General features: G+C 43.8%; 3 protein-coding genes and 1 long non-coding RNA gene across 4 annotated transcripts; 3 read left to right on the plus strand and 1 right to left on the minus strand.

Moving 5' to 3' along the window:
- The first annotated feature begins 3,381 nt into the window (after positions 1-3,381).
- On the plus strand, positions 3,382-5,490 carry LOC120966675 (uncharacterized). The gene is made up of 4 exons (XR_012186906.1): positions 3,382-3,812; positions 4,233-4,397; positions 4,688-4,810; positions 4,890-5,490. It is a non-coding gene; the product is annotated as an uncharacterized lncRNA (long non-coding RNA).
- A 24,224-nt stretch (positions 5,491-29,714) lies between these two features.
- LOC109784882 (F-box protein PP2-B3) lies at positions 29,715-31,282 on the minus strand. The gene is made up of 2 exons (XM_020343498.3): positions 30,530-31,282; positions 29,715-30,371 (listed from the first exon to the last, which is right to left on the minus strand). The coding sequence occupies exons 1-2, from the start codon at positions 30,797-30,799 to the stop codon at positions 30,240-30,242; spliced, it is 402 nt and encodes a 133-aa protein (XP_020199087.1). The 5' UTR covers positions 30,800-31,282; the 3' UTR covers positions 29,715-30,239.
- Positions 31,283-31,648: 366 nt separating this feature from the next.
- LOC109784895 (F-box protein PP2-B13-like) lies at positions 31,649-32,185 on the plus strand. Its single transcript, XM_020343510.1, has one exon. The coding sequence runs from the start codon at positions 31,649-31,651 to the stop codon at positions 32,183-32,185; it is 537 nt and encodes a 178-aa protein (XP_020199099.1).
- Positions 32,186-35,222: 3,037 nt separating this feature from the next.
- LOC109784881 (E3 ubiquitin-protein ligase PUB23-like) lies at positions 35,223-36,826 on the plus strand. Its single transcript, XM_073500724.1, has one exon. It carries the CDS (start codon positions 35,347-35,349, stop codon positions 36,616-36,618), a length of 1,272 nt encoding a protein of 423 aa, XP_073356825.1. The 5' UTR covers positions 35,223-35,346; the 3' UTR covers positions 36,619-36,826.
- The last annotated feature ends 35,263 nt before the right edge of the window (positions 36,827-72,089 follow it).

Raw genomic sequence — 72,089 nt, forward strand, 5'->3', positions numbered from 1 at the left:
AGCTACCAATGTAAATGATCCTCTTTGAAAAGTGAAAAGCGCTCTTTGTAAGACGACATGAAAACTCAAGAATCCAATTGAAACCAATGTGCTACCTGTGTAGCTATATGAGCAAATGGTATTTCGCTGCAGCAGCATTGTTCAGCCAATGGTCAGCACCTTGTTATATGAACTAAAATAATACGTTGAGTTGCGAATGTATGAAATCAAGGCTTGAGAGTTCCAAGGAGAAGAACATTTGTAAAATCTTATCGTCCTAAATGCAGGCAATTCTTGGATGTATTTTCCTTTTCTTAAATGGCTTACTAAACAGAGATACCAATCATCTTAAATGTGACAAATCTTAGTATGAAGCTTGACACTATTAATGCAGATAGGATTTGTATGTTTACCCTGGTGCAGAACTCACAAGGATTGGAATAGAGCAGCGGCGCGCTCATGTCGTTGGATAGGTCGTGGACGGCCTGCGACTCCTGCGCATTGGGTCCGCCTAGTCCGACCGCCACCGCCTCGTCGTGCGGATCCATCGGCCGCTGCATTGCACTACTGAAACCCCGTACGTGAACAAGGGAGTGTGGGGTGGGAGCACAACCTACTGGGAGAAGATGGGTGAAGCGATGGTAGGGAGATAAGGTTACCTAGGTTGTCGACCGTTGCCGCTGCCGCCGCGCCGTCCTGCTCGTTGCCCTCCCCGCGTCGAGCACCTCCTGGACTGGGTGAAGAATAAATGAGATGGCAAGCGGCTCCAAGCTAGATCGAGGTCGTCATATGCGGAGAAGGTCGCTTGAGGTCGCGGTAGACGGGGAAGGTCGATTGGAAGATGATGGCGGCGGCGGAATGACATGTTCGACGAGGAGCTGCCGCTTATGGTGGCTCTGATGAGAGGGCAATTGGATTCGGGCCATGCATGGGCCTCTAGATCTTTGATGAAGGATGGAGGCGGAACAGGGGTTGACTGTCAGAAAGCTACAGCCATGGGTGCGAGGAGAGAAGGAGAGGCCAGTCTCTCGCGAGTCCAACGGGGACGGAAGAGGTCGGCGGTGGCGATTACTCTATGGGAGGAAGGGGATCGGGAGCGAGGGATTCGGGGAGTGGGGGTGGAACGTGCGTCGTGGGTTTTCCTTTCGTTTTCTTTATTGTCGTGCGGGGAGGGGTAGGTATCAGTTCTGATTTTTTTTCTGTCGTGCGGGGATGCTGCGAACGTGGACCATCGCCATCGCCAGGGAGGTGGAGGTAGTGAAGGCGAGGTCGAACCATCGATCCAGGTTGAACCATCACGACGTTCGATCCTCCTTTAATACTAGAGATTAGTGTTTCTGAACTAGCAGGCACAAAGGATTCCTAACCTTGTTCATCTGGTGACCACTGGCCGCTGTCTTTCTTTTTTCTGAAATTTGTGACCAAGTGATTAAAGCCTGAGAATGAAGATTGATCTTTCTCAAAATTTACCATGGTGTAATATTATGCTACAATCAAGCCTTAGAACTAAATTATCTTCACAGTATCCGCTGTTCTGTAAAACATACCTTTTGGACAAGGATATATAGTCAAACTATTGAAATTTTGTTTGATAATATCTTTGCAAAATGTTTAGGTTAGATACTTGAAAATCCTATGTGTGAATCTGTTTCGGAAAGTACTTTCGCAATATACATTTTTGTATTTTGAAGATCGCTAAGATGTCTGAAATGGCCACTTTTATAGGACTGAAGGGAGTAAATGGTGATTATATCACATTTTAGAGTAATCCTTTTGGGGATCGAATAATTTGTGGATGCTTTTAAGCATAAAATAGACTTCTGCTGTAATAATTATTTTCATCTGGTTCTTACTTCTTAGTCCCTTTTCCGGATTATAAGCCTTTTGGTCTAGAATCTAAACTGAGATCCTTCCCTCTTATTGTTGGTAGGCTGTACCATTCTCCACAACACAAAGTCAAAGCGGGCATGTTTCTTCTGTCTTTAAACTTGTGCACTATGAGCTGGTGTTGCAATGCTTGAAGAAGTTGACTGGTGTTGTTGTGCAAGATATACCTTATAGAACAAGCCGTGCTGTTCAAAATGCTGGTACAAATTGTTCTTCTGATAAAGAAGTTGACGAGCTTCTCATGAAGCTGCCACGTCGGTTATGAGATGCACTTCTACCCTTCCAACTTGAAGGTCTGAAATTTGGGCTTCGAAGGGAAGGGCGCTGCCTTATTACAGCTGAGATGGACTTGGCAAGACTAACCAGGTGAGCATATTGTATTTTGTGTATAACTATCGTGCGGATAGTTCATATGCAGAAAATTGTTTGTTCCATGGTGTTACAACTGCAAAATACAGTAAATTAGCCTATCGATATTGAGCACACAGATATTGAGCTTGCTTCAATACATTTTGGGCAGTAACAGATAGGAATTTTATGTCTATTTTACTGAATAGTTAATTATATAGCACTTGCTTTTTAGACCTTATTAAGAAATCATCATATCTGCTTTTGAGCGTAATATTTTTCCCATGTTGAAGCAGTATTATTTTCTTGAACAGAATGGGGAAGCAGTATGTTCTCATTTATTTAAATGCTGGCAATTGCAATAGCTTGTTGCTTAAAGGACGAGGGCCCTCTATTAATAGTGTGTCCAGCTCTTCTGCGTTATACTTGGGCGGAGGAATTGGAACGCTGGGATCCTTCATTTCTTCCAAAAGATATTCATCTTGGTGCTGATTCAGAGTTTCATTATTCAAGAGTTAATTTTACTGATGTCAAACCTGGTATTATAATTATTTCATATCTTTAGTGTATCAAATTTGATCCTGAATGCTTGTGAAGTTACAACGATCTCAATATTTATTTTCATCAAGTTTTAATTGCCTACCACATGTGCCATGTGGTAATGATCTCCATATATGGATTGCATATTTTGTATTTTATCCATAGAAATTATAAGTATTGAATTCTTTTGTCCCAGATAGCATTCATTTGTTGCATCAGCGTCAGTTTTGAAATATTGCAGTAAAAACAGTTGCAGGACAAAATTGCATTCCATATGAACAATCATATAGATGGACCAGATCACTCAAACAAAAAAAGATAGACTTGACGCCGCTGCCGTGGTCGTCTTCGATGCCGCCGCCGTCCTCCTCTTCGTCGTCCATGGTGATGTCGATGTACGGTGGTGGCTTTCATAGGTGGGCAGGCGGCCCCTGCAGCGGCTGCAAGGCCGGAGGCGCCTGCAACACCTCTTCCAGTGGCGGGAACAGCGCCCACCCACACGGGCGGCGCGGACACGTGTTCCGGCGATCATGGCACCATGTCCGTCCACGTCCAGGATTGGCCCACCAATGCCAGGCCTCCTCCTTGACCTACAACTCCGGGGGGATGGCGACGTCGCATGCGGCGGAGAGGACCAGCATCTCGTCAAGGCCCTCCCATTGGGCGCGGTTATATTTCAGTTTTAGAACTACGTATTGATGGACTGTAGCAGCGTTTCTTTTTACTTAATTTCGTTTTGCTGTTTTTCCATATATATCACTCATTTATTGACATGTACATATCAAATCCAGTCCATGTCTTGGCCTCTTTTTGATGTCTGCGTTATCTTCCCGCAGGTGTTGTAATTTTATCAACACGCAGGAAGGATTTATGGTACAGGTAGACATGCTAATTAAATTCAGAAATGTATTGTATGTCTTTAATCTTTGCAGCTTCATGGTGTAGGATAAAAGAATGGCATTAGCCCAACAAAAACTGTGATCTGCCTCACAATTTCTTCTAATTCTAAAGTAGCACTGAATCGAATGGGAAATTCCGGCAACTTTGCCGGTGTCTGGGTATGTATTTGTATAAACTGTCAACTGAAAACGGCTTGGTTCCTTTTAAAAAGACTGAAAATATCTTACTAGATAGTAATGTTTATACTTGTGGCGGACTATCAATCCTTACAGTTAAATGAACGGATTTATCTGTTGAAGAAAAAGTCATATTGGTAACTATGTGACATATGCAAATCCAAGTTGGCATAATGAAATATAGATGGACACAATATTATCCATCTCTATTTAGCTTGTCATTAAAATGAAATTATTTGCTAACTAGCTATTTCTTTTACTGCCAATTTCTTTTATGTTATCCTTTTTGGAATATTACTTCTACATGCCAAGAGAATATGCAGTATATAAGTTTTACATGAGATCTTCCTGATGTTAATATCATGCATTTATGTGCTTTAGTTTTTTTTTCTATGTGAATAGTAAGCACCGGAGGGATGGTCTGCATGGCACACAAAACACAGTGCAACGAGGGGCTCCATATCATCAGGTCGAGGGCTAAAGTCAGCATGGATAGGGCTCGTCATGCGGCGCCGTTCTCCCGACCTCCTTCCTATCACAGCGTGATGGGAATCACTGGCTTACAAGGTGATTCTATACTCTAATCTATATCCTTTCCAACAGATGTGTTTGTCCATTCATGTTTTATCTCCCTTGGAATTGGTGGGTGTGATTTTATCCCCCATTTTCTTTCTCTTTGTTCTGATTTCTAAGCAACAAAACTGGTGTTAATAATATATGATACTCGTATATTTGTAGCCTTATAATTTGTGTATGTATTAGTGGAAAATGTATTGTACCTATTTGCTTATAACTGCCTGTAAATGATCCTTAGGCCTATCTTCTCACAGAACATGTGTGTACGAATCCTGTTTTAGGCTGTAACTCTGCTCAAACATTTTGCCAAGGAGGAGTAGCAGCCACGCCTGGAAGGCGTGGAGCAGGGGGCGGTGTAAGGGGTGTGGAGCATGGCAACTCCAAGTTGCTAGCATCCACTAGCTGTAAGACATCATTCCCCGGCTAATTAGTTTCTTTCTTCTTCCAGAGTTCTTACTTAGTAGATGTTCCTTGCTATTGTAGCATATTGGATTGTTGGGAGATATTTGGTTCTATGATCGCCGGGTTGATGAAAATCACATGTAAAACGATCAGGAAGGTCCTGATCAGGTGCTCTGGTCGCGCAAGGGGAGCGCGGCGCACAACCTCCGCCTGCTGAAGACGATGTGGCAGTGCTGCATGGGCCTTGACGGCAGGCGCAACGACCAGCTGGACTACGGCAACAGGGAATTCTCCATCGACGAGACGCCAGCGTTCCCGGTTCTGCATTGCGCCCTCCGTCCCGGACACCCCCGGTGTCTACAACGACGACCACTACTTCTTCTGCGATGCCCGTCAAAGGGATGTGGACTGTGTGGACTGCTATGATGGCGAGCAGAGTTAGTATGGCCTGGAGAGCCTTAACGATGGTGCAGATGAGCAGCTGCTCTTCACTGGCAAGTCTCTTGGCTGCAATACATTGCTGTGCATTGCCTGTGATGGCATCTCAAATTGTTTCTGAAAGTATAATATAATACATTTATAAGGCCCTCATCACTTGCATGTACATTTGCTACTAACAACACAAAAAGGAAAATGAAAGGGTGGGCTGCCTACACTACACACAGCGTGCTCTGCATTGCAATTATGATTTTACTATAATAAGTTTGATAGGCTATCAGCCCTTCCAAATATATGACAGGAAAGTGAAAGGGGCGCTGGCACCGCCCGAGCTACCTCTCAAGCGGCGCGCCATGGCGCGCCCCAACAGCTAGTGTATTGGTGAGGGGAGAGAGATTTTTTGAGTGTGTGTGAGAGAGAAAAAAGACTAAAGAAAGAGATAAAGTGGTCTTGGATGGGCTGCTTCCAACATGGCGAACCGCCTTGGCACACCACATACCCTCATTTGTTCCCCACATATGAACTGAGTTTGAGGGTTCGAGGACAACCTGGAGATATGCAGATAATTTGGTTTGGTTGGATAGATTTTTTCCTTTTGTCCTGTTCGGGCACTGTCTAGGTTGTCCACTCGGACAAATAAGAAGGTAGTGGGGTTCGATTGGAGATGCTTTTATGAACATATCAAGGCTTCTTAAACAGCAGTGTAAGAGCATCTACCTAGTCCAAGAGTCTCATTTATATGAGTGCTCAAAATTTTTAGTAGCATTTTTGTGCATGTGCTGTAACAGATTACCTAAAATTGGATTCAGCGAGTTAAGTACCTGGTACTACACGTATGTACCACCCTCCTTCTACCAGTATTTACTATTTTTCCTGAACATCTTTGGTTCCCTTGCTGCAACCCCAATGCCCTGCTCCTGGGCACTACTCACGTATGTACCACCCTCCTTCTACCAGTACTTACTCTTTTACCTCAATATATCTTGTGCAGAATGTCTTTAAATATAGGGCACTGCTACGCGCTGGCGCGCCGGCCAAAAATTTCGGCCGGTCGCACCGCGCACGTACGATTCGTGCAATTACAACCGCACCATGGCTTTCTCTTTCCCCAACTGCTTTGTTAAAAAAGAAAAAAAAACTTGCCATGGCGCCTGTGATACAGGCAGTCCGTGATCTCCCCAGAACCCAGCTAGCTCGCCGGCCACCCTGGCCCGCTTGCCTCGCCTGCCGATTGACGCCATCGTCACCGGTGGTCGGCTGGTCGCCCTCCTCTAGCCAAAAAATACATGGTTCCAACAAACAAGAAGCATGTTTCCAGCAAAAACAATGTAAGGTTCCAGCAAAAACAAATGGATCCCGTCGCCGGTGATCGCTCTCCTTGGCGCTTGCAGCATCCGTCCTCTAGCATGGTGTCGCCATCATAGCACCTGCAGCTCGAACACATCCCGCTTCCAGCACACAGCCACCATGGTTGTAGCATCCCGACCTCCTCGTCTCCGGCTCGCCGGCGTCGTCTTGCACCGCCATGTCCAGCAACAAAAAACTTCAATACTTGGTTGAAGCAAAAAGGTTTGCTGGTTCCAGCAAAACTTACCGATGGTTCCAGCAAAAATCTCAGCGGCCAAAAACTCGGATAATCAATTGTAGCAAACAAATTTGCCAGTTCCAGCAAAAGAAAAGGCTGGTTCCAGCAAAAATCTCAGTGGCAAAAAACTCGGATAATCGATTGTAGCAAACAAATTAGCCAGTTCCTGCAAAAGAAAAGGCTGGTTCCAGCAAAATAAAATCAACACCGAAAAACACCAGTGCCAATTGCATGAATAATAAGAGCAAATTCCAGCAAAAACAAACGCTGGTTCCAGAAAAAAAAAGCTTTGTGTGGCGACGCGCGTCCGGTTCCAGCATAATCACCTGCTTGTTGCAGCTTCCCAGCCGGTCGGTTCCAGCATCTCCGACCGAGGTCTCCATGCGCAGTATCACCTCCAGCTCGCCATGTCGTGCGTCTCCATGCGTAGCCGGCCGCCCCACATCGAAGCACATCACCTATGTCGCCGCCGCCTCACAGCCCGACGACGTGGGTAGATGTGCACTAGTAGAAAAGAGGGTTGGTTCAGGCCGGGTCAGCCCATTAGTCCCGGTTCAGTCCAGAACCGGGACCAATGGGGGCACTGGTCCCGGTTCGTGAGGCCAGGGGCCTGCCGGGCCTCGTGGGGGCATTGGTCCCGGTTCGTCTGGCCCCTTTGGTCCCGGTTGGTGGGACGAACCGGGACCAATGGGCCTCGCTCCTGGCCCACCATCATTGGTCCCGGTTGGTGGCTTGAACCGGGACCACAGGCTGCCCTTTAGTCCCGGTTCATGCCACGAACCAGGACCAATGAGGTGCCTATATATACCCCTCGCCCGCGAGCAGAGCACTCCAGTGCTCTGTTTTTCTCTGGCCGGCGAGGGGAGGGCTTTGTGGTGCTCTAGCTCACCTCCTATGCACATGAGGTGTTCGATGAAATGCCCGAGCCACACTAGTTAAGCTTTCTCCTCTCGAAGCTCGACCTCAAAGCTCCATTTTCCTTGAGATTTGTCTAGGTTTAGCGGCCCGTCACGTCCCATTCCCGTCTTCATCGCCGTCAATCGCCCGCGCCGATCTCGTCGCCGGCACCACCGTGGTGAGCCTCTTGTTCTTATCTTCTTTCTGAAAGAAAAAATTCTTACTTTAGATAGATACTTGTCTAATTTTCTTACTATTTTATTGCTTGTTATTATATAGTGCGATGGTTTTGGTATCCGCCCCCGTCGACCCTCGTCCTGTCTATGATTCGGATGTGATATATATTATCTTTATAACTATTGGTTCATTTATTGTTTATGAAAATTATGCCGACCAACGTGACATAGATTTTATTTATCTAGGAGGTATGTGAACCGGAAATTCCAACCGACCCTATTGTCGAGAGGTTAAATTTAGTTGAAAAAGAAAACAATTTCTTGAAGGAAAAAATAAAAAAATTGAGGAGGAGAAGATGATATTGGAGTTGCATGTTGCGGATGTCGTCGATGATCACAAGATCAAGATGGATGCAATGCGCTTGAAGATTAGAAAGATTAGAAAATATGCCATTCATACCGAGGCTTGGTATCATTATGCCGTTGGATCAATTGTTACCTTGGTTGCGATTATGATCGCATTTGTTTTCGCATTGAAATGTTTTACATAGTTTCAATGTATGGTTTAATTAATTAGATGCTCTGGAGAGCTATATGTTGTTAGATGAGTACTATGTATGTACTTTGGTTTTAATGTGATGATGAACTTCTATTAATTTGGTCACTTAATTATCTATTCATGATGTTCTGTAATGGTTTTTGACACACTTAATTATATATAATGCACGCAGATGAACCGGCAATGGATGTACGGTGACAGACACACCTCCGAGTACATTAAGGGCGTGCATGATTTTCTCGAAGTGGTTGAGGCAAACAAGCAGAATGGTTTTATGTGTTGTCCATGCCCTAAATGTGGGAATACGAAGTCTTACTCTGACCGGAAAATCCTTCACACCCACCTGCTTTACAAGGGTTTCATGCCACACTATAATGTTTGGACGAGGCACGAAGAAATAGGGGTTATGATGGAAGACGGCGAAGAAGAAGAGGACGATGACAACGATGTGCCCCCTGAATACGGTGATGCTGCAACGGGGGAAGCTGCTGAAGATCAAGAGGAACCAGACGATGTGCCCAATGATGCTGCAACGGGGGAAGTTGCTGAAGATCAAGAGGAACCAGTGTCCGATGATGATGATCTCCGCCGGGTCATTGTCGATGCAAGGACGCAATGCGAAAGTCAAAAGGAGAAGCTGAAGTTCGATCGCATGTTAGAGGATCACAAAAAAGGGTTGTACCCCAATTGCGAAGATGGCAACACAAAGCTCGGTACCGTACTGGAATTGCTGCAGTGAAAGGCAGAGAATGCTGTGCCTGACAAAGGATTTGAGAAGCAATTGAAAATATTGAAGAAGAAGCTTCCAAAGGATAACGAATTGTCCGACAGTACATACGCAGCAAAGAAGGTCGTATGCCCTCTAGGATTGGAGGTGCAGAAGATACATGCATGCCCTAATGACTGCATCCTCTACTGCGGTGCGTACAAGGATCTGAACGCATGACCGGTATGCGGTGCATTGCGGTATAAGATCAGACGAGATGAACCTGGTGATGTTGACGGCGAGCCCCCCAGGAAGAAGGTTCCTGCGAAGGTGATGTGGTATGCTCCTATAATACCACGGTTGAAACGTCTGTTCAGAAATGAAGAGCATGCCAAGTTGATGCGATGGCACAGTGAAGACCGTAAGAAAGACGGGAAGTTGAGAGCACCCGCTGACGGGTCGCAGTGGAGAAAAATCGAGAGAAAGTACTGGGCTAAGTTTGCAGCTGACCCAAGGAACGTATGGTTTGGTTTAAGCGTGGATGGTATTAATCCTTTCGGGGAGCAGAGCAGCAATCACAACACCTGGCCCGTGACTCTATGTATGTATAACCTTCCTCCTTGGATGTGCATGAAGCGGAAGTTCATTATGATGCCAGTTCTCATCCAAGGCCCTAAGCAACCCGGCAACGACATTGATGTGTACCTAAGGCCATTAGTTGAAGAACTTTTACAGCTGTGGAATGGAAACGGTGTACGTACGTGGGATGAGCACAAACAGGAGGAATTTAACCTGCACGCGTTGCTATTTGTAACCATCAACGATTGGCCCGCTCTCAGTAACCTTTCAGGACAGACAAACAAGGGATACCACGCATGCACGCACTGTTTAGATGACACTGAAAGTATACCTGGACAAATGCAGGAAGAATGTGTACCTGGGCCATCGTCGATTTCTTCCGACCAACCATCAATGTCGAAAGAAAGGCAAGCATTTCAAAGGCGAGGCAGATCACCGGAAGAAGCCCGCCATGCGTACCGGTGATCACGTACTTGCTATGGTCAATGATTTACACGTAATCTTTGGAAAGGGTCCCGGCGGACTAGCTGTTCCGAATGACGCTGAGGGACACGCAGCCATGTGGAAGAAAAAATCTATATTTTCGGACCTACCCTACTGGAAAGACCTAGAGGTCCGCTCTTCAATCGACGTGATGCACGTGACGAAGAACCTTTGCGTGAACCTACTAGGCTTCTTGGGCGTGTATGGGAAGACAAAAGATAAACCTGAGGCACGGGAGGACCTGCAACGTTTGCACGAAAAAGACGGCATGCCTCCGAAGCAGTATGAAGGTCCTGCCAGCTACGCTCTTACAAAAGAAGAGAAAGAAATCTTCTTTGAATGCCTACTCAGTATGAAGGTCCCGACTGGCTTCTCGTCGAATATAAAGGGAATAATAAATATGCCAGAGAAAAAGTTCCAGAACCTAAAGTCTCATGACTGCCACGTGATTATGACGCAACTGCTTTCGGTTGCATTGAGGGGGCTTCTACCGAAAAACGTCCGATTAGCCAATGTGAAGCTATGTGCATTCCTCAATGCAATCTCTCAGAAGGTGATCGATCTAGAAATCATACCAAGGCTAAGGAGTGAAGTGGCGCAATGTCTTGTCGGTTTCGAGCTGGTGTTCCCACCATCCTTCTTCAATATCATGACGCACGTCCTAGTTCATCTAGTCGACGAGATTGTCATTCTGGGGCCCGTATTTCTACACAATATGTTCCCCTTTGAGACGTTCATGGGTGCCCTAAAGAAATATGTCCGTAACCGCGCAAGGCCAGAAGGAAGCATCTCCATGGGCCATCAAACAGAGGATGTCATTGGGTTTTGTGTTGACTTCATTCCTGGCCTTAAGAAGATAGGTCTCCCTAAATCGCGGTATGAGGAGAGACTGACTGGAAAAGGCACGCTAGGAGCGGACTCAATAATATGTAGGGACGGGCATTCTTGGTCTCAAGCACACTACACAGTTCTACAGAACTCTACCTTGGTGACCCCGTATGTCGATGAACACAAGAACAGTCTGCGCTCCAAACACCCGGAGTAGTGCGACGACTGGATTACATATGAACACATCAGGACTTTCAGCAGTTGGTTGGAAACATGTCTCAGAGGTGACAACACTGTTTGTGATGAGCTGTACTCGTTGTCCAGGGGACCATCTTTGACTGTATTGACTTACAAAGGATACGAGATAAATAGGAATACATTTTACACGATCGCCCAAGATCAAAAGAGCACCAACCAAAACAGCGGTGTCCGCTTTGATGCAGCAACCGAGAGGGGAAAGGACACATATTATGGTTACATAATGGACATATGGGAACTTGACAACGGACATGATTTTAAGGTCCCTTTGTTTAAGTGCAAATGGGTCAATCTGTCAGGAGGCGGGGTACAGGTAGACCCACAGTACGGAATGACAACAGTGGATCTGAAAAATCTTGGTACACTGACGAACCGTTTGTCCTAGCCAATGATGTGGCACAGGTTATCTATGTGAAGGACATGTCTACCAAACCGAGAAAAAGAAAAAATAAAGAAGCGAATACATCATACGATGAGCCAAAGCGCCACATAGTTCTTTCTGGAAAAAGGGACATCGTGGGAGTGGAGGGCAAGACAGACATGTCTGAAGATTATGAAAAGTTTCATGAAATTCCTCCCTTCAATGTCAAGGCTGACCCAAGCATCCTGATAAACGATGAAGATTATCCATGGTTACGGCGCAATAAGCAAATGACACAAGCGAAGAAAAAGTGAAGACTTTCTCCCGCAACTATTATGATGATACCATGCCAACTTTGTAGCAGACGAGTATGATACCATTGTCCGTTTTGTACACGAACTGCATCCAGTTTTTGCCGTAACCCTCTCAACTTTCTTGCACATGCTATGTGGATGAAATGATGATACCATGCCAACTTTCAACCTTTTCAGAGTTCATTTGAAATGCTTTTCAATTTCAGGGTCTTATAGCTCAAAATAATTAATAAATGCATGAAAAATAAGAAATGAAGTCAAAAAGGGTTGAAAATTGATGATGAGGCTTTGAATGGTGCATTTTGAACACATAAAAAGTGAGGAGTTCAAATAAGTTTTAAAAAATAAAATCCCTTTGTAACAGACGAGTTTCCGTATGAAATCCTGATACTTCGAAAAAGATTGTCCGTTTTGTACACGAAGTGCATCCAGTTTTTGCCGTAACCCTCTCAACTTTCTTACACATGCTATGTGAATGAAATGATGATACCATGCCAACTTTCAACCTTTTCGGAGTTCATTTGAAATGTTTTTCAATTTTAGGGTCTTATAGCTCAAAATAATCAGTAAATGCATGAAAAATGGTGCATGAAAAATAACAAATAAAATAAATAAGTAATTAGAAAAAAAAAATATAAACTTTAATAAAATATATAAGTAGAAAAAAATAAAATAAACTTTAATAACATAAATAAAATTTATGAAACTAAAATTATCAAAGTATTTTCTGTTCAAAACATTATAAGCAACCTCTAGTATTATTGAAACTAAAATTATATAAAATTGATGCAACTAAAATTATCGAAGTATTTTCTGTTCAAAATCATTGAAAGCAAAAAGAATTTTCATAAAGAACTTTTTTTGTTAGAAACTTTAATAGCAAAAAGAATTATCATAAAGTAAAATAGATAAGTAATTAGAAACAAAATAAAATAAAATAAATAAGTTTTTTGCTGTAAGTAGAAACAAAACAAAATAAATAAAGCAAAAAAGAAAACAAAGAAACAGGCAAAAAATAAAAAATATGCCACCTACTGGGCCACCACGGCCTGAATACGACTAGAAACCCATCGATGGGCCAGGATTCAGGCCCGCAGATGGCCCAGTAGGCCCATCAGGCATAGCAGTGACAATTAGGCCCGTAAGCCTGCAATGGAGAGGAGCTCGAGAGGGGAGCGGCAGTGGGGCTTATAAACCACTGCGCGCCCCTCTCAAGTAGCGAGGTGGGACTAAACTTTCGACGCGGGCGCAGCAGCACAAGGCCTTTGGTCCCGGTTGGTGGCACCAACCGGGACTAAAGGGGTGCATTGGTACCGGCTGGTGGCACCAGCCGGTACCAATGCACCCCTTTAGTCCCGGTTGGTGCCACCAACCAGGACCAAAGGCCGCCGCTTGCCGCCCTTTGGGCTGCTGAAAAGAGACCTTTGGTCCTGGTTGGTGGCACCAACCGGGACTAAAAGGGGCATTGGTCTCGGTTGCTGCCATGAACCGGTACCAATGCTCTCCGTATATAAGCAGGACTTGTAAATTTTTCAGTTTCATCGAACATTTGCCCCCCGACGACGCTGAACTCATCGACGCCGCCAGGCTGCCCGTGCTCGCCGTCGCCGCCCCGCGCCCTTGCTGCCCGTGCTCGCCGTCGCCGTCCCGCCGCCCGCTCCTCGTCACCGCCCACTCCTCGTCGCCGTCGCCCCGCGTCGTTGCCCTGCCCCGACGCGCCGCCCCGGCCCGTGTCCCTGCCCCGACGCGCCGCCCCGGCCCGAGCCCCTGCCCCGACGCCGCCCCACGCCCCCGGCCTGCCCCGACCACACGCCGCCGCCACGTTCGGTCCGGCCGCCGGCCTTCCTCTCTGTTTTTTTCATATATATGATATTTTTTCAGATTTTTTGTTCATATATATGATGATTTGTTTTCTGCATTTTTATAAAAATGTATATATGTATGTATGTTCTCTGTGCATATAAAAGTTAGATTTTTAGTACATTTGGGTACATTTTAGGTTAGTTTCATTTTTAGAAAAGTTTTATATATTTAGGAAAAGAAGGAAGAGAAGGAAGAAGGAAGAAGAAGAAAAAGTTTTATATATGCAAAATTTACATTTTTAGAAAAGTATTATATATCTAGCTAGGAAGATAATGAAGAAGAAGAAACAGAAGGAGAGGAAAAAGGAAAATAAGAAGAAGAAAAAAGAAGAAAAAGAAGAGGAGAAGAAGAAAGGAATAGAGGAGAAGAAGAGAAAATAGAACTCTCTATTTTCTCTTCTTCTCCTCTATTTTCTCTTCTTCTCCTCTATTCCTTTCTTCTTCTCCTCTTTTTTTTCTTCTTTTTTTTCTTCAATCTTCTCATCTATTAATATCTTCTTCTCCTCTTTTTATTTCTTCTTCGTCTTCTTATTTTTTATCGGATATGTCGTTGTCGATATACCCCGTGTCCCGATAACTTCAACACGAGGGGGGGTTCGACCTACCCCCTCCCCGATAACATTATTTTCCCATGTATGTATGTCGTCGTTGTCGATATAACCCCCTCCCGGATAACTTCGACCGTGATAACTTATACCACGGAAGCACCCCCGGGCCCTCTCGCTCGACCAAAACTCTTGAGGACACCCAAACCCTAGAAAAAAATGATGTCGGTCTCCTACCCCCTCCCGCCGCGCCCCTACCCTTGAAGCGTTGCCGAGGCCACCCCAAACCCGGAATAAGCTAGGTCTACGTTTGCACTAATATATCCACCTGCTGTCATGTTTGTGTAATAATTGCCATGTTGTAATATTTGTAGAAACAATGGAGCACGGACGAGACGAGGAAGCAGAAGAGGTGTTGGGGCACATAATCTTAGCCGGAGGTGATGTCTTGTCGTATCTTAACGACAATGATGGTCTGGAAGAACAGGGTGAAGAAGCAGGCTACGGCGATCGAAGAGTGGAGGAGGAAAGACATGATTATGATGGCTCCGGTGACCCAATGCTGGTGCGAGAAGGAGCCCGTGGTGACGGCTCCGGTGACCGAACAGAGTCCGGCCAGGTAAATATATTAGTTAAGCATGTGCTGACTAGCTAATTGATGCATTCTTTGTTTTGGTATGTACACATATTAATTAACTCTCGTCTTTCTTCTTTTTTCTAGCCCTCCGGATCGAGCACAATTTCGGTAAAGAGACGAGGCCCTAAGAGAAAGTTGCGCTCGGATGAAAGGTTTGAGATCACAGCAATCGCGCGCGACGGCCAACCGATTGAACCCATCCGGACAAAGGAAGCATTTGCTGCTCAGTGCGGGGTTCTTGTTAGGGACAAGATCCCGATCAGCATCCACCAATGGTATAAGCCTAAGAAGGAAGACCCTGAGGTGTCTTATGTCAATGATATGCACAAAGATGATCTTTGGACTGAGCTGAAGGCAAATTTCACCCTACCGCCAGAGGAGGATCCGGAGAAGCCAGTTAAAGAGCAATTAATCAAGTCTCATGCTCTTAAGAAGATGGCAGACCTATTCAGGAGGTGGAAGAATGAGCTGAAAACGTTTGTCGACAAAGAAGAGACACCAGAATTCATCGGCAAATATGAGAAGATCATAGATCACTGGCCCGCATTTGTGGCCCACAAGACATCAGAAAAGAGTAAGAAGTTGTCAGCGACAAACAAGAAAAATGCTGTGAAGAAGAAGCTTCACCATCGCACGGGGTCAGGTGGCTACCTCAAAGCCCGGCCTAAGTGGGCCAAGGATGAGAATGATCTGCTTGATAAAGGGATCGAACCAGAGACACTAAACTGGCCAGACCGTTGCCGGACTTGGTTCTTCGAGGCTGGCGGAACCTTGGACCCTGTATCAGGGAAGTGCGTTTGGACGGACGAGCAAATGAGAATACCAGTCAAGAGGCTTCAGCACTATATCGATGCAGCGCACCAAGGGACGTTCGTTCCAGACAGAGAGAACGACGAGCTCACAATGAACCTCGGGAATCCTGAGCACCCTGGACGGACACGAGGCACGCCAGGCTCCGTTCCATGGAAGGCTGGTTTTCCGGACGCAGGCGGTTACAAATGCCAGGAGAGGAGGAAAAAAATGGAGCAGACCCAAATTCAGAAGCTGCACGAAAGGGTTCAAGCACTAGAGGAACGAGATGTAGCTCGCAGCAATCGACCTGCCGAAACTACCCCCGAAGCTACCCCGCCATCTCAGCGGAGAAGCAGCGCGGCTTCCACCGAGCTGCTTCAGCCGGAGCATGTCTTGACGGCTCCTGCTAGCTACCCCGTGGATGCTATCACGGAGTCTCAACATTGCCACCTTATGACGCGATGGGAGAACTTCAAAGTCAAGGCAGCTGTCGGCTCTGTTCGACCTCCTGAACCCGGCGCAACTTTTCACTGTCGTCCGATTCCAGAAGGTTATGCTAGGGTGACGGTGGACGAAATAACAGAGGGATTTGAGGACCTCCAGCTTGACCACCCTACCGGTGAAGGGGAGACTCGGCTGGGTTCTGCTCTGAAGACTCCATGCCTATGGCGGAAGGAGCTCATCAACCTTCCAAACTGGACACCTCCGGCGAGTAAGGGCACTCCGCCTCCTCCTCCGGCGAGTGATCAGGGCACTCAGCCTCCTTCTCCGGCGCGTGGCGGCACTCCGCCTCCTCCTCCGGCGAGTGATCAGGGCACTCAGCCTCCTTCTCCGGCGCGTGGCGGCACTCCGCCTCCTTCTCCGCCTGCGCCGGCGTGCCCGAGCAGCCAGCCTCCTCCTTCTCCGCCTCGTCAGCAAGGGCGGAAGAGACCCGCCGCCTCTCCGGCTGCTCCGGCGCGTCGTAGTCCTTCTCCTCCGCCTCATAAGCAAGGAAAGAAGACAGCCGCAGCCGCTCCGTCTGCTCTGCCGGCGTCTAGCAGTACAGCCAGAGGCGGGAGGCAATCCAGATTCGGTCCTTCTCTGAAGACTCCAAAGAAGTTACCATACGAGAGGACCGAGGAGGAAACCACGAAGATCGTGCGAGCCGAAGTGACGAACTTCTTTGAAGGGGTGAAAGCAAAGAAACATCCACCTCCGGAGGAGAAGGTAGATCCGGTGAAAGCGAAGCGCACTCTGGCTGCCCTGACAAAACCACCAAAGTCTCCGCCGAAAGGCAACTATGAGCGCATTATTGCAAAGACAGTTGTCGAAGCGGAGCGGTCGGGAAGTACTGTCAGTGATCAAAGGTTAAAAGAACGACGAGCTGGGAAAAAAATTGCCCAGCTCGGCGAACAAGCAAACCAATTGTGGCCCCCGCTCAAGGTGTCTAGCGACATCGTCTCTAATGATCCGAGGATGGTGGCCGGTTATAGCAATCTTGGAGATTACCTGCCCGACGATGTACATTATGATTTCTTGGAGGTGGACGAACACAAATACCATTACGGGAAGCCTCTCGTCAAAGATGAAAGATCTCTAACAACGATGATGCGAAGATTACATGATTGGTACATGAAAACCTGCAGAGAGTCTGGGGGGAGGGATACTTTGACGCTGAGAGTTAAAGAGGAGCATGACCTCGTTGGAATTGAACTGTTGAATGTTCCATTTGAGGAGTTCTTCCAGTTTTTCAATCAAAAGGCCCTCGATAAATCAACGGTCACTTGCTACTGTCTGTAAGTAGTACTACTTCTGTCATTAAGTCTCTCTATATAGGTCAGCTCTTTCATTGCATGTATTTATAATTATCCTCACTATATTATGCAGATTGAAGATCGCCGAATTGAAGAAAAGACAAATCGGTGGTATTGGATTCATTAACACAAATCTCATAGATGCAACTGAGGTTAAATATCATGCCGAAAATACCGAGGCCAACTTGCTACGATCGTTGGTAATAAATGAAAACAAAGATATAATACTCTTTCCTTACAACTTCAAGTGAGTGTTACTGTCTTGTGCATATTCGGTTTCCCTTATTAGTCCAGGTTATAGTAATGTAATTGATGACTTATGCATGCGTAAGCAGCTTCCACTATATTCTCTTAGAGATTAAGCTTGAGCAGGGAGTAGTAACCGTCTTAGACTCGAAACGAAAAGATCCCTAGGACTATGCGGACATGACTCAAATGCTCGAGAAGTAAGTTAAATCGATCATTATCCACCATATCAGCAACTTTGTTCATTTCCTGATATCAAGTAATTGTTTTCTTTGTCTGGCGGGGTTTGGAGAAAATTCACCAAAAAAGCTCCGGGACTGCCGAAGAAGCTGCAATTTAGACACCCGAAAGTAAGTACTATAGTAGCATGTTCCGCGCATCTCCTAGTGATTCAAGCGCTAGTTTTATCAATACCATTTAGCATGCTTGCTTATCAGTTTGATTGACCTCTATTTCTTGTAAAGTGGTTGTGGCAGGAACAAGGAAATGATTTCTGTGGATACTACGTTTGTGAGTCCATCCGCCACACAACCTGTGAGCGGGGCTACTCTGACGAACAATATGAAGTGCGTAAGCAATAATATTCACAATTTTATTTTATTACCATCATTTGTGTTGAGTTTCATTTATTCATATATATATATATATATATATATATATATATATATATATATATATATATATATATATATATATATATATATATATTGACCCCCTTCTTCAAATTAGATCTTTCGGATGCGGGATGAACTCCTAGCACCAGATCGTATGCGAGAAATTCAAGAGGAATTGGTGGCATTCTTCCTTGACCACGTGATCGCTGAAAACGGAGAATACTATGTGGACCCTGTGTTCATATATAATTAGGAGATTATACTGTAAGAGATAATTATTGTATATATGTAGCCGGTAGTGTCGGATAGATATACGAGAACTTGTTGTTCGACCAATATCTCGTAGAAGGAGAGGTGGTCGATATCACTTCTCTCTGTATGCACATGTTCATGACGATCTTCTGTTTCCTTCATTTTCTTACTAGCTAGCGTGTCTAGTCCTCTCTATACGTATATAGTACGTAGCGTCGACCAAGCACGGAGATAAGAGATGACACTTCTCTCTATTAATTAGCTAGCTAACACAATATATGAAACACCTAAATTAACCCCCCAAAACCCCCAACCCCCCCCCCCCCCCCCTAAAAAACAAAAACTCCAGCCCCTGAAATGCTGATGCGTGGATGCCTATTGGTCCCGGTTCGTGCCACCAACCGGGACCAAAGGCCCTCCTGCCTGGGCTCGTCGCACCGGCCACGTGGAGGCCCATCTGTCCCTGTTCGTGTAAGAACCGGGACTAAAGGGCTAGGGCATTAGTAACGACCCTTTAGTCCCGGTTCAAAAACCGGGACAAAAGGCCCTTACCAACCGGGACAGATGTGGTGGGGGAAAGGAGAGGGAGGAGATAGGTGATTGGGGAGGCCGTGGGATGGGCTGAGAGAGAGAGAGAGAGAGAGAGAGAGAGAGAGAACCTCCGTGCGTCTAAGAAAGAAGGAGGGTCCGTTTGTGGATAAGCACTGACGGTTTTAAATTTATGTTTCCAGCTCCCAAACATCCTTGGCTTCACCTTCAGGGTGATCCAGATGGTCCTCTACGTGTTCTACATGAACAAGACGCCGGTGGCAAGCGAGGTCAAGGAGGGGAAAGAGGCATGGAAGGCGCCCGCAGAGGACCACGTCGTCGTGATCAACGTCGGCAAGACCGACAATAGCTCGTGCGCCGAGGTGCGTCCGGTCACCGAGATGGCCAGCGCCGTCGACGTCCCCAGGAGATGCGCTGCTGAGGCGGCGGCGGCGCCCGGGGTGGACTTTGCCCGTTCTGTCGACGTGGTCTAGATTCACGCACGCATGCAGCCATGCATGAGCCGTGCAACCGTTAATATTCGTACAACTTTGTTTTCTTTTCCAAGAAAAAATAATATTCGCACCACGGTCTGCAGGTGCCTGTACCTTTTGTATGTAAAAGAAACTACGTATGATGATTCGGTATGATTCGGCGTGGGTCGTAGGATTGGCAGCCCACTTATTCTATGATGTGTTTATAGACCACGGTCTAGCCCATAAATATTCCCAAAGATGTTTAATGAATTCATCAATCGAAATTTTATAATATCTGTATGAAAAAGATGAGTGTATTCATTTTTTATCTCCTAGTTTGATGTTTGTGATATATTTTACCCCATTTAGCATAAATTCTTAATGTTTACCAAATTAGTGAAACCTGTGACACAAATTACCCCCATTTCTTCTCAATTTTCTCTGCTGATTGTACCTGCCACGTCTGTGGTTTAGTTAGCACCCTGACTTTTTTCTAGTTAACTTCAGTTTTTTTAAGGGTCCGTCTATGTCACATCTAGATGTGAGATATTATCTCATATCTAACTCCCTCTCACATCTAATTCCCTCATCCTTGATTTTTTTTTAAGTCTTCATGGATTTGTTTTGTTCCTAAGGGTGAGGGATATCTCACATCTAGATGTGAAATAGCAAACCCGTTTTTTTAAGACCGAACTGAACCCAAAAACGGTGCCTGACTACGGACCGGAGCTCCACCGGTCGGGCTCAGATCCAGCCACTGCGCCAGGCAACCTACTTGATCCGTTCTCTCCGCTCCCCTCCCCTCCTCGTTGGTGCCATGGTTGCTGTTCAATCCGGCCGAACCGGTGCTCCTCTTCCACAAGCATGGGAGGGGAAGTGCCACACCACTTTGGTTGTACTCGGAGACGCGGAAGACGTGGGGGACGGAGGAGGATCGGGTGACCTTGACACCTGCGGGGTTGGAGGGGCGGGATGAGGTGGTAGAAGGAGTAGGCATGCTTGATGAGGTCAGACTGGAGCTGGTGGAGGTTGTGGGCCTAGGTGGAGAGGAAGAAGCCGAACAGGAAGAGGTCGAGGTCGGGCAAGGTGATACATTTTATTAACATTTTTTAGAAACACGGTACAGACGTGATGTGCAGGCACATGTAGATAACGGGCACGCCATACCACTGACAGAATAGCGCTAGAAAGTCTGAAATAATATCAGGAAATATGCAACCACACATGTGAAGTGTAGAACTTGAACCTGGATGGATTGGTTCCACCAAAAGGTACCTAACCATCTAAGTTAGGCTCCGTTCCTGGTACTTTTTGTCATCATCAAACTTAATTATGATTTATTTTTTGAATGAAATCCTCATAGTTTGTCGCATTTTATTTTTGCTGGACTAAATATATGTCATTTTCTGAAAATTACCCGGCAAGCTAAATCTATGCCAATCTTTTAGGACTTGCTGCTAGGCTAAGTCGTTAATCCCTGCAAGATTGTATACCGATGGATGCACATTGAGATTCTTTTATCATTTCCTTCAATGGCCATAAAAATCCCTAGTCTTTAACTTCTAGTCGTTGGGTGGGCATCGAAGGGCACACACATCAATCAAATGAAAAATAAGGTGAAGATGGGTCATGCTTTCTTTTTGGGAAGGCCACCACAGCAAGCTTTATTGATGATCAAGCAAGAGTTGCATCGTCCACGATATTACGAACGACAGAGCCAGGGGGATTTAGAAACAATATCCTATCCGATCCTACGAGCTGTCTCAGACGTCGCCTCCCCGCAAGTTGGATCCCGTCTTATTTCCATCGGGGGTCTACTTTTGTACATCTACTCGCCACTTTTAATTTCTTTCTGTCATTTCCCGCACTAGCTGCATGATGTCATCGGATGGATCAAAAGGGTTTCTTCCATCTTAGCTCGTATGCAAATGGATGACGTGTATAGCATTAGTTCCATGTACTATCTATGCGTGGTCCAGCACTCAATGGTAAGTATTTAGGCACGTAGCCTGAGCTTTGTGTACATGATTTTGCCAGGAAAAGAGAGCTTGCTTTGTGTACATGATATACACGTGTGAACTTTCTCTCTATCGCCGTAGCTAACTGCGCCGCGACATTTGAGGCGTAAGCGCCACCACGTACCTGACGTTTATACATGCCTTCATCTTTTTTACAAATCATCAAGCTTTGATTGCCCACCAAGTGTGCCACGTGGCGGCTTCAGTTTCCTCAGCAGTGGTGCATGCAACGACGTAAAGTACGTGGGGCGGGCAATCATTCATGCATAAAAGAGCTTTGGTACAGCTACAACAAGGACGTCGCTGGTGCAATGTATTAAGATACACCAAGTATTAGAAAGCCACACGGTTGGATTGACGCCTTTCAATCCGTGCTTTTGTTGGAGCTTTCGTTGCGCTTATTATGCCAAAACAAGATAGGTTAATTAGTGCGGGGTTGTCAGGATCTTGATTGTGCCATATAATACATGTTATGCTAATAGATTAGCACCAACTTGTCACAATCTCAACTCTATCATCAAAGTTTTGACATTTAACATGTTAAATCGACTAACTGGTTCTAATGTATCACCCAGGGGGCAGAATACTTCATTTTACTTGATACACCGAGTATTTGAAGGTCACACGGTTGGATTGACGCCTTTCAATCCGTGCTTTTGTTGGAGCTTTCGTTGCGCTTATTATGCCAAAACAAGATAGGTTAATTAGTGCGGGGTTGTCAGGATCTTGATTGTGCCATATAATACATGTTATACTAATAGATTAGCACCAACTTGTCACAATCTCAACTCTATCGTCAAAGTTTTTTACATTTAACATGTTAAATCGACTATCTTGTTCTAAGGTATCACCCAGGGGGCAGAATACTTCATTTTACTTGATACGCCGAGTATTTGAAGGTCACACGGTTGGATTGACGCCTTTCAATCCGTGCTTTTGTTGGAGCTTTCGTTGCGCTTATTATGCCAAAACAAGATAGGTTAATTAGTGCGGGATTGTCAGGATCTTGATTGTGCCATATAATACATGTTATACTAATAGATTAGCACGAACTTGTCACAATCTCAACTCTATCATCAATGCTTTTACATTTAACATGTTAAATCGACTAACTGGTCTAAGATCAACTCTAAAGTATTTTTTACATTAATCTCAACTTTAAAGTATTTTTTACATTAATGTATATAATAATGCAATTCATCACCCAGATTCGCAGGGGTATGCACCAGCCAAGCACCGCTCTGCAGATCAATTGCCTCACGATTTGTCAAGTAGTTGTATCCGCACGAGCACACTAAGTTTAAAGTTTTACTCATTCAAACTTACTCTTTTAAATCTGAAAATTCCGATTTTCTCTGTCCCGTGTATCAAGTTTCAGAGTTGAAACTTTAAGCGAATTTTTTGTCAATCGCGGGTACTAAGGGCATCTCAAACACTGGCCAGCAAATTCATTCGGTATATGTCCGTTTTTGTGTCCGAAAGGGGTCCGCGGAAATGATACGGGAGGGAGCCATCCAATGCTAATTACAAAGTATCCGGCTAGGAAGAGAAAAAATAGGTGAGGACCATGCATGTGTTGGGCTATTTGTGGTGCAGTGTCCGGTTGGAAAGAGAGAGAGGGGATAGGGGGCCATGCATGTGAAGAGAGAGAAAAGAGAGGAGGACCATCTGGATGCTTTTGGTTGGTCAAGTGGATGTCCGGACTCTGGTATAGCTCTCCCATGTTTGTCTCCTATTTGCCGGAAAACGAACGCCCGGACCACTTCACGAACTGATACAGGACTGTGTTGGATTACAAAAGTGAACAAGAGTGTCCGGTTGGACATATACCGGAGTTTTGCGGGTCTCCCTTGGAGATGCCCTAAAGTCGTGATTCATCGGTCGCTCATACTATGTTTCAAGATTTGGAACTTAACATTTTTTTTTAAAATCATAAAAACGTATTCGAGATGGATCTTATTTTAGTGCCCTCGTCATGAAAAATACGAATCTGAAAAAAAATTGAATTTTTTTTTAAAAAATATGGAAGTTTGAAAATCGAAAGCGAAAAGAAAAGGCATGCACGAGGGACTCGCTGCCCCCGCACCTGCATGCCCCAAATCATCTCCCACTCATCACCTAGGATGCAGAATAAGTCATTTTCCACTCGAGGTATTCTTACGTCATCTCCCACTCATCACCCAGGATGCAGAATAAGTCATTTTCCACTCGAGGTATTCTTACGATCATTTCATTATAAATTTATGTTTGGTATACAAATAGTTACGTCCATATTAATTCAATATGCAAAATTTGGCCCAAGAAAATTAAAATAAGTCACTTCAAAAAAATTACATTTTTATGTATATTGTGTACTATGTTTTGAAGTTCATAATTTTATAACATAAAATATTTTCTATAGCCGATATATATTTCTTACGCTCTCGTTTGACTTCTGACGTAAGAAAAACTTTACGGGACGTAAAAATATGGTGACGCAATGTTAAAATAGAAGGGGTGAAGAAATCTTCATGTCGTGTGGCGAATAGCGCACCGCTATGTGGTTGAAAGCCCTAAAATACACATCAATCATATAATTTGATATGCTACTGTGGAAACTCCGGTAAAAGTAATATGGAATCGAGACTTTAACAAACTTGGTGCAAGACGTGGCCGGTCCAAGTGCAAAGTCTGACCGAGCATAGAATAGAGCAACAAATACATCAAATTCATTTCCCTTAGAGCATCTCCAACCAGGGGCCAATTTGGCCCCTCATTTGTCCGTGAACACGTCTGTAGAGTCCCCAGATGTGCCTGTTTTGAACCCTCGTTTGTCTATGCATGCAGCCTTGTCCCTCATATTGTCCGGTCACATGCATGTGAGAGAGAAAAAGACTAAAGAAAGAGATAAAGTGGTCTTGAATGGGCTGCTTCCAACATGGCGAACCGCCTTGGCACACCACATACCCTCATTTGTTCCCCACATATGAGCTGAGTTTGAGGGTTCGAGGACAACCTGGACATATGTAGATAATTTGGTTTGGTTGGATAGATTTTTTCCTTTTGTCCTATTCAGGCACTGTCTAGGTTGTCCACTCGGACAAATAAGAAGGTAGTGGGGTCCGATTGGAGATGCTTTTATGAACATATCGAGGCTTCTTAAACAGCAGCGTAAGAGCATCTACCTAGTCTAAGAGTCTAATTTATATGAGTGCTCAATAATTTTAGTAGCATTTTTGTGCATGTGCTGTAATGGATTTTTTCCTTTTGTCCTATTCGGGCACTGTCTAGGTTGTCCACTCGGACAAATAAGAAGGTAGTGGGGTCCGATTGGAGATGCTTTTATGAACATATCGAGGCTTCTTAAACAGCAGCGTAAGAGCATCTACCTAGTCTAAGAGTCTAATTTATATGAGTGCTCAAAAAATTTAGTAGCATTTTTGTGCATGTGCTGTAATGGATTTTTTTCCTTTTGTCCTGTTCGGGCACTATCTAGGTTGTCCACTTGGACAAATAAGAAGGTAGTGGGGTTCGATTGAAGATGCTTTTATGAACATATCAAGGCTTCTTAAACAGCAGCGTAAGAGCATCTACCTATAGTCTAAGAGTCTAATTTATATGAGTGCTCAAAATTTTTAGTAGCATTTTTGTGCATGTGCTGTAACAGATTACCTAAAATTGGATTCAGCGAGTTAAGTATCTGGTACTACTCACGTATATACCACCCTCCTTCTACCAGTATTTACTATTTTTCCTGAACATCTTTGGTTCCCTTGCTGCAACCCCAATACCCTGTTCCTGGGCACTACTCACGTGTGTACCACCCTCCTTATACCAGTATTTACTATTATACCTCAATATATCTTGTGCAGAATGTCTTTAAATATAAGGTTCTAGAGAACCAGTAGGAGACTATAGAAGCACTGACCTTTTGGGGCTCTCTCACGAAGAGAGACATCATGGTTTTCTTTGAGAATGGAGTAAAGTTTGTTTTCACATTAGCAGCCTCGACAGCACTGGTGACGAAGGCCCAAGATGGTGTGGCGAACGATCAGGCCCAATTGCCCGCTTTGAGCGCGTCTTAGCTTGTGAGCAACTAATGAAGGAGTACTTCTTCTGGAGCCCCAGCAAGGGTCGCCTGTGATGGGCTGAGAGCACGCCATCGCCGCCACGTGTCGTGCCCCCTCTGATTTTTGTTCTTTACTTTTTTGTGCTTTTTCGGCTTTTAGATGTTTTTTCCCAGGGTTTTTTTGGCTTTTCGGTTTTCTAGCCAGTCTTTCTTAGCTTTCAGACAAAAAAAATTGCGTGAAAACTGTTTTTTTTCTTCCGCGAGAGGAACGGTTGTGCTTCTCGGAAACAGGCAAAAACATGTTTTCAATTTTTTTCTTTCCGCGAGAGGCACTCAGAAACTGAGTTTTTTTCCTTCCGCGAGAGGCACGGCCATGCCTCTCGAAAACGGAAAAAATTGTGTTTTCTTTTTTTGCCTTTTGCGAGAGGCAAGGATTTACTTCTCGTGAAAGCACGGATTTGCTTCCGCAAGAGGCATGGTCGTGCTCTCCGAAACGGAAAAGAGAAAACACATTTTTTCCCTTCTGTGAGAGGCACGGGTTTACTTCTCGTGGAGGTATGGATTTGCTTCCCCGAGAGGCCAGAGTCGTGTCTCTTTCGGAAAGGAAAAAAAAACATGCTCCCGATTTGGTTTTTTTGTCCAGTTTTTTAGTGAATAAAAAGTTCATCAAAACCTATCAACATTGGATCTAGTTTTGAAGATCTCAACGTCAGAAATCCAACTGTAAAATTCCGTCGAGATTTGGACACATGGTTTAAAAGATAAAACATTTTGAATAAATGGATCTACGAGAAAAGGAAAAACTCACAGGTTGTGACATTTAAAAATGTAGTGCGCCACTTGTCGCAACCTGAGGAGGTGAGAGTGACCTTTGCAAAGAGTGCTTTTTAATTAGTGATTTCGTCTTAGCTATGACTAGCTGCATGCGTCAATTATATGTTGCCGTAGTGAGTCCGCCACTTGTTGCAACCTGAGGAGGTGAGAGTGACTTTTGCAAAGAGTGCATTTTAATTAGTGATTTCGTCTTAGTTGTCACTAGCTGCGTGCGCCAATTATGTGCTGTCGTAGTGGAGTGGGAAGCATACATCTCACTCACTGCAACACCAAAGGATGCGTCGCCTCAAAGATGTTGTAGTAAGCCGGCCCATTAGTTGTTACACCATTAGTTTTATTCTTTCATGTGTTTACACCATTATTATTTTTTACTTCTGGTTTACATGAACATTTTTTTACTATTTTTATAACAAGAAAATGCTTAGAATAAAAACTTGTTCACCACGCATTCAAAAAAATTCATGAAATGTAAATATTTGAAAATTTGTTCATGTCCTTCAAAAAACGTTCATGTCAGGAAACAATGTTCACAAGTTTACAAAATATTTTCATGACTTGTCAATGAAAATGTAAAGCATTGCTCATGTAATTTGTAAAAAAAATGTATGTACCACTCAAGAAACTATACATGACATTGAAAAAATAGTCTGTGCATTTAAAAATAAGTATCATGACATTCTTAAAAGGTGTTCCTGAAATGTAAACATTTCTTCGGCCAATTTTAGAAAAATGGTGATAACAATTAAAATATGTCCATTCATTTAAAAAAATTGTAACACATAACCAAAATGTTACATGTTTAAAAAATATTCATGGCATAATGTCCACCGTGTCTTCAAAAAAATGGTCAATGTGCATTTTAATAATTTTCAACATGTAATAGGATAAATGATCAACATATACATAAAACGTTCAATGCGTATTTAAAAACTTTGACACAAATTTGAATACCAAAAAGCTCAAAAAATAAGGCTTAGAATAGTCCCTGTGGACAAGCCAGGAGAGAAGCAAAATCTATGTACCGAACCAAAAAAAAAAAAAGCAAGCGCGCAAAAGAAGAAACACGTCAGGGAAGAATGAACTACATGGGCTGGCCCAGTCACAACACATGACAAAAACCTTTGAAGCTAGATGGTGTTTTATCTCGTGTCTCACAAAAAAAAGACGGTGTTTTATCTCGCATGAGATGAGATATAGCACCGACGCCCAGTGAGAGCCATGCAAGAAGCAAAATCTACATGATGATTTTTTAATACATGATGAACATTTCGAAAATGCAGGATGACCATTATTAAATGGGCGGTGAAAATATTTTTAACACGTGATGAACATTTTTATAAAAAATGTTCATACTTTAAAGCTGTTTAATTGTAATTGTAAAAGTGTTAATGCTTTTTCTGAAAATGTCTGTGAACTTTTTATTATATAGTATTTGTATAAATAAAAAAATATTTAATTTTAAAAATCTAGTATATAAACTAATTATAAAAGGCAAAATTAAAATGGAAAGGCGTGTCATTCCGTTCACATACGAACAAACGATTACGATAAGAGAAATGAAACGACACTAGTTACCAGTCCAATCCATGTGGGAGCCAACGAGAAAACTTAACAAAACGGCTTAATGGGCCGGTCCATGGGGAACGAGGTGAGCGCTATGTGCTCGTTGAGAGCAAGATATATGGATGTATTTGAAAATCTATGCCATTATTACGACACTATGGAAGGGCATGTCTTTATCTCTCCTTCAGTGCGGCGGGGGGGGGGGGGGGGCCATAATAGGAACCTTTTAGCAGTTTCTTCAATTTCTAGTGATTTTCATTTTTTTCTCTTACATGTATTTATATTTCAAAATGCCCTAAGATATGTTCGGTGAATTTAAAAATGTTAATATACTTTTTCTAGAAAAAGGTTATGTGACATTTGAAGAACTGGTTTATTTTAGAGCACAAATGTAGTAAGATGATTTACAGTGGACACCACGATGATTTCACTCCGCAACAGGGGGGAGGTTGCAACCATGTTTGTTGTGATGAAAGGATGCATTATAAACAACTTCTGTGTCCGGCTTAGTATGAGCTGTTGGATAATCATGGTGGATGGCGTATGGACATTATTCATGACACGTTCCTTCCGGTGGATGCATAGAAGATTGCCAAAAATCGAACTTCACCTCATATGGGTGATGATCTTCTTGCATGGGGAGCGGAGCGGAATGGTTGCTTCACGGTACGGAGTGCTTATCGACTTGCTCTGGAGGATCATCTTCGGTCCTCTTCAGTCGCGGTGAGCAGGCCACCGGATGGGCGACGAGCCGTCTGGGCTTCTATATGGAGCTGCCCTGCTCCTTCTAAGGTTCGCACCTTCATTTGGCATTTGATCACAGATTGTCTACCTACGTGGGTTAATAAAAAACGGCACGGTTTGGAAGTCTTTGACCACTGCCTCCTCTGCGCGATGGAGCCGAAGGACACGTTTCATGCATTTTGCAGATGTCCTAGAGCGGTGGCACTTTAGCAAGTGATGGAAGAACAGTTTCGGACCGCCCTGCCGGCGTCGTTTCAGCGGACGGGCTCGGAGTGGCTTGCCCAAACACTTTGCGACCTACCGGACACGGAGAGAATGGAGCTCATGATGACACTATGGCATTGCTGGCATGTTGGTGACGAGATAACACACCATCCAAGCGGTATCTTCTAAGCTACGTGGACTCACTAATTGGTGTGCAGAACAACCAAGGTGCTGACCCAGTTAAAGGAAAGCAAGTTGTGGATGTGGTGACACCCAACAAGGCATTACCGCATGCTCAGCCCATCAATGGTGCCCCACCCAGGTGGTCACCTCCGGCTGAAGGATGTGCAAAACTGAACGTTGACGAATCGTTCTGCGCCACATCGGGAACTGCGCGGAGCGGGCATGATTCTGCGCGGCTCCACCGACGACATCATTTTCTCATCCTGTAGGGAGTTGCGTATATGCACAGAACCATTGGAGGCTGAGCTCTCAGCTTGCATGGAGGGCATCAACCTCACCCTGCAATGGACGAAGATGCCGATAGAAGTGGAGACGGACTGCCTTGTCACTCTTAACATGATAAATGGCCCGGACAGGGACTAGTCTCGTTATACCATGTTGGTTGATCAAATTCAAAGGATAAGGGAGGATGTTCAAGCTATCTCATTTTCGTAGGGAACAGAATGGTGCAACATTATCTGGCCTCCTTTGGCCGGACAGAAGGTCGCACTGTGGTGTGGCTGGGTTCGGACCAGGAGACGTCCCTGATATTTGTAAGAATGACTTATGTCCTGGTTGATGAAATAAAATCTTCCTTTCACCCGAAAAAAAAACAAGTTCTGTGTCCAGCTAAAAGCAAAAAAACTTCCGTGTGACTACCCAAGCCGCAAAAGACATCTTCATTGACGCCCACCAAGCGTCTTGCATGTTTTTCCTAGCTACTCCCTCCGTTTCAAAATAGATGACCCAACTTTGTACTAACTTTAGTACAAAGTTGGGTCATCTATTTTGAAACAGAGGGAGAGTTAGTATAAAGTTGGGTCATCTATTTTGGAACGGAGGGAGTAGCTCTCAGATGTTCTGATGCATTATGACCAAAAAGATACAAAAAGAAAACAACACGAGCAACATTTCTGGTAGCGCCGGTACTTGGTGATCTGTAGTATCTCGGCCGAAAGCATGAAGCACTTGGCGCCGGTAGCCTTGTCGAGCCTCATGTGCTGCACCACACGTACGTTAGCAGGTAAGTATATGCAGCAAAAGAAGAAGAAAAACGCCAACCTATTAGTGTATGGATCCATATGAAAACATCTCTCGTGCCGATCGAATAACTAGAACAAAAATTCAGCAGCAGTTTGATGGGGGTAATACTACGTACCATGAGCTTGCGAGGGATGAAGGCGGGCAGGCAGGAGAGGCGCCGGAAGAGCGCCTTCTTGGACTCTGTCGACGGGGAGATCTGCTTCTTGGCGAACCGTGGAAGCTCGCGTGGCACGAAGCAGGACCAGACGGTGTCGCTGTCGGCGGCGGCGCGGAAGGCCCGGGAGACGGAAGCGGCATGGGAGGCGGCCACAGGCGACGTGAGCGAGATCACGCGCACAAGTAGCTTCTCCGGCAGGCGCCCGATTTCGGAAGACGCCGTCTCCATGGATGACGGACGGATCACAGATACTGCAAGCCCTGGCTGCTACTCTTACGTCATTGGGATGCTGTTGCGGGAGCTTCCAAGTTGGAATTTATATGCCGTGGGAGTGGGAGAGAGAGACGGAGTGGCGGTAGACTGGGGGCCAAGCTACTACGTGCATGCATGTTCCGTTCTCCGGTCGGTTCCGTCACGTTCAAAGGTTCCTTCCTGCTCTTCCGATTCCGACTGCGTACGTACGTGATCCAAATCGACCGCAAACAAACTGCATTTTTTTAGGGGAACAAACAAACTCCGCTATTATTGTACTACGTACACAAAGCGACCCAGCATATACTGTCAGCAATTTATTACTACAATACATGATTTTTTTAAGGAAGGAGAATGCGTTAATTAGATCGACCATGACCTAACTACGTCGACCAGCTCTTCCACAATAGCCACCCAGTCGTACTAAAGGGGACGAACTGCTCGGTCAAAAATAAAAACAAAAAAGAACGGGGATAAACTGCTCTAGTGTTCCACAGTTTCAACGAGGAGCTTTGGATGGAATCTCCAGAAATGTTGCTCGGAACCATGGAGCAGCCGAACCTACGCTTAGGACCGCACATCTCCATGCAAGTTCTATTGGGATTTGTGTCTGACACATATCATAAATTGAGGCGGGAATCATCAAGAGGCGCTTAACGGGTCTACAGGTGACTCCTAGCGGTTTTGATTATGAAGCTCTCAACACTAGCAAAAGGTTAACAAAGCCGTACATTTCCATATATAGATCGAATTCCATCTAGTATTGCTTAATTAGTTTGCATGACAATTATGTATATTATTTGGAGTAGTAGCATGTTTCCCCGCATGGCACAAATCTTAATTATGTCTATGTTTCGTGATAGATTCCCCCATGCCGTGGCGTTCAGGAAGTGTGGCAAAATAGAAATCAGCGGCAAGATACACTGCAAGAAGCTCTCCGAAAACGTAACGTATGCCGCTTACATGGTGTTTAAGCTACACCCCGCCGCATTCTGTGGGTTGGATTATCCGTTCCAGGAGGCTTCAGTCAGCGTAGGAGAAGGACACAAATCAATCTCGCAAGTTTGCCTGCAAAGTTGTGTGGAGGATGAGGGCGATGGTGGCGAGTCACCTCGTATACATGTCTTGGAATCACTGGAATGGGAAATTACTCTTGGAGATGACATGGCAATCCCTCGGAGGAGAGACGACGGTTGGATGGAGGTGGAGCTAGGTGAGTTCTACAACGAGGAAGGCTGTGAAGGTGAGGTGTTGGTTAGCCTAACGGAGACGGCACTAACCTCCAAGCGTGGTCTTATCTTGTTTGGCATTGAGTTTAGAAATAAGATACAAAAGCCAACAAGGTCGGTGAGAGTTACGTAAGAATATCTAGCTAGGAGCAAAGAAGAGTTTATTTTTGCAGTTTTGGTTATACTCCCTCCGTTCCCAAATATAAGTCGTTTTGAAGATTCCAACAAGTGACTGCATACGGAGTAAAATGAGTGAATCTACACTCTAAAATATGTCTACATACATCCGTATGTTGTAGTTCATTGAAATGTCTAAAGAGACCTGTATTTAGGAACGGAGGGATATATCGCATCGAAAAGGGCCAAGAACTTTGGTAATCATAGAGGGGGCGAGTGGGATCATTGTGGCAACATCCTTTTTTCGGAAAGAAGAATAATGTCAAAATTAATGGATTGTACTTGTACCCCTATCGTATGCATAGCTGATGAAAAAGGCTAAAAGAAATAATAAATGCACAATAAATTTGTTGTGCAGAAATGATTGGAGATGGATGTATATAACCAGATTTCGAGTCACCGCCGGATTCGCCTTCAGCGTCGCCTCCCAAGTTGATCTCCCGGCATGTACTTTCTAGCTCTCGCATCTTCTAATACCAGTGACGAAAAAGACACAAAAGAAAACAACACAACAAAAGACCCTCGATCGCTAGGCTAGGTGTAGAAGTGCGAGATTCCGTCCAAAGCCCCTCGCCGAAACAGGAGAACCACTAGAAAAGTTACTCGTCTTTAATACGACGGGAATGAGAGCTGGTCGACGTGGTTAGGTCATGGTCGATCTAACGCAACGGCCGAACCAGTTGGTCACATACAATAGCAATAACATACTCCCAATATAGTATGCAGGGTCGTTTTGTGATTTGATCATGGTTGGCGATCAACGTGACGGAAACCGGAGGACGGAACATGCATGCATGCACGGTCGGCACGTGACGAATATACAAAGGCTAGAGCATACTGCAAGAGTACAAATGCGCCGAATTCTTTTCATTCTAAAACAGCACGTGGAATAGTTTAGTAGCGCGTGCGTTGAAGAATCGCCGGAGCGGTCAAACCGCGCCAACATGTGGGGCCCGGTCGCATGCGGCCGGAAGCTGCTGTGAGTGGCTGGCCGAGTGCTGGCTACCACGCGTCGCTAGCGATGATCGGTGGCGCCTGCCATGCATGCATCCATGCATGGCCCAGTCGGTCAGCGGTAGTATCCGCTTTGAACCTTGAATGCTCCGATTGCGGCTCAGGCGGGGAATAGTAGCTTTCTTCATCTAATTTGGCTGTAAACGACACACGTATATGCAATCGATTGATCCGGCACTTCGTTGTCTGCTGCGGCAGCAATAGCACGACCGATCGACCGCCTACCCACGGTCCCACCCCAGTAGCCCACAGTATACAATGACATGTGGATGTGGTTCTAGTTAGTTATCCATTCGATTTTGGACCTGAAAATTGAAGTATTTTTATTTCGAGAAATTCTAATCTATTCATCGTGATAGTAAAATTAACATCACATTCATGCTCGCAGACTACCTAACGACGACTATAAGCACTGAAACGAGCCGAAAGACATGCTGCCGTCATGGCCCCTCCCTCCTCGGAGTCAACAAATCTTAGTGTAGTACTCCATCCTTTCCGGTATATAAGGATCAAATCTAAAATCTCATAAATCAAGGCAGATGGTGGGTAGACAGTTATGAAGTCGTTGTGCTAAGACCCCAAATGACCAACGCATGAGAACAACAACTATCGCCAATGAAGAGAAACATGTATCGAAAAGATCCAACCTATAAACAAACAAACACAGGCGAACGAAGACCGGATCCACCGAAGACAAACACTGACCGAATCCTGCAAGACCCTTGAAGAACACCTCCACACGCCCTCCAACGATGTTGGACGAATCAGCGGGACGAGGACTAGGCGGAGGGAACCTTATTCCATATTCAGGGAGACGGCGCCGCCTCACCCTAGCAAGGTACAAATCCTAAACAAGCACTAAAAACACCTAAAACGAAGTAGGAGCTCTCCTGCTAACAAAGGTCGAGATTCACCATGCCTCCATGCCCTACAACCACATAAGACGAGGTAGATTGACGGCTGCGTTGGCGAGAAGCGTGGAAAACCTAGTTGACTTGGAGGTGCTCGTGGGGAAGGGCTGAGGAGAAAAATGATCTTGAAGTATCTGTTTTCTTAATGAAAATTGTATTCCTACATAATAGTTCTACAAAAACACTACACAGTAGTTTAATTTAGTTCTTACCCCCCCCCCCCCCCCCCCCCCCACACACACACACAATTTTAGCTACCCGTTATTACAAATGGTGAATTTTTGTAAGATTTATACGTAAGAATGGCATTACTCTTTTCATACACAAAAAAGCTTAGCTATTAAAAATTGCTGCGATTAAATTCCAAAGCTATCTGAATTTAACCTATCTTTTGCATCCACAATTCATATTGGCATAAACACTGGAATTGTTTTCTCAAAAGTGTCTGATTGGTTCTTTGGACTCGTGATCGACCACATAATAATGAGAGAAAAACGCAATAAATATGTAAAATATAATTAGCAGCGTATATAGAAAAGATATGAGCGTAGTTCACCTGGTTAGATTCCTTGTGGTGAAACTACCCCATCCAGGTTCAAGTCCAAAACTCGGGTGTTTATATTTTTCTTTATTTATTTCAGTCTTATTACCGTGGTCTCTACTGTGTTTAAGAAAAGTCAAAATATACTAATAACAACACCAATCTATGCATGCAGTGGCTAAACTTCAACGGTGTTTGATGCCCACAGAAACGGAATCTTTCAACTGCAAGGAGTTGAAGGAAAGAACAGAAAGGACCAAGCAAGGGGCCATCGATAATAGAAGGATGCATCACAAAGTAAAAATGTGGAGCCGCTCTCATTTCGTGGTCAGCGCCGTGGGCCAGCTCAACACCGACCCCGGCCCCCAAGTCAATCCAACCCAACCCCCCCTTTTTTTTGAGCGGAACCCAACCCATTTTTACTGTGTCATTCCACACGCAATTAATCTCTAATCTCTTGTGAACACGCGTGGACTTCTTCGCATCCCCGCTAGCTACCCCTATAAAACGCGCACCCGCTTCCTCTCCCCTTTGTTCAACTCCATCCAGCAACTTGGTCAGCTTCTTCTTAGCTTCTTCATTCTCGGGCTCCACCAGATCCATTTCACGAGTAATCTTTCGCGAGCTAGCATCTTCTTCGATTCTACGGCGATGGAGGGGACGTCGGTGGAGGTGCCGCCGTACTTCCTGTGCCCGATCTCGCTGGAGATCATGCGCGACCCCGTCACGCTCGCCACCGGCATCACCTACGACCGCTGCAGCATCGAGCGCTGGCTTTCCGACGGCCACGCCACCTGCCCCGTCACGCAGCAAAAGCTCACGGACGCCGACCGGGAGGCCACGCCCAACCACACGCTCCGCCGCCTCACCCAGGCCTGGTGCGCCCTGCACGCCGTCGAGCGCTTCCCCACCCCGCGCCCGCCCCTTGACACCTGCCACGTCGCCGAGATCGTCGAAGAGGGACGCGGCGCGGGCCTGCAGCAGGAGCTGGCCGCGCTCCGGGAGATCAAGGCCATCGTCGACGAGAGCGACCGCAATAGGCGCTGCGTCGAGGCCACTCCCGGTGCCGTAGAGTTTCTCGTCTCCGTCGTCAACAACTACGCCACCAACAACTCCGCGTCGAAGTCGGCTGAAGATTTGTCAGAACTTTCGCTGGATTCCCCGACGTCCACGAGCTCTCCGGAGGAGGAAGCGCTCAGCGTCATCTGCTCGCTCAAGCCGTCCAAGAAAAGCCTTGTCCGGATCCTCGAGGAAAACGTAAACTTCTTGGACACACTGGTGTGCATGCTGCGGCGACCGAGCTACCGGTCCCGCTGTTACGGCATCCTCTTGCTGAAGGCGATGGTGTCGGTGATGGAGCCGGCGCGTCTCATGGCGGTGAGAACCGAGGTGGTGCTGGAGGTGGTCCGCGTGGTGTCCGACAGGGTGTCCGCCAAGGCGGTGAAGGCAGCGTTGCACGTGTTGTGCCGGCTGTGCCCATGGGGCCGGAACCGCGTCAAGGCCGTGGAGGCCGGCGCGATGACTGTGCTGGTGGAGCTGCTCCTCGACGAGGGGGGCCGGCACCCGACCGAGCTGGCGGTGGTGGCCATCGACCACCTCTGCGGCTGTGCGGAGGGACGGTCGGACCTGGTGGCGCACCCGGCGGGGCTGGCCATCATGGCCAAGAAGGCAATGCGGGTCTCACTGACCACCACCGAGAGCGCGGTGCGTGCTCTGCACGCCGTGGCAAGGCATTCGCCGACGCCGGCCGTGCTGCAGGAGATGCTGGCCGTCGGGGTGGTGGCGAAGCTGCTGCTGGTTCTACAGGTGGACGCCGGCGAGCGGGCCAGGGCCAAGGCCAAGGAGCTGCTCAAGATGCACGCTAGGGTTTGGAAGGACTCCCCATGCTTGCAAGTGCATCTCAAGGCGTATTACCCTTGCTGATTTCATCACGCCGATCGCCGTTAATTAGGCTGGCCATAGTTGGGGCAACTTAGCTAGTAATATAGCACAATCCAAGACAATTTTGTTTATGTGGCATGTAGTTCACGAGGAGAGAGGTGTTTGGAGTAACATAATATGTACATAACGCAATCCAAAGCGAAATGAGTCTACAATCTAATAAATGCAATCATATGTGATATTACTTCTATGTTACTTTGCACAATAAAGATACTAACATAGACTAGTGTCATATGCATGACACTAGTCTAAGTTACTCCCCACTATGACTAGCCTACGAGGAGGAGCACATTGCTCTCTTTTAACTTCTGTTGTAATTATCTACACAAATTGTCATCACATTGCTAAATTGATTGTAAATAACTTTTCATCAACAGGAGGAACACATTGCCCCCCGTGAGTGTTTGCATGTAGTTTAGAAACCGCATGTAGTACTTGTTTATTGCAGACAATTATAAAATGAAACCGCCTCCGAGAAACACAGCTGTTGTTGCTATTTGGAAACTGCCTTCAATGTTTGTTACACTGACCATGAGTTCAGTGTGAGAGTGTCCATTCGCCCCGTGTGTCACTGTTTTGAGGGGAGGAAGGGGGGGAGGGGGGCTGCTGTTATTCATTAGTAGAAAAATGCCCATTTGTCCCGGTTCATAAGGCTCATTTGTCCCGGTTCGGGAACCGGGACTAAAGGGTCGGTACTAAAGCCCAATACCTTTAGTCCCGGTTCTTATATGAACCGAGACAGATGGGGCTCCACGTGGCCGCTGCGGCTTGCTCAGGCAGGGGGGGGGGGCCTTTTGTCCTGGTTGGTAGCACCAAACGGAACCAAAAGGCATCCAGGCGTCAGCAATTCAGGGCTGGGGTTTTGTTTTGTTCTTTTTTTGAAGGGGGGGGGGGGGGGGGGGGGGTTGGGGGTTTTGTAGGGTTAATGTAGGGGTTTCATATATTGTGTTAGCTAGCTAATACAGAGAAGCGTTCTCTCTTATCTCCGCGCTTGGTCGACGCTATGTACTATACGTATAGAGAGGACTCGACACGCTAGCTAGTAAGCAAATGAAGGAAACCATTAAGTACAGACGATTGCCATGAACATATACAGAGAGAAGTGATCGACCTCTCCTTCTCCGAGAGATTGGTCGAACAACAAGTGTTCGTATATCTATCCGATGCTACTGGCTACATATATACAATATTAAGATCTCTTACAATCCCCTAACTCCTGAACTCAATTTCCACATGGTATTCTCCGGCTTTACTGATGACGTGGTCAAGAAAGAATCCCGCCAATTCCTCTTGAATTGCTCGTAGGCGATCTTGTGGTAGGAGTTTATTCCGCATCTGCCACGTCTAATTTGAAGAAGAGGGTCAATACATATATATGAATAAAACTCAACACAAATGATGGTATAATAAAATAAAATTGTGAATATTATTGCTTACGCACTTCAAATTGTCTTTTAGAGTAGCCCTGCTAATTTTTGCAAGTCGCGTTGTAGATGAACTCGCAAACGTAGTATCCACAGTAATTATTCCCGGGCTTCTGCCACAAGCACTTTACGAGAAATAGAGGTCAATCAAACTGATAATGAAGCATTATAAATGGTATTGATGAAAGTAGCTAGAATCAACGGGAGATGCGCGGAACTAGCTAGCTAGTAGTACTTACTTTCGGGTGTGTAAATCGCAGATCCCCCCACAGTCCCGGAGCTTGTGCGGTGAATACTTTCCAAACCCCGCGGGACAAAGAAAACAATTACTTGATATCAGGAAATGAACAAAGTTGCGGATATGATGCGATAATGATCGATTGAACTTACTTCTCGAGCATTTTAGTCATGTCCGCATAGTCCTCAGGATTTTTTCGTCTCGAGTCTAAGACGGTTACTAGTCCCTGCTCAAGCTTAATCTCTAGGAGAATAAAGTGGAAGCTGCGCACGCATGCATAACTCATCAATTACATTACTATAACCTCGAGTAATACTGGAAACCGAATATGCACAAGACAGTAACACTCACTTGAAGTTGTAAGGAAAGAGTATTTTATCTTTGTTTTGATTTTGAAGCAACGATTTTAGCAAGTTGGCCTCGGCTTCTTTGGCATCATGTTTAACCGTCCATTCATCTATGATATTTGTGTTAATGAACCCAATATCATAGATTTCTGCCTTTCTGCATTCGGCGATCTTCAATCTGCATGATATAGTGAGGATAATTATATATACATGCAATGAAAGAGCTGGGCTATATATAGAGACTTAATTACGGAAGTAGTACTTACAGACAGTAGCAAGTGATGATTATTTTATCGAGAGCCTTTTGATTGAAAAACTAGAAGAACTCCTCAAATGGAACAGACAACAGATCAATTCCAACGAGGTCGTGCTCCTCTTTAACTCTCACCATCAAAGTACCCTGCCCAGACTCACTGCAGGTTTTCATGTACCAGTCATGGATTCTTCGCATCATCGTTGTTAGAGGAGGATGACCAGGTTTGACGAGAGGCTTCCCATGCCGGTATTTGAAATCGTCCACCTCCATTGTATCAAAATGTGCATCTTCGGGCAGGTACTCTCCAGGATTGGTACCGGGCAGCATCCTCGGATGATTAGCGACGATATCGCTAGACACCTTGAGCGGGGGGCACGATTTGTTAGCTTGTTCGCCGAGCTAGGGAATTGTTTTCCCACTTCTTCGTTCTGCTAACCTTTGATCACTGCAAGTACTTCCCGACCGCTCCGCTTCGATATACGACCTTTCAATAATGCGCTCATAGTTGGTTTTCGGCGGAGACGGTGGTGGTCGCTTCAGGGCATCCAAAGTGTGCTGAACTTTCACCTTATCTATCTTCTCCTCCGGAGGTGGATGTTTCTTAGCTCTTTGCGTTTCAAAGAAGTCCTTCACTTGGGCTTCACAGATCTTCGCGTTTTCCTCCTTGGTCATCTCGTATGGTAACCTCTCTAGAGGCTTGAGAGATGGACCGAATCTATATTCCCTCCCGCCTCTGGCTGTACTGCTAGACGCCGGAGCAGCCGGAGCGGCTGCGGTTGTCTTCTTTTCTTGCTTACGAGGCGGAGAAGAAGGAGGCGGAGTGCTACAACGCGCCGGAGCAGCCGGAGCGGCGGCGGCTATCTTCCTCTTTTACTGACGAGGCGGAGGAGGAGGCGGGCTGCTCGGACGCGCCGGCCTAGGCGGAGGAGGAGGCGGGCTGCTCGGACGCGCCGGCCTAGGCGGAGAAGGAGGCGGAGTGCCACCATGCACCGGAGAAGGAGGCGGAGTGCCTTGATCACTCGCCGAAGGAGGAGGCGGAGGAGGAGGCGGAGTGCCCTGACTCACCGGAGGAGGAGGAGGAGGCGGAGGCGTCCAGTTCGGAAGGTTGATGAGCTCCTTCCGCCATAGACATGGAGTCTTCAGAGCAAGACCCAGCCGCTCCCCTTCACCGGTAGGGTGGTCAAGCTCGAGCTCCTCAAATCCCTCCGTTATTTCATCCACCATCACAACAACATATCCTTCTGTAATCGGAAGGCAGTGAAAAGTTGCGCCGGGTTCAGGAGGTGCAACAGAGCCGATAGCCTCCTTGACTTTGAAGTTCTGCCATTGCGTCATAAGGTGGCAATCTTGAGCCTCCGTGATAGCATCCACGTGGTAGCTAGCAGGAGCCCTGAAGTCAGGCTGCTGAAGGAGCTCGGTGGAAGTGATAACCCACAAGTATAGGGGATCGCAACAGTTTTCGAGGGTAGAGTATGCAACCCAAATTTATTGATTTGACACAAGGGGAGCCAAAGAATATTCTCAAGTATTAGCAACTGAGTTGTCAATTCAGCCACACCTGGATAACTTAATATCTGCAGCAAAGTATTTAGCAGCAAAGTAATATGGAAGTAACGGTAACGGTAGAAAAGTAATATTTTTGGGTTTTGTAGTGATTGTAACAGTAGCAACGGTAAAGTAAATAAGCAAGAGCAATATGTGAAAAGCTCGTAGGCATTGGATCGGTGATGGAGAATTATGTCGGATGCGGTTCATCATGTAACAGTCATAACATAGGGTGACACAGAACTAGCTCCAATTCATCAATGTAATGTAGGCATGTATTCCGAATATAGTCATACGTGCTTATGGAAAAGAACTTGCATGACATCTTTTGTCCTACCCTCCCGTGGCAGCGGGGTCCTAATGGAAACTAAGGGATATTAAGGCCTCCTTTTAATAGAGTACCAGACCAAAGCATTAACACATAGTGAATACATGAACTCCTCAAACTACGGTCATCACCGGGAGTGGTCCCGATTATTGTTACTTTGGGGTTGCCGGATCATAGCACATAGTAGGTGACTATAGACTTGCAAGATAGGATCAAGAACTCACATACATTCATGAAAACATAATAGGTTCAGATCTGAAATCATGGCACTCGGGCCCTAGTGACAAGCATTAAGCATAGCAAAGTCATAGCAACATCAATCTCAGAACATAGTGGATACTAGGGATCAAACCCTAACAAATCTAACTCGATTACATGATAAATATCATCCAACCCATCACCGTCCAGCAAGCCAACGATGGAATTACTCACGCACGGCGGTGAGCATCATGAAATTGGTGATGGAGGATGGTTGATGATGACGATGGCGACGGATTACCCTCTCCGGAGCCCCGAACGGCCTCCAGATCAGCCCTCACGAGAGAGTTTAGGGCTTGGCGGCGGCTCCGTATCGTAAAACGCGATGAATCTTTCTCTCTGATTTTTTTCTCCCCGAACACGAATATATGGAGTTGGAGTTGAGGTCGGTGGAGCTCCAGGGGATCCACGAGGCAGGGGGGCGCGCCGAGGGGGCCAGGCGCGCCCCCCACCCTCGTGGAAAGAGTGTGGGCCCCCTGGCCTTGATACTTTCGCCAATATTTTTTATATTTTCCAAAAATAATCCCCGTGAAGTTTCAGGTCATTCCGAGAACTTTTGTTTCTGCACAAAAATAACACCATGGCAATTCTGCTGAAAACAACGTCAGTCCGGGTTAGTTCCATTCAAATCATGCAAGTTAGAGTCCAAAACAAGGGCAAAAGTGTTTGGAAAAGTAGATACGACGGAGACGTATCAACTCCCCCAAGCTTAAACCTTTGCTTGTCCTCAAGCAATTCAGTTGATAAACTGAAAGTGATAAAGAAAAACTTTTACAAACTCTGTTTGCTTTTGTTGTTGTAAATATGTAAAGCCAACATTCAAGTTTTCAGCAAAGATTATGAACTAACCATATTCACAATAACTCTTAGGTCTCATGTTTACTCATATTAATGGCATAATCAACTAGCGAGCAATAATAATAAATCTCGGATGACAACACTTTCTCAAAACAATCATGATATGATATAACAAGATGGTATCTCGCTAGCCCTTTCTGAGACCGCAAAACATAAATGCAGAGCACCTTTAGAGATCAAGGACTGACTAAACATTGTAATTCATGGTAAAAGAGATCCAATCATAGTCATACCCAATATAAATTAATAGTAATGGATGCAAATGACAGCGGTGCTCTCTAGCTGGTGCTTTTTAATAAGAGGGTGATGACTCAACATAAAAGTAAATAGATAGGCCCTTTGCAGAGTGAAGCAGGGATTTGTAGAGGTGCCAGAGCTCGATTTTGAATTAGAGATAAATAATATTTTGAGCGGCATACTTTCATTGTCAGCATAACAACCAAGAGATGGCGATATCTTCCATGCTACACACATTATAGGCGGTTCCCAAACAGAATGGTAAAATTTATACTCCCCCTCCACCAACAAGCATCAATCCATGGCTTGCTCGAAACAACGAGTGCCTCCAACTAACAACAGTCCCGGGGGAGTTTTGTTTGCAATTATTTTGATTTGATTTGCATAAAGCATGGGACTGGTCATCCCGGTGACCAGCCATTTTCTCGTGAGTGAGGAGTGGAGTCCACTCCTCTTGAGAATAACCCGCCTAACATGGAAGATACAGACAGCCCTAGTTGATACATGAGCTATTCGAGCATACAAAACAGAATTTCATTTGAAGGTTTAGAGTTTGGCACATACAAATTTACTTGGAATGGCAGGTAGATACCGCATATAGGAAGGTATGGTGGACTCATATGGAATAACTTTGGGGTTTAAGGGATTGGATGCACAAGCAGTATTCCCGCTTAGTACAAGTGAAGGCTAGCAAAAGACTGGGAAGCGACCAACTAGAGAGCGACAACAGTCATGAACATGCATTAAAATTAATAAACATTGAGTGCAAGCATGAGTAGGATATAATCTACCATGAACATAAATATCATGAAGGCTATGTTGTTTTGTTTCAACTACATGTGTGAACATGTGCCAAGTCAAGTGATGACCCACAAGTATAGGGGGTCTATCGTAGTCCTTTCGATAAGTAAGAGTGTCGAACCCAACGAGGAGCAGAAGGAAACGATAAGCGGTTTTCAGCAAGGTATTCTCTGCAAGCACTGAAATTATAGGTAACAGATAGTTTTGTGACAAGATAATTTGTAACGAGCAACAAGTAACAAAACTAAATAAAGTGCAGCAAGGTGGCCCAATCCTTTTTGTAGCAAAGGACAAGCCTGGACAAACTCTTATATAGAGAAAAGCGCTCCCGAGGACACATGGGAATTATCGTCAAGCTAGTTTTCATCACGTTCATATGATTCGCGTTCGGTACTTTGATAATTTGATATGTGGGTGGACCGGTGCTTGGGTGCTGTCCTTACTTGGACAAGCATCCCACTTATGATTAAATCCTATTGCAAGCATCCGCAACTACAAAAGAAGTATTAAGGTAAACCTAACCATAGCATGAAACATATGGATCCAAATCAGCCCCTTACGAAGCAATGCATAAACTAGGGTTTAAGCTTCTGTCACTCTAGCAACCCATCATCTACTTATTACTTCCCAATGCCTTCCTCTAGGCCCAGTTAATGGTGAAGTATCATGACGTTCACATAACACCACTAGAGGAGAGACAACATACATCTCATCAAAATATCGAACGAATACCAAATTCACATGACTACTAATAGCAAGACTTCTCTCATGTCCTCAGGAACAAACGTAAATACTCACAAAGCATATTCATGTTCATGATCAGAGGCGTATTAATATGCACATAGGATCTGAACATATGATCTTCCACCAAATAAACCAACTAGCATCAACTACAAGGAGTAATCAACACTACTAGCATCCTACAGGTACCAATCTCAGACTTAGAGACAAGAATTGGATACAAGAGATGAACTAGGGCTAGAGAGGAGATGGTGCTGGTGAAGATGCTGATGAAGATTGGCCCCCCTCCGATGAGAGGAGCGTTGGTGATGACGATGGCGATGATTTCCCCCTCCCAGGGGGAAGTGTCCCCGGCAGAACAGCTCCGCCAGAGCCCTAGATTGGTTCCGCCAAGGTTCCGCCTCGTGGCGGCGGAGTCTCGTCCCGAAAGCTTGCTTATGATTTTTTCTCGGACGAAAGACTTCATATAGCAGAAGATGGGCATCGGAGGGCCATCAGGGGCCCACAAGGCAGGGGGCGCGCCCAGGGGGGTAGGGCGCCCCCCCACCCTCATGCCCAGGGTGTGGGTCCCCTCTAGCATTTTCTTCGCTCAGTATTTTTTATTATTTCCAAAAATAACTTCCGTGGAGTTTCAGGACTTTTGGAGTTGTGTAGAATAGGTCTCTAATATTTGCTCCTTTTCCATCCCAGAATTCCAGCTGCCGGCATTCTCCCTCTTTATGTAAACCTTGTAAAATAAGAGAGAATAGGCATAAGTATTGTGACATAATGTGTAATAACAGCCCATAATGCAATAAATATCGATATAAAAGCATGATGCAAAATGGACGTATCAACTCCCCCAAGCTTATACCTCGCTTGTCCTCAAGCGGAAGCCGATAACGATAAATATGACCACATGTTTAGAGGTAGAGGTGTCGATAAAATAAAATACGGACATGAGGGCATCATGATCATTCTTATAACAGCAACATATATGGATATTGTCATATGATTTCTTATGCTCAAGTAATAATCTATTCACAATGTCAAGTATGAATCAAAAACTTTATTGAGAACTAACAAACTATAGTCTCAGTCATTGAGGCAATTGCAATTTATCATAACATCGGAAAGAGTCTATGTAAGAGCTTTTCAGCAAGTTCACATACTCAACTATCATTTAGTCTTTCACAATTGCTAACACTCACGCAATACTTATGGTTACGGAGTTTTAATCGGACATAGAGAAAGATAAGGGCTTATAGTTTCGCCTCCCAACCTTTTACCTCAAGGGTAATGTCAACAATAATAGTTCATGCTAACTTACATCCAATTGGACATATATATCAGGATCTTTCCAACACAATGTGCTTGCCAAAGGATAAAATGTAAAAAGGAAAGGTGAAGATCACCATGACTCTTGCATAAGGTAGAAGATAAAAGTAAAAGATAGGCCCTTCACAGAGGGAAGCAGAGGTTGTCATGCGCTTTCATGGTTGGATGCATGAAGTCTTAATGCAAAAGAACGTCACTTTATATTGCCACTTGTGACGTGGACCTTTATTATGCAGTCCGTCGCTTTTATTTCTTCCATATCACAAGATCGTATAAAGCTTATTTTCTCCTGCACTAATAAGTCATACATATTTAAAGAGAAATTTTTATTGCTTGCACCGATGACAACTTACTTGAAGGATCTTACTCAATCCATAGGTAGATATGGTGGACTCTTATGGCAAAACTGGGTTTAAGGGTATTTGGAAGCACAAGTAGTATCTCTACTTGGTACAGAGAATTTGGCTAGCATGAGGGAGAAAGGCAAGCTCAACATGTTGGATGATCCATGACCATATACTTTATTTCAGATATAAGAAAACATAACCCATTACGTTGTCCTCCTTGTCCAACATCAACTCTTTAGCATGTCATACTTTAATGAGTGCTCACAATCATAAAAGATGTACAAGATAGTATATTTATATGTGAAACCTCTCTTTCTTTATTACTTCCTATTAATTGCAGCGATGACCAAAGCTATGTTTGTCAACGCTCAACAACTTTTAATCATCATACTCTTTCTATGTGAAGTCATTACTCTCCATAAGATCAATATGATATCTTTATTTCTTTTTATTCTTTCCCTTTTCTTTTATTCCCTCAAGATCATAGCAAAATAATCAAGCCCTTGACTCAACACTAATCTTTATTATATAGCTCATGGACTCGATTACATAGACGGATCATAAAGCAAGACTTTATTCTACTAGATCAAGGTATTACCAAAAGGATCAAACTAAGAAAAACGGTAAAGATAGGAGTGTGATGGTGATACGATACCAGGGCACCTTCCCCAAGCTTGGCAGTTGCCAAGGGGAGTGCCCATACCCATGTGATTATGTTTCCTTCTTCGGAGGTGACGGTGTGATATTCTTGGCGATGATACTTCTCAGGATACGATTCTCTTCCTCGAGCTTATTAAGTTGCTGCTTTAGATCCATTATCTCCTTACGGAGCTTACCCGTGATGGTTAAAGCTCCTTGCACCCATGGATGTTGCATAGTTGCGGGGAACAAGTAACACTCTTTTTCATATTCTCGTAAGAAAGAAATTTAACGTTGGAAGGGATAACCGAGTTTGGAATAGCCGAGCTCTGTAGCTCCCCCATCGTGAATCCAGCTCGGAAGCGAGAAGTGGCTTCTTGATCCTCCTCCATGGCATCTATCCTCTTCAAATTAGCCTCCATCACTTCCTCCGTTGCTGGCCCAAAGTGGTCAGCATCGCTGTTTGTCCTTGATCTCAATGCCGGATGAGACACCCGGCTCTCTCCGACTAACTCTTGAGAACACATCTTGCTCTAATCTGCAGTAGCAACAACTCGAAACACAAACAGAGGATAATTGCGTGATACAGGAGTCAAAACCTTCGGGAGATTATATAATGAATCTTTACCGACCAAAATATGTATTGTGCAAGAAAACGGAGTCCGGAGAGCGCACAAGGTGCCCACGAGGCAGGGGGCGCGCCCAGTGGGGTAGGGCGCGCCCTCCACCCTCGTGGAGCCCTCGTGTCCTTCCCAGACTGCTTCTTATTTTTCTATTTTTCTAAACATTCCAAAACGGAGAAAAATTGCCATTGGAACTGTTTTGGAGTCGGTTTACTTACCGTACCATATACCTATTCCTTTTCGGAGTCTGATGCGTTCTGGAAAGTGTCCCTTATGTATTCCTCCGGGGTTACGGTTTCAATAACGTTGGTTTCAACATTTATAGGATTACCTGAGATATAATGTTTGATTCTTTGACCGTTCACCACCTTCGGATTTGTGCCTTCGAAGTTGTTGATTTTTATGGCACCGGAACGATAGACCTCCTCAATAATATAAGGGCCTTCCCATTTAGAGAGAAGTTTTCCTGCAAAAAATCTTAAACGAGAGTTGTATAATAATACATAATCACCTACATTAAACTCACGCTTTTGTATTCTTTTGTCATGCCATCTTTTAACTTTTTCTTTAAACAGTTTGGCATTTTCATAGGCTTGGGTCCTCCATTCAGCAAGTGAGCTAATGTCAAATAACCTCTTCTCACCGGCAAGTTTGAAATCATAGTTGAGCTCTTTAATAGCCCAATATGCCTTATGTTCTAGTTCGAGAGGTAAGTGACATGCTTTTCCATAAACCATTTTATAAGGAGACATTCCCATAGGATTTTTATATGCAGTTCTATAGGCCCATAATGCATCATCAAGTTTCTTGGACCAATTCTTTCTAGATCTATTAACAGTCTTTTTGCAAAATTAATTTGAGCTCTCTATTACTCAATTCTACTTGACCACTAGACTGTGGGTGATAAGGAGATGCAATTCTATGATTAACATCATACTTGTCAAGCATTTTACGAAAGGCACCATGAATAAAATGTGAACCACCATCAGTCATTAAATATCTAGGGACTCCAAACCTCGGAAAAATAACTTCTTTAAGCATCTTAATAGAGGTGTTATGATCAGCACTACTAGTTGGAATAGCTTCTACCCACTTAGTAGCGTAATCAACAACAACTAAAATATGTGTATACCCATTAGAGGAAGGAAACGGTCCCATATAATCAAAGCCCCAAACATCAAATGGTTCAATGACAAGTGAATAATTCATAAGCATTTCTTGATGTCTACTAATATTACCAATTCTTTGACATTCATCACAAGATAAGACAAACTTACGAGCATCCTTGAAGAGAGTAGGCCAATAAAAACCGGATTGCAATACCTTGTGTGCAGTTCTATCTCCAGCGTGGTGTCCTCCATAAGCCTCGGAGTGACACTTGCGTAGGATCTGTTCCTGTTCATGCTCAGGTACACAACGTCTAATGACACCATCTACTCCTTCTTTATAAAGATGTGGGTCATCCCAAAAGTAATGTCTCAAATCATAGAAAAACTTTTTCTTTTGCTGGTATGTGAAACTAGGTGGTATAAATTTAGCAACAATGTAATTAGCATAATCAGAATACCATGGAGCAGTACGAGAAGCATTTATGACAAGTTGTTCATCAGGAAAGCTATCATCAATAGGTATTGGGTCATCAAGAACATTTTCTAACCTAGACAAGTTGTCTGCAACGGGGTTCTCAGCTCCCTTTCTATAGATAATATGCAAATGAAATTCTTGTAGCAAGAGAACCCATCTAATGAGTCTAGGTTTAGCACCTTTCTTTTCCATAAGGTATTTAATAGCAGCATGATCAGTGTGAATAGTTACTTTAGAATCAACAATATAAGGTCTGAACTTATCACAAGCAAATACAACTACTAAGAATCTTTTTCAGTAGTAGCATAATTTCTCTGAGCACTGTCTAGAGTGTTACTAGCATATTGAATAACATTTAATTTCTTATCAACTCTTTGTCCTAGAACAGCACCTACAGCATAATCACTAGCATCACACATAATTTCAAAGGGTAAATTCCAATCAGGTGGCTGAACAATAGGTGCAGAAATCAATGCTTTCTTAAGTATTTCAAATGCTTCTACACAATCATCATCAAAGACAAATGGTATATCTTTTTGTAATAGATTAGTCAGAGGCCGAGAAATTTTTGAGAAGTCCTTAATGAACCTCCTATAAAACCCGGCATGACCAAGGAAACTTCTTATACCTTTGATGTCCTTGGGACATGGCATCTTTTCAATAGCACCAACTTTAGCTTTATCAACTTCAATGCCTCTTTCAGAAATTTTATGCCCCAAGACAATGCCTTCATTAACCATAAAGTGGCACTTCTCCCAATTCAAGACAAGATTAGTTTCTTCACATCTCTGCAAAACTCGATCAAGGTCGCTCAAGCAATCATCAAAAGAGGATCCATAAATGGAGAAATCGTCCATGAAAACCTCACAAATCTTTTCACAAAAGTCAGAGAATATAGCCATCATGCATCTTTGAAAGGTAGCAGGTGAATTACGTAAACCAAAAGGCATACGTCTATAAGCAAAAGTACCAAAAGGGCAAGTAAAAGTGGTCTTAGCTTGATCATCAGCTGACACAGGTATTTGAGAGAAACCAGAATAACCATCTAGAAAGCAAAAATGTGTATGTTTGGATAATCTTTCTAGCATTTGATCAATAAAAGGTAAGGGGTAATGATCCTTTTTAGTAGCCTTATTTAATTTGCGAAAATCAATTACCATCCTATAAACTGTAATAATTCTTTGCGGAATCAATTCATCTTCATTAGGAACGACAGTAATACCTCCCTTCTTAGGGACACAATGGACATGACTTACCCACTGACTATCAGCAACGGGATAAATTATACCTGCCTCAAGGAGCTTTATTATTTCCTTTCTTACCACTTCTTTCATCTTAGGATTCAGCCATCGTTGGTGATCAATAACCAGTTTGGCATCTTTCTCCAAATTTATTTTATGTTGACATAGAGTGGGACTAATGCCCTTAAGATCATCAAGAGTATATCCAATAGCAGCACGGTGCTTCTTCAGAGTTTTCAATAATTTTTCTTCCTCCTTCTCTAAAAGGTTAGCACTAATAATAACAGGATATATCTTCTTTTCATCAAGATAAGCATATTTAAGAGTATCAGGTAAAGGTTTAAGCTCAAACACGGGATCACACTTGGGTGGAGGAGGATCCCCTAGGATTTCAACAGGCAAGTTGTGTTTCAGAATAGGTCCCTGTTTAAAGAATACTACATCTATTTCCCTTCTTTCATTCATAAACATATCATTTTCATGGTCTAGCAAATATTGTTCTAAAGGATCATTAGGAGGCACAACAATAGAAGCAAGACCAATAATTTCATCCTTACTAGGCAATTCCTCTTCACGGTGTTGTCTACGAAATTTAGAAAAATTAAACTCATGAGACATATCACCCAAACCAATAGTAACAACATCCTTTTTGCAGTCTATCTTAGCATTAATAGTGTTCAAGAAGGGTCTACCAAATATAATGGGACAAAAGCTATCTTGTGGGGAACCAAGAACAAGAAAATCAGCAGGATATTTAGTTTTCCCACACAAGACTTCAACATCTCTAACAATGCCAATTGGTGAAATAGTATCTCTATTGGCAAGCTTAATTGTGACATCAATTTCTTCTAACTCAGTAGGTGCAATATCATGCATAATTTCTTTGTATAAGCCAATAGGTATTGCACTAGCACTAGCACCCATGTCACATAAGCCATGATAACAATGATCTCCTATTTTAACATAAATAACAGGCATGCCTACCACAGGTCTATGTTTATCTTTAGCACTAGGTTTAGCAATTCTAGCAGTCTCATCACAGAAATAAATAACATGCCCATTAATATTATCAGCCAAGAGATCTTTAACAATAGCAATATTAGGTTCAACTTTAACTTGCTCAGGAGGTGTATAGGTTCTAATATTGCTTTTACGAACCACAGTTGAAGCTTTAGCATGATCCTTTATTCTAACAGGGAAAGGTGGTTTCTCAACATAAGCAGTAGGAACAATAGGATCATTATAAGTGATAGTCTTTTCTTCAACTTTAATAGGTGCAACTACTTTACTTCTATGGGAGGATGATATTTAAACCACTTCTCCTTAGGGAGATCAACGTGAGCAGCAAAAGATTCACAAAAAGAAGCTACTATCTCAGAGTCAAGTCCATATTTAGTGCTAAATTTACGGAAAACATCGGTATCCATAAAAGATTTAACACAATCAAACTTAGGTGTTATACCTGACTCCTTACCTTCATCGAGGTCCCAATCTTCAGAGTTGCGTTTAATTCTTTCCAATAAATCCCATTTGAATTCAATAGTCTTCATCATAAAAGAACCAGTACAAGAAGTATTGAGCATGGTGCGATTGTTGTCAGAAAGCCGAGCATACAAATTTTGAATAATCATTTCTCTTGAGAGCTCAAGATTGGGGCATGAATATAACATTGACTTAAGCCTCCCCCAAGCTTGAGCGATGCTTTCTCCTTCGCGAGGCCAAAAATTATATATATAATTACGATCACGATGAACAAGATGCATAGGATAAAACTTATGATGAAATTCCAATTTCAATCGCTTGTAGTCCCATGATCCCATATCATCACATAGCCTATACCATGTCAATGCATCTCCCTTCAAAGATAAAGGGAAGACCTTCTTCTTGATAACATCATCGGGCATACCTGCAAGCATAAATAATCCACAAACTTCATCCACATAGATTAGGTGCTCATCAGGATGTAATGTTCCGTCTCCTGCAAAAGGATTAGCTAGCAGTTTTTCTATCATACCCGAAGGAATTTCAAAGTAGACATTTTCATTTTCAGTAGGTTCAGTAGGTTGAGGAGCAACTCTTTGCTCTACTGGTCGGGGTGAAGATACCCCGAACAAGCCCCTCAGAGGATTACTTTCCATAGTAACAAGTGACAGTAAATTTCAGCAAACTATATAAATTTATCCTTACCAAATTCCACCTACCAAAGGCGCTTCACTCCCCGACAACGTCGCCAGAAAAGAGTCTTGATGACCCAAAAGTATAGGGGATCTATCGTAGTCCTTTCGACAAGTAAGAGTGTCGAACCCAACGAGGAGCAGAAGGAAATGATAAGCGGTTTTCAGCAAGGTATTCTCTGCAAGCACTGAAATTATAGGTAACAGATAGTTTTGTGACAAGATAATTTGTAACGAGCAACAAGTAACAAAAGAAAATAAAGAGCAGAAAGGTGGCCCAATCCTTTTTGTAGCAAAGGACAAGCCTGGACAAACTCTTATATAGAGAAAAGCGCTCCCGAGGACACATGGGAATTATCGTCAAGCTAGTTTTCATCACGTTCATATGATTCACGTTCGGTACTTTGATAATTTGATATGTGGGTGGACCGGTGCTTGGGTGCTGTCCTTACTTGGACAAGCATCCCACTTATGATTAAATCCTATTGCAAGCATCCGCAACTACAAAAGAAGTATTAAGGTAAACCTAACCATTGCATGAAACATATGGATCCAAATCAGCCCCTTACGAAGCAACGCATAAACTAGGGTTTAAGCTTCTGTCACTCTAGCAACCCATCATCTACTTATTACTTCCCAATGCCTTCCTCTAGGCCCAGTTAATGGTGAAGTGTCATGTAGTTGACGTTCACATAACACCACTAGAGGAGAGACAACATACATCTCATCAAAATATCGAACGAATACCAAATTCACATGACTACTAATAGCAAGACTTCTCTCATGTCCCCAGGAACAAACGTAACTACTCACAAAGCATATTCATGTTCATGATCAGAGGAGTATTAATATGCACATAGGATCTGAACATATGATCTTCCACCAAATAAACCAACTAGCATCAACTACAAGGAGTAATCAACACTACTAGCAACCTACAGGTACCAATCTCAGACTTAGAGACAAGAATTGGATACAAGAGATGAACTAGGGCTAGAGAGGAGATGGTGCTGGTGAAGATGTTGATGAAGATTGGCCCCCCTCCGATGAGAGTAGCGTTGGTGATGACGATGGCGATGATTTCCCCCTCCCAGGGGGAAGTGTCCCCGGCAGAACAGCTCCGCCAGAGCCCTAGATTGGTTCCGCCAAGGTTCCGCCTCGTGGCGGCGGAGTCTCGTCCCGAAAGCTTGCTTATGATTTTTTTCTCGGACGAAAGACTTCATATAGCAGAAGATGGGCATCGGAGGGCCACCAGGGGGCCCACGAGGCAGGGGGCGCGCCCAGGGGGGTAGGGCGCCCCCACCCTCGTGCCTAGGGTGTGGGTCCCCTCTGGTATTTTCTTCGCTCGGTATTTTTTATTATTTCCAAAAATAACTTCCGTGGAGTTTCAGGACTTTTGGAGTTGTGCAGAATAGATCTCTAATATTTGCTCCTTTTCCAGCCCAGAATTCCAGCTGCCAGCATTCTCCCTCTTTATGTAAACCTTGTAAAATAAGAGAGACTAGGAATAAGTATTGTGACATAATGTGTAATAATAGCCCATAATGCACTAAATATCGATATAAAAGCATGATGAAAAATGGACGTATCATCAAGTCACTTAAATCATTCAAAGGAGGATACCACCCAATCATACCACATCACAACCATTTTAATAGCATGTTGGCACGCAAGGTAAACCATTATAAACTCATAGCTAATCAAGCATGGCACGAGCAACTATGATCTCTAATTGTCATTGCAAACATGTTTATTCATAATAGGCTGAATCAGGAACGATGAATTAATCATATTTACAAAAACAAGAGAGCTCGAGTTCATACCAGCTTCTCTCATCTCAACCAGTCCATCATATATCGTCATAATTGCCTTTCACTTGCATGACCGAATGATGTGAATAATAATAGTGCACGTGCATTGGACTAAGCTGGAATCTGCAGGCATTCAATAAACAGGAGAAGACAAGGCAATATGGGCTCTTGGTTAAATCCACAACAATGCATATAAGGGCCACTTCAACAATTTCATCATGGTCTTCTCCTATCGACCCCCAAAAGAAAGAAAAGAAAACTGTTTACACGGGAAAGCTCCCAACAAGCAAAAGAAGAACAGGCAATATTATTTTGGGTTTTCTTTTTAATTATTACTACTACAACAAGAAAAGTAAACTAGCTAAAAGCTACAACTAATTTTTTTGGTTTTTCTTAAGGTTTTTCAAACACACAAGAAGAAAGCAAGAAAAAGAAAGTAAACTAGCATGGATATTACAATGAAAGAGTATGAGCACCAGCAACTAGCATGAGTGTGTGAACATAAATGTAATGCCGGTGAGAAATATGTACTCCCCCAAGCTTAGGCTTTTGACCTAAGTTGGTCTATTGCCACGACTGGCCTGGCGGATATCCAAAGTTGTAGTTGGGGTCGTACTGAGAAGAAGAAGCCTCTGATTGCCACTGGTTGGCAATTACTTCCGTATCCGACTGGTAATTAGACTGTCGTGGAGGATCAAATTGTGGTTCCGACTCTGGCTCTGTAGCTGATGTAGGGTTTCGGAAGGTGTGGATGGCCGCCAGCGGAACGAGATACTTGCCTACAGATAAATCAAACAAGGAAGGAGCAGGCAAGGTAATAGTCTCAGGGTGACTCTTATCTAATATCAATTTGTATTTAAGCGCCCTTTCCCTATTCTTAACAATGAAATAATGCGCTACCATACTCTTATAGTCTATAAAAACAGTAGGCAGCAATTTTTCTTCTTTCTCATAGTGCCTAATAGGTATGTTATAGTATGCAGCGAGGCGCGAGGCGAAGATGCCTCCTAAGATGGGGCCCTTAGTACGGTTAAGATTTAACCGCTTTGCAACAATAGCGCCCATACTAAATATGTCATCTCGAAACAAGGCATGGAACAAAATAATAATATCAGGGACACTCAAGTTTCCATAGTTTCTGCGACCAATTAAGCATCTACTAGCAAATATAGCAAAGTAACGTAGAACAGGAAAATGTATGCTTGTGATTCGTGCATCGGAAACTTTCCTCGTTTCCCCTACAGCAATTGTGTTAATAAACCCCTCCAGATCGTTACTATGTGGTTCCTCTATGATACTCGGAAAAGGTAATTTGCAAACCTCACAGAATTCACGAAGGGTCATCTCCTTATACTCATCATATAAGTAGAAATCCACCGTAGGTGGTGACCTCCTAGAATGGAAATGAAAATTTTGCACAAAGGTATTGGTGAGTAAGATATACTGTTCGTGTTGGCCGCGGAGGAAGTCGGTGAGGCCTGCATTCTCAGCCAATTCATAAAAACCATCATAAATCCCGGCTGCTCTCAAGAAATCATCACAAGGCCATTCACACGACCGAACTTCCGCGGTGCGAGGCAGATTATATTTTGGCCTCTCTGCTTCTTCACTTTGCTTTTCCTTCGAGCTTCGGCTCGATGAGCCCCTCAAAAATCTCTTCATCATTTTCTAAAAATTTCTGAAATTTTTAGTAACTTCAAATAAAAATGAACCAAACTCAACAAAATTGATAGCAACTACACCTACAAGTGCCTACAGACTATATCATGCATTAGAACTACTTGGAACCATATAAATTTGACATGCAAGCTCAAGAACATCGTCACCTAGGCAGCAAAAATTTGCAATGAATAAAGCACTAGAACAAAAACTAATTGGACCATTAGAGGAGTTACATACCAAGGAACAATCCCCCAAAGCAGTTTTGTGAGAGGTGCTTTGAGCAAGGAGATCGAAAATCGCAGCAAAATGAGCTAGAACTCGTGCTTGAGCTGGATGGTGTTTTTTTGGGAGGAAGAAGAAGTGTGTGGGTGCAGGAATAAGTGAAGGGGAGCCACCGTGGGCCCACGAGGCGGGGGGCGCGCCCTGGACCCTCGTGCCCAGGTGCTTGCTCCCCCTGCTGTGTTCGCAGTGCCAAATATTCTCAAATATTCCAGAAAAAATCATATTAAATTGGCAGGGCATTTGGAGAACTTTTATTTTCGGGGTATTTTTATATTGCACGGATAATTCTGTAAACAGACAGAAAAATACTATTTTTACTTTATTTCAACTAAATAACAGAAAGTAAAAGAAGGGTACATAAGGTTGTGCTTTCTAACTTCATCCATCTCATGCTCATCAAAAGGAATCCATTAACAAGGTTGATCAGGCCTTGTTAACAAACTCATTCCGAATCACATGAAACCGGAGAGTTTTCGAATAGCACTAAGTTACCTCAATGGGGATATGCACATCCCCAATAATAAGAATATCGTATCTCTTTTTGATAGTAGGAAGAGGAAATTCAAAACCTCCAAAAATAATCGATGGAATTTTTCCAATAGAGTTTATACTATGAACTTGAGGTTGTTTCCTCGAAAAGTGTACCGTATGCTCATTGCCATTAACATGAAAAGTGACATTGCCTTTGTTGCAATCAATAATAGCCCCTACCGTATTCAAAAAGGGTCTTCCAAGAATAATAGACATACTATCGTCCTCGGGAATATCAAGAATAACAAAGTCTATTAAAATAGTAACATTTGCAACCACAACAGGCACATCCTGACAAATACCGACAGGTATAGCAGTTGATTTATCAGCCATTTGCAAGGATATTTCAGTAGGTGTCAACTTATCCAAATCAAGTTTACGATATAAAGAGAGAGGCATAACACTAACACCGGCTCCAAGATCACATAAAGCAGTTCTAACATAATTTCTTTTAATGGAGCATGGTATAGTGGGTACTCCTGGATCTCCTAACTTCTTAGGTATTCCACCCTTGAAAGTGTAATTAGCAAGCATGGTGGAAATTTCAGCTTCCGGTATCTTTCTTTTATTAGTAACAATATCTTTCATGTATTTAGGATAAGGATTCATTTTGAGCATATCAGTCAAACGCATACGCAAAAAGATAGGTCTAATCATTTCAGCAAATCACTCAAAATCCTCATCATCCTTTTTCTTGGATGGTTTGGGAGGAAAAGGCATGGGTTTCTAAACCCATGGTTCTCTTTCTTTACCGTGCTTCCTAGCAACAAAGTCTCTCTTATCATAACGTTGATTCTTTGATTGTGGGTTATCAAGATCAACAGCAGGTTCAATTTCTACATCATTATCATTGCTAGGTTGAGCATCAACATGATCATCATCATTAATATTATCACTAGGTTCATGTTCATTACCAGATTGTGTTTCAGCATCAGAAATAGAAATATCATTGGGATTCTCAGGTGTGTCTACAACAGGTTCACTAGAAGCATGCAAAGTCCTATCGTTTTTCTTTTTCTTCTTTTTAGAAGGACTAGGTGCATCTACATTATTTCTTCGAGAATCCTGCTCAATTCTCTTAGGGTGGCCTTTAGGATTCAAAGGTTCCTGAGTCATCTTACCAGTTCTAGTAGCCACTCTAACAACATAGTCATTATTCTTATTATTCAATTCATTGAGCAAATCATTCTGAGCTTTAAGTACTTGTTCTACTTGAGTGGTAACCATAGAAGTATGTTTACTAATGAGTTTAAGTTCACCTTTAACTCTAGACATATAATCACTCAAGTGTTCAATCATATAAGCATTTTGTTTTAATTGTCTACCAAAATAAGCATTGAAATTTTCTTGTTTGACAATAAAATTATCAAACTCATCTAAGCATTGGCTAGCAGACTTATAACGAGGAATATCACCTTCATCAAATCTATAGAGAGAATTTACCTTTACTACCTGTGTCGGGTTATCAAGACCATGAGTTTCTTCATTAGGTAATGGATCAAGATCATATATTTCTTCAACAGGCGGTGAATTAAGACCATGTATTTCTTCAATAGGTGGTAAATTCTTAACATCTTCAGCTTTTATACCCTTTTCTTTCATATATTTCTGTGCCTCTTGCATATCCTCAGGACTGAGAAATAGAACACCCCTCTTCTTCGGAGTTGGCTTAGGAGTTGGTTCAGGAAGTGTCCAATTATTTTCATTTGTCATCATATTATTCAATAGAATTTCAGCTTCATCTGGTGTTCTTTCCCTGAAAACACAACTAGCACAACTATCCAGGTGATCTCTGGAAGCATCGGTTAGTCCATTATAAAAGATATCAAGTATTTTATTTTACTTGAGAGGATGATCAGGCAAAGCATTAAGTAATTGGAGAAGCCTCCCCCAAGCTTGTGGGAGACTCTCTTCTTCAATTTGCACAAAATTATATATTTCCCTTAAAGCAGCTTGTTTCTTATGAGCAGGGAAATATTTAGCAGAGAAGTAATAAATCATATCCTGGGGACTACGCACACAACCAGGATCAAGAGAATTAAACCATATCTTAGCATCACCCTTTAATGAGAACGGAAATATTTTAAGGATATAATAGTAGCGAGTTTTCTCATCATTAGTGAACAGGGTGGCTATATCATTTAATTTAGTAAGATGTGCCACAACAGTTTCAGATTCATAGCCATAAAAAGGATCAGATTCAACCAAAGTAAGTATATCAGGATCAACAGAGAATTCATAATCCTTATCAGTAACAAAGATAGGTGAAGTAGCATAAGCAGGATAATATTTCATTCTAGCATTCAGAGTTTTTTGTTTCAGCTTAGCTAATAATTTCTTAAGATCACTTCTATCATTGCAAGCAAGAAAGTCTCTAGCAGTTTCTTCATCCATAACATAGCCCTCAGGCACAATAGGCAATTCATATTTAGGGGGAGAATCTTCATCATCACTTTCATCAATATTATCAGTTTCAATAATTTCATTCTCTCTAGCCCTAGCAAGTTGTTCATCAAGAAATTCACCAAGTGACACAGTAGTATCAAGCATAGAAGTAGTTTCATCATAAGTATCATGCATAGCAGAAGTGGCATCATCAATAACATGCGACATATCAGAATTAATAGCAGAAGCAGGTTTAGGTGTCGCAAGTTTACTCAAAATAGAAGGTGAATCAAGTGCAGAGCTAGATGGCAGTTCCTTATCTCCCCTCGTAGTTGAGGGATAAAATTTTGTTTTCTCGTCTTTCAAGTTCTTCATAGTGACCAGCAGATATAAATCCCAAGTGACTCAAAGAATAGAGCTATGCTCCCCGGCAACGGCGCCAGAAAATAGTCTTGATAACCCACAAGTATAGGAGATCGCAACAGTTTTCGAGGGTAGAGTATTCAACCCAAATTTATTGATTCGACACAAGGGGAGCCAAAGAATATTCTCAAGTAATAGCAACTGAGTTGTCAATTCGGCCACACCTGGATAACTTAATATCTGCAGCAAAGTATTTAGTAGCAAAGTAATATGGAAGTAACGGTAACGGTAGCAAAGTAATATTTTTGGGTTTTGTAGTGATTGTAACAGTAGCAACGGTAAAGTAAATAAGCAAGAGCAATATGTGAAAAGCTCGTAGGCATTGGATCGGTGATGGACTATTATGCCGGATGCGGTTCATCATGTAACAGTCATAACATAGGGTGACACAGAACTAGCTCCAATTCATCAATGTAATGTAGGCATGTATTCCGAATATAGTCATACGTGCTTATGGAAAAGAACTTGCATGACATCTTTTGTCCTACCCTCCCGTGGCAGCGGGGTCCTAATGGAAACTAAGGGATATTAAGGCCTCCTTTTAATAGAGTACTGGAACAAAGCATTAACACATAGTGAATACACGAACTCCTCAAACTACGGTCATCACCGGGAGTGGTCCCGATTATTGTCACTTCGGGGTTGCCGGATCATAACACATAGTAGATGACTATAGACTTGCAAGATAGGATCAAGAACTCACATACATTCATGAAAGCATAATAGGTTCAGATCTGAAATAATGGCACTCGGGCCCTAGTGACAAGCATTAAGCATAGCAAAGTCATAGCAACATCAATCTCAGAGCATAGTGGATACTAGGGATTAAACCCTAACAAATCTAACTCGATTACATGATAAATCTCATCCAACCCATCACCGTCCAGCAAGCCTATGATGGAATTACTCACGCACGGCGATGAGCATCATGAAATTGGTGATGGAGGATGGTTGATGATGATGATGGCGACGGATTCCCTTCTCCGGAGCCCCGAACAGACTCCAGATCAGCCCTCCCGAGAGAGTTTAGGGCTTGGCGGCGGCTCCATATCGTAAAACGCGATGAATCTTTCTCTCTGATTTTTTCTCCCCGAACACGAATATATGGAGTTGAAGTTGAGGTTGGTGGAGCTCTAGGGGGGCCACGAGGCAGGGGGCGCGCCCAGGGGGGCAGGCGCGCCCCCACCCTCGTGGAAAGGGTGTGGGCCCCTGGCCTTGATTCTTTCGCCAATATTTTTTATATTTTCCAAAAATAATCCCCGTGAAGTTTCAGGTCATTCCGAGAACTTTTGTTTCTGCACAAAAATAACACCATGGCAATTCTGCTGAAAACAACGTCAGTCCGGGTTAGTTCCATTCAAATCATGCAAGTTAGAGTCCAAAGCAAGGGCAAAAGTGTTTGGAGAAGTAGATACGACGGAGACGTATCAGGAAGCCATGCTGCTTCTCCGCTAAGATGGCGGGGTAGCTTCTGGGTAGCTCTGACATGTCGCTTGCTGTCCTTTTCCTCTAGCGCTTGTACCCTTGCGTGCAGCTTCTGCAGTTCGGTCTGCTCCACTTTCCTCCTCCTCTCCCGGGTTTTGTAACCGCTTGCCTCGGGAAACCCATCCTTCCACGAAATGGATCCTGGCATGCCTCGTGTCCGTCCAGGGTGCTCAGGATTCCCGAGGGCCAGTGTGAGCTCGTCGTTCTCTCTGTCGGGAACGAACGTCCCTTGCTGCGCTGCGGCGATATACTCCTGAAGCTTCGTGACGGGTATTTCCAGTTGCTGGTTCGTCCAACTGCAGTTCCCTGTTTCAGGGTCCAAGGTTCCCCCAACCCCAAAGAACCAAGTCCTTGAACGGTCTGGCCAGTTCAGTATCTCTGGTTCGACCCCTTTATCAAGCAGGTCATTCTCAGCCTTGTGCCACAACGGCCGGGCTTTGAGGTAGCCACCTGACCCCGTGCGATGGTGAAGCTCCTTCTTTGAAGCATTTTTCTTTTTTGTCGCTGACATTTTCTTACTCTTCTCCGATGTCTTGTGGGCCACAAATGCGTCCCAGTGATCTCTTATTATATTCTCAAATCGGCCGGTGAATTTTGGAGTCTTGCCTTTGTCGACAAACATTGTTTTCAACTCATTCTTCCACCTCCTGAATAGATCTGCCATCTTCTTAAGAGCATGAGCCTTGACCAATGGCTCTATAGCTGGCTTCTCCGGATCCTCCTCTGGCGGTAGGGTGAAATTTGCCTTCAGCATCGTCCAAAGATCATCTTTCTGCCTATCATTGACATAAGACACCTGAGGGTCTTCATTCTTAGGCTGATACCAATGGTTGATGTTGATCGGGATCATGTCCCTGACAAGAACCCCGCACTAAGCAGAAAATGCTTCCTTGGTCCGGATGGGTTCAATCGGTTGGCCATCGCGCGCGATTGCTGTGATCCTGAACCTTTCATCCTGGCGCAATTTTTTCTTCGGGCCTCGTCTCGTTACCGAAGTTTTGCTCGATCCGGAGGGCTAGAAAATAAGAAAGAGAGAGTTAGTATGTGTACATACCAAAACAATTAATGCATCAATTAGCTAGTCAGCACAGGCTTAATTAATATATATACCTGGCCGGACTCCGTTCGGTCACTGGTGCCGTCATCATGGTGTCCTTCTTCCACCGCATTCGGTCACCGGAGCCATCATAATCATGTCCTTCCTCCTCCATTGTTCGATCACCGTAGCCTGCTTCACCCTCTCCTTCCAGACAATCGGTGTCGTTGAGATACAACAAGACATCACCTCCGGCGAGGATTATGTCCCCCAACACCTGTTCTGCTTCCAAGTCTCGGTGCTCCATAGTTTCTGCAAATATTACAACATGGAAATTAATATACAAACATGACAGATAGATATATTAGTGGCAAACGTAGACCTAGCTAGGTAATCACAACAAGGAATCATATTAGTGGCCTCGATGCTTCTACGGTTTGGGGTGGCCTCGGCAACGCTTCTACGGTTTGGGGTGGCCTCGACGACAACGCTCTTTTTACGTGGAAAATTTGGGTGGCCTCGGCAACGCTTCTAGGGGTTTGGGCCGGACCGCCTCTCTCATGATTGTCCGACGTCCGGACCGACAAGGGATTTAACAAAATGGCGCCATTCTGGATATGCAGAAAATGGTCCATATTTTTCCTGATCTCATGTACCCTTCTATATGTCATGTTGTCTAGTGTCAAAGAATTCAAGAAAACCATGACTTCATCACTAGCTGGAAATGACAGGCGCATAATGGTACGAAGCTCTTCAAAGTTGTTTTGGAACGGAGTTCCCGATAGAATAATTCGCTTTTTGGTACAAACTTCAGCAAGAGCCTTCCGAATATCACTATTTGGAAGGCCTTTGCTAAAATTCGTACCAAAAGGCAAATTATTCTATCAGGAACTCCGTTCCAAAACAACTTTGAAGAGCTTCGTAGCATCATACGCATGTTACTTCCAGTTAATGATGAAGCCATGGATTTCTTCAATACTTTGACAGACAACGTGACAAATAGAAGAATATAGATGAGATCAGAAAAAATTGGATCAACTTGCGCACATCCACAATGGGGGCATTCTTGATAAATCTGGACCCTCGACCCGTGGACGACCCTCGAACCTCGACCCCTCCGTGACCCTCGACCCTCTACACTAGTTCACGACCCTCGACCGCTCGGCAATCCACGACCCTCTTCCCTAGTTCCTGACCCTCGACCCCCTCATGTCACGTTTGTCTAGTGTCAAAGGATTCAACAAAACCATGTCTTCATCATTAGGCAAAAGTAACAGGCGCATGATGGTACGAAGCTCTCCAAAGTTGTTTTGTAACGGAGTCCCAGATAGGATAATTCACTTTTTGGTACAAAGTTCAGCAAGAGCCTTCCGAATATTGCTATTTGGAAGGCCTTTCCTAAAATTCATACCAAAAGGCGAATTATCCTATCCGTGACTCTGTTCCAGAACAACTTTGGAGAACTTCGTACCATCATGCCCCGGTTACTTCCGGCTAATGATGAAGCCATGGATTTCTTCAATACTTTGACACAAGGCAACCTCTCGACCCCTCAGCGTTCCTCGACCCTCGACCCCTCGGCGACCCTCGACCCTCGAACCCTCGGCGACCCTCGACCCCTCGGTGACCCTCGACCCTCTATCGTAGTTCTCGACCCCCGACCCCTCGGCGATCCTCGACACCCTCGTTCCCGATAAAAATTAAGAAGAGGAGAAGAAGAAAAAAGAGAAGAAGAAGAAGCAATAGAGTATTTTTTCTTCTTCTCCTCTATTCCTTCTTCTTCTCCTCTTTTTTTATTCTTCTTCCTCTTCTTATTTTTTCTCTCCTCTTCTTCTCTTCTTCTTCTCCTTGTTTCTCTTCTTATTTTTTTTCTTCTTATTTTCCTTCTTCTTCTTTTTTCTTATTTTCCTAACATGCACTAACAACTAACCTAAGATGCACTATAAATCAACTAACCTAAAATGCACTAACCTAAAATGCACTAACCTAAATCAACTAACTCAACATATGAAGAAGGAAATGTTATCGGTGAGGGGGTATATCGACCCCCCCCTCATGTATCCACATACATACATCTATACATACATACATCCATCCATCTATGGATCATCATTGGAAAAAATGCATACATCCATGGATCATCATTTCTCATATATATCCATCTATAGCCACACACATATATAAATGGAAAAAATGCTATGAAAAAATACATATATATGAACAAAAATACATATATGCTTGGTAAATATTCTATGAACGTCATTTCTCATATATATCAATGCATAAATCCATAGATCATCATTGCTCATATATCCATAGTCATATATAAAAATTTCTATATATGAACAAATACTTTCTATGAACAAAAAAAACATTTTTGACATATTTAGCATATTCTAAATTTTCCTAACTCTTTTACAACCAGAAAAATTACTCCAACTTCATGACAGTACCCGCACTCCATTTCACCAAAAACCTTCTGATCCATAGTTCAAAATTTTCAAATTTCATTCAAATGAAATTTGAATCAGATTCAAATAACTTGCTGAAAACCTATTCTAAACCACTCCAAAAATTCTGAAATTTTACCATCGCCTTTGTCTTGCATCAGTACCTCACCACAAAAAAATCAAAAATTCCAAAAATGCCCAAAGCCATCTAGCATTTCATCAAACACCTTCTATATGGACAAAAAAATTCAGAAATTCCAAAAAATTCAGAAAAGTGGACAACGCGTTGCTGCTGCTCCACTCCTTCTCCTCTCCTCTCCTTCTGCTCTTCAATGCGTCGGGGCCGGCGGCGACCATGGAGCAGGGGCAGAGCAAGGGGCGCTCGGGCGCAAGGGCGGCACTCGGGCGCAAGGGCGGCGCTCGGGACCATGGGAAAGGGGGGTGAAGGAAATATGCCCTAGAGGCAATAATAAAGTTGTTATTTGTATTTCCTTATATCATGATAAATGTTTATTATTCATGCTAGAATTGTATTAACCGGAAAATTAGCACATGTGTGAATACATAGACAAACAGAGTACACTAGTATGCCTCTACTTGACTAGCTCGTTGAATCAAAGATGGTTAAGTTTCCTAGCCATTGACATGAGTTGTCATTTGATTAATGGGATCACGTCATTAGAGAATGATGTGATTGACTTGACCCATTCCGTTAGCTTAAGCATTTGATCGTTTAGTATATTGCTATTGCTTTCTTCATGACTTATACATGTTCCTATGACTATGAGATTATGCAACTCCCGAATACCGGAGGAACACTTTGAGTGCTACCAAACGTCACAACGTAACTGGGTGATTATAAAGGTGCTCTACAGGTGTCTCCGATGGTACTTGTTGAGTTGGCATAGATCAAGATTAGGATTTGTCACTCCGATTGTCGGAGAGGTATCTCTGGGCCCTCTCGGTAATGCACATCACTATAAGCCTTGCAAGCAATGTGACTAATGAGTTAGTTGCGGGATGATGCATTACGAAACGAGTAAAGATACTTGCCGGTAACGAGATTGAACTACGTATTGAGATACGGACGATCGAATCTCGGGCAAGTAACATACCGATGACAAAGGGAACAACATATGTTGTTATGCGGTTTGACCGATAAAGATCTTCGTAAAATATGTAGGAGCCAATATGAGCATCCAGGTTCCACCATTGGTTATTGACCGGAGACGTGTCTCGGTCATGTCTACATAGTTCTCGAACCGGTAGGGTCCGCACGCTAAACGTTCGGTGACGATCGGTATTATGAGTTTATGTGTTTTGATGTACCGAAGATAGTTCAGAGTCCCGGATGTGATCACGGACATGACGAGGATTCTCGAAATGGTCGAGACATAAAGATTGATATATTGGACGGCTATATTCGGACATCGGAAGTGTTCCGGGTGCTTTTGGAGAAAACCGGAGTGCCGGAGGGTTACCGGAACCCCCCGGGAGAACTAATGGGCCACATGGGCCTTAGTGGAGAGAGAGAGGCCCTGCCAGGGCAGGCCGCACGCCCCCTCCGCCTCTGGTCTGAATTGGACTAGGGAAGGGGGGCGCCCCCCTTTCCTTCTCCCTCTCCTCCTTCCTTTCCCCCTCCTAGTAGGAGTAGGAAAGGGGAGTCCTACTTCTACTAGGAGGAGGACTCCTCCTCTCCTGGCACGCCACAAGGGCCGGCGGCCTCCCCCCTTGCTCCTTTATATACGGGGGCCGGGGGCACCCTAGGACACACAAGTTGATTGTTTCAAGCCGTGTGCGGTGCCCCCCTCCACCATAATCCACCTTGGTCATATCGTCGTAGTGCTTAGGCGAAGCCTTGCGCCGGTAGCTTTATCATCACCGTCATCACGCCGTTGTTCTGACGAAGCTCTCCTCGAAGCTCTACTAGATCGTGAGTTCGTGGGACGTCACCGAGCTAAACGTGTGCAGATCGTGGAGGTGTCGTACGTTCGGTACTAGGATCGGTCGATCGTGTTGTCATAACGCTTCCGCTTATGGTCTACGAGGGTACGTGGACAACACTCTCCCCTCTCGTTGCTATGCATCACCATGATCTTGCGTGTGCGTAGGATTTTTTTTGAAATTACTACGTTCCCCAACAGTGGCATCCGAGCCAGGTTTATGCGTAGATGTTATATGCACGAGTAGAACACAAGTGAGTTGTGAGCGATACTAGTCATACTTTGATTCGGCGGTATTGTCGGATGAAGCGGCCCAGACCGATATTACGCGTACGCTTACGCGAGACTGGTTCTACCGACGTGCTTCGCACACAGGTGGCTGGCGGGTGTCTGTTTCTCCAACTTTAGTTGAATCGAGTGTGGCTACGCCCGGTCCTTGTTGAAGGTAAAAACAACACATACTTGACGAAATATCGTTGTGGTTTTGATGCGTAGGTAAGAATGGTTCTTGCTCAGCCCGTAGCAGCCACGTAAAACTTGCAACAACAAAGTAGAGGATGTCTAACTTGTTTTTGCAGGGCATGCTGTGATGTGATATGGTCAAGACATGATGCTAAATTTTATTATATGGGATGATCATGTTTTGTAACAAAGTTATCGGCAACTGGCAGGAGCCATATGGTTGTTGCTTTATTGTATGAAATGCAATCGCCATGTAATTGCTTTACTTTATCACTAAGCGGTAGCGATAGTCGTAGAAGGAATAGTTGGCGAAATGACAACGATGCTACGATGGAGATCAAGGTGTCGCGCCGGTGATGATGGTGATCATGACAATGCTTTGGAGATGGAGATCAAAGGCACAAGATGATGATGGCCATATCACATCACTAATATTGATTGCATGTGATGTTTATCTTTTATGCATCTTATTTTGCTTAGATCGACGGCAGCATTATAAGATGATCTCTCACTAAATTTCAAGGTATAAGTGTTCTCCTTGAGTATGCACCGTTGCGAAAGTTCGTCGCGCCGAGACACCACGTGATGATCGGGTGTGATAAGCTCTACGTTCACATACGACGGGTGCAAGCCAGTTTTGCACACGCAGAATAGTCAGGTTAAACTTGACATGCCTAGCATATGCAGATATGGCCTCGGAACACTAAGACCGAAAGGTCGAGCGTGAATCATATAGTAGATATGATCAACATAGTGATGTTCACCATTGAAAACTACTCCATCTCACGTGATGATCGGACATGGTTTAGTTGATATGGATCACGTGATCACTTAGATGATTAGAGGGATGTCTATCTAAGTGGGAGTTCTTAAGTAATATGATTAATTGAACTTTAATTTATCATGAACTTAGTACCTGATAGTATTTTGCATGTCTATGTTGTTGTAGATAGATGGCCCGTGCTGTTGTTCCGTTGAATTTTAATGCATTCCTAGAGGAAGCTAAGTTGAAAGATGATAGTAGCAACTACACGGACTGGGTCCGTAACTTGAGGATTATCCTCATTGCTGCACAAAAGAATTACGTCTTGGAAGCACCACTAGGTGCCAAACCCGCTGCAGGAGCAACGCCAGATGTTATGAACGTCTGGCAGAGCAAAGCTGATGACTACTCGATAGTTCAGTGTGCCATGCTTTACGGCTTAGAACCGGGACTTCAATGACGTTTTGAACGTCCTGGAGCATATGAGATGTTCCAGGAGTTGAAGTTAATATTTCAAGCAAATGCCCAGATTGAGAGATATGAAGTCTCCAATAAGTTCTACAGCTGCAAGATGGAGGAGAATAGCTCTGTCAGTGAGCATATACTCAAAATTTCTGGGTATAACAATCACTTGATTCAACTGGGAGTTAATCTTCCTGATGGTAGTGTCATTGACAAAATTCTTCAATCACTGACACCAAGCTACAAGAGCTTCGTGATGAACTATAATATGCAAGGGATGGATAAGACAATTCCCGAGCTCTTCGCAATGCTAAAGGTTGCGGAGGTAGAAATCAAGAAGGAGCATCAAGTGTTGATGGTCAACAAGACCACCAGTTTCAAGAAAAAGGGTAAAGGGAAGAAGGGGAATTTCAAGAAGAATAGCAAGCAAGTTGCTGCTCAAGTGAAGAAGCCCAAGTCTGGACCTAAGCCTGAGACTGAGTGCTTCTACTGCAAATGGACTGGTCACTGGAAGCGGAACTGCCCCAAGTATTTGGCGGATAAGAAGGACGGCAAGGTGAACAAATGTATATGTGATATACATGTTATTGATGTGTACCTTACTAATGCTCGCAGTAGCACCTGGGTATTTGATACTGGTTCTGTTGCTAATATTTGCAACTCGAAACAGGGACTACGGATTAAGCGAAGATTGGCTAAGGATGAGGTGACAATGCGCGTGGGAAATGGTTCCAAAGTCGATGTGATCGCGGTCGGCACACTACCTCTACATCTACCTTCGGGATTAGTTTTAGACCTGAATAATTGTTATTTGGTGCCAGCGTTGAGCATGAACATTATATCTGGATCTTGTTTGATGCGAGACGGGTATTCATTTAAATCAGAGAATAATGGTTGTTCTATTTATATGAGTAATATCTTTTATGGTCATGCACCCTTGAAGAGTGGTCTATTTATGTTAAATCTCGATAGTAGTGATACACATATTAATAATATTGAAGCCAAAAGATGCAGAGTTGATAATGATAGTGCAACTTATTTGTGGCACTGCCGTTTGGGACATATTGGTGTAAAGCGCATGAAGAAACTCCATTCTGATGGACTTTTGGAATCACTTGATTATGAATCACTTGGTACTTGCGAACAATGCCTCATGGGCAAGATGACTAAAACGCCGTTCTCCGGAACAATGGAGCGAGCAACAGATTTATTGGAAATCATACATACTGATGTATGTGGTCCGATGAATGTTGAGGCTCGCGGCGGGTATCGTTATTTTCTCACCTTCACAGATGATTTGAGCAGATATGGGTATATCTACTTGATGAAACATAAGTCTGAAACATTTGAAAAGTTCAAAGAATTTCAGAGTGAAGTGGAAAATCATCGTAACAAGAAAAATAAAGTTTCTACGATCTGATCGTCGAAGAGAATATTTGAGTTACGAGTTTGGTCTTCATTTGAAACAATGCGGAATAGTTTCGCAACTCACGCCACCTGGAACACCACAGCATAATGGTGTGTCCGAACATCGTAATCGTACTTTACTAGATATGCTGCAATCTATGATGTCTCTTACTGATTTACCACTATCATTTTGGGGTTATGCTTTAGAGACGGCTGCATTCACGTTAAATAGGGCACCATCTAAATCCATTGAGACGACGCCTTATGAACTATGGTTTGGCAAGAAACCCAAGTTGTCGTTTCTTAAAGTTTGGGGCTGCGATGCTTATGTGAAAAAGCTTCAACCTGATAAGCTCGAACCCAAATTGGAGAAATTTGTTTTCATAGGATACCCAAAGGAAACTGTTGGGTACACCTTCTATCACAGATCCGAAGGCAAGACATTCGTTGCTAAGAATGGATCCTTTCTAGAGAAGGAGTTTCTCTCGAAAGAAGTGAGTGGGAGGAAAGTAGAACTTGATGAGGTAACTGTACTTGCTCCCTTATTGGAAAGTAATTCATCACAGAAATCTATTCCTGTGACTCCTACACCAATTAGTGAGGAAGCTAATGATGATGATCATGTAACTTCAGATCAAGTTACTACCGAACCTCGTAGGTCAACCAGAGTAAGATCCGCACCAGAGTGGTACGGTAATCCTGTTCTGGAGGTCATGTTGCTTGACCATGACGAACCTACGAACTATGAGGAAGCGATGATGAGCCTAGATTCCACGAAATGGCTTGAAGCCATGAAATCTGAGATGGGGTCCATGTATGAGAACAAAGTATGGACTTTCGTTGACTTGCCCGATTATCGGCAAGCCATCAAGAATAAATGGATCTTCAAGAAGAAGACTGACGCTGATGGTAATGTTACTGTCTACAAAGCTCGACTTGTTGCGAAAGGTTTTCGACAAGTTCAAGGAGTTGACTATGATGAGAGCTTCTCACCCGTAGTGATGCTTAAGTCCGTCCGAATCATGTTAGCAATTGTTGCAATTTATGATTATGAAATTTGGCAAATGGATGTAAAGACTGCATTCCTGAATGGATTTCTGGAAGTAGAGTTGTATATGATGCTACCTGAAGGTTTTATCGATCCAAAGGATGCTAACAAGTTGTGCAAGCTCCAGCGATCCATTTATGGACTGGTGCAAGCATCTCGGAGTTGGAATATACTTTTGGAGAAGCCTGTATTTACAAGAAAGTGAGTGAGAGCTCTGTAGTATTTCTAATATTATATGTGGATGACATATTGTTGATTGGAAATGATATAGAATTTCTAGATAGCATAAAAGGACACTTGAATAAGAGTTTTTCAATGAAAGACCTCGGTGAAGCTGCTTATATATTGGGCATTAAGATCTATAAAGATAGATCAAGACGCTTAATTGGACTTTCACAGAGCACATACCTTGACAAAGTTTTGAAGAAGTTCAAAATGGATCAAGCAAAGAAAGGGTTCTTGCCTGTGTTACATGGTGTGAAGTTGAGTATGACTCAATGCCCGACCACTTCAGAAGATAGAGAGAAAATGAAAGGTGTTCCCTATGCTTCAGCCATAGGCTCTCTCATGTATGCAATGCTGTGTACCAGACCTAATGTGTGCCTTGCTAGAAGTTTAGCAGGGAGGTACCAAAGTAATCCAGGAGTGGATCACTGGACAGCGGTCGAGAACATCCTGAAATACCTGAAAAGGACTAAGGATATGTTTCTCGTTTATGGAGGTGACAAAGAGCTCGTCGTAAATGGTTACATCGACGCAAGCTTTGACACTGATCCGGATGACTCTAATTCACAAACCGGATACATGTTTATATTGAACGGTGGAGCTGTTAGTTGGTGCAGTTCTAAGCAAAGCGTCGTGGTGGGATCTACGTGTGAAGCGGAGTACATAGCTGATTCGGAAGCAGCAAATGAAGGAGTCGGGATGAATGATTTCATATCCGATCTAGGTGTCATACCTAGTGCATCGGGTCCAATGAAAATCTTTTGTGAGAATACTGGTGCAATTGCCTTGGCAAAGGAATCCAGATTTCACAAGAGAACCAAGCACATCAAGAGACGCTTCAATTCCATTCGCGATCAAGTCAAGGAGGGAGACATAGAGATTTGCAAGATACATACGGATCTGAATGTTGCACACCCGTTGACTAAGCCTCTCTCACGAGAAAAACATGATCAGCACCAAGACTCCATGGGTGTTAGAATCATTACTGTGTAATCTAGATTATTGAATCTAGTGCAAGTGGGAGACTGAAGGAAATATGCCATAGAGGCAATAATAAAGTTGTTATTTATATTTCCTTATATCATGATAAATGTTTATTATTCATGCTAGAATTGTATTAACCGGAAACTTAGTACATGTGTGAATACATAGACAAACAGAGTGTCACTAGTATGCCTCTACTTGACTAGCTTGTTGAATAAAAGATGGTTAAGTTTCCTAGCCATTGACATGAGCTGTCATTTGATTAACGGGATCACATCATTAGAGAATGATGTGATTGACTTGACCCATTCCATTAGCTTAAGCTTTTGATCGTTTAGTATATTGCTATTGCTTTCTTCATGACTTATACATGTTCCTGTGACTATGAGATTATGCAACTCCCGAATACCGGAAGAACACTTTGTGTGCTACCAAACGTCACAAAGTAACTGGGTGATTATAAAGGTGCTCTATAGGTGTCTCCGATGGTGCTTGTTGAGTTGGCATAGATCAAGATTAGGATTTGTCACTCCGATTGTCGGAGAGGTATCTCTGGGCCCTCGCGGTAATCCACATCACTATAAGCCTTGCAAGCAATCACTACAAAAAAAGACACATCCGTGACATTTTGGGCCGAACGAATTTTTTTTCTGTCATACATATGACACTTCTATGACGATAATTATGACAAAACCCGGTATCATCGTAGATGTGGTGGGCTCCTACTTCTATGACAAAAAATCATGACAGAAAATGGGCTTTTCGTCCTAGGCAGGCCGGAGACGCAGCTGCATGACATTCTTTGGGCCATCCATGACGGAAAAAACCGTGGTAGAAGCGAGGGCGAGGAAAATTTCGGGGAGTTCCCGGTTACGGTGGGAGGTCGGGGCCGAGCGATGTGCGTTTCTCTCGTACACGTACGCGCGTGTGTGCGAGGCGTTGGCTCTAACTGAACCTGAGCGAGGCGTTGGGCTCTAACTGAACCCGAGCGATTGCACTGCAGGCTATGCGTTACTGAACCCGAGCGATCGATCGATGGCTGTTAACTGAACCCGATCGAGCAATTCCTTCGCTACTGCTGCTAACTGAAGCCGATCGATGCTGCCTCTGGATGAACAGTGAGCGTTGCTGGGGGT

The sequence above is a fragment of the Aegilops tauschii genome, chromosome 6, assembly GCF_002575655.3.
Source record: "Aegilops tauschii subsp. strangulata cultivar AL8/78 chromosome 6, Aet v6.0, whole genome shotgun sequence".
Lineage (NCBI taxonomy): Eukaryota > Viridiplantae > Streptophyta > Magnoliopsida > Poales > Poaceae > Aegilops > Aegilops tauschii.

Coding starts and splice junctions, on each gene's coding strand:
- LOC109784882 (XM_020343498.3), bottom strand. CDS start 30,799: ATGGAGACGGCGTCTTCCGAAATCGGGCGCCTGCCGGAGAAGCTACTT. Junction 30,372..30,529: donor TCATCCCTCGCAAGCTCATG/GTACGTAGTATT, acceptor CGTGTGGTGCAG/CACATGAGGCTCGACAAGGC.
- LOC109784895 (XM_020343510.1), top strand. CDS start 31,649: ATGGCACAAATCTTAATTATGTCTATGTTTCGTGATAGATTCCCCCAT.
- LOC109784881 (XM_073500724.1), top strand. CDS start 35,347: ATGGAGGGGACGTCGGTGGAGGTGCCGCCGTACTTCCTGTGCCCGATC.